This window comes from Dromaius novaehollandiae, chromosome 3 (genome assembly GCF_036370855.1).
Source record: "Dromaius novaehollandiae isolate bDroNov1 chromosome 3, bDroNov1.hap1, whole genome shotgun sequence".
NCBI classification, from domain to species: Eukaryota; Metazoa; Chordata; class Aves; order Casuariiformes; family Dromaiidae; genus Dromaius; species Dromaius novaehollandiae.
The window spans coordinates 91,240,903-91,312,991 of NC_088100.1; the positions used below are offsets into that span (position 1 = coordinate 91,240,903).

At 40.1% G+C, this 72,089-nt stretch overlaps 1 protein-coding gene and 1 long non-coding RNA gene across 9 annotated transcripts; both read left to right on the forward strand.

Moving 5' to 3' along the window:
* The first annotated feature begins 1,616 nt into the window (after window positions 1–1,616).
* On the forward strand, window positions 1,617–10,627 carry LOC135327711 (uncharacterized). 2 transcript variants are annotated; one of them, XR_010388100.1, is made up of 4 exons: window positions 1,617–1,774; window positions 2,052–2,211; window positions 9,244–9,787; window positions 10,394–10,627. It is a non-coding gene; the product is annotated as an uncharacterized LOC135327711 (long non-coding RNA). The 2 variants fall into 2 exon arrangements; XR_010388099.1 differs by having other exon boundaries at window positions 9,244–10,627.
* A 323-nt stretch (window positions 10,628–10,950) lies between these two features.
* LOC112984587 (opsin-5-like) lies at window positions 10,951–55,720 on the forward strand. Of its 7 annotated transcripts, XM_064509439.1 has the most exons (9): window positions 10,951–11,047; window positions 16,589–17,300; window positions 18,562–19,701; window positions 21,444–21,552; window positions 31,877–32,082; window positions 47,765–47,864; window positions 50,034–50,138; window positions 52,906–53,129; window positions 53,780–55,720. In XM_064509439.1, the coding sequence occupies exons 3-9, from the start codon at window positions 19,675–19,677 to the stop codon at window positions 54,215–54,217; spliced, it is 1,209 nt and encodes a 402-aa protein (XP_064365509.1). In that variant the 5' UTR covers window positions 10,951–11,047; window positions 16,589–17,300; window positions 18,562–19,674; the 3' UTR covers window positions 54,218–55,720. The 7 variants fall into 7 exon arrangements, with proteins under 7 accessions (XP_064365509.1, XP_064365507.1, XP_064365511.1 ...); XM_064509437.1 differs by having other exon boundaries at window positions 16,589–19,701; XM_064509438.1 differs by having other exon boundaries at window positions 10,960–11,047; window positions 17,013–19,701.
* Window positions 55,721–72,089: the final 16,369 nt, after the last annotated feature.

The following is a 72,089-nucleotide window of genomic DNA, read 5'->3' on the forward strand; positions in this document are numbered from 1 at the left end:
TTGAAATTTCTTTCAAAACAATTTTATTTTACCTTGGTCACAGCAGTTTCTCCACTGTTTTCAGTGGGAAATGTATTTACATCACTGATATCTATTTTTACCAGGGCCAGCAGAGAGAAAGACACAATATGTTATTACTGGACCATGGCCAATAAATAACATGCTGTGATTTTCCACAATTAATGAGAAACATTTTAGTTTAAGCAGGATTTCAAGAGAGTTGCACTAAATTTTGGGTCTAGTTTTGGATGTGTAATTGCCCTGGAAAAGACAGAGATGGTTTTGTCTGCCATGTGTATGGCAAAGCACAGTTTTAAGTTGGAGTTTTAGAGGTCTGAAAATACATGCATAAAAACTGGGGATTCCTGAGCTCGCTGAAGGAAGGATGAGCTGAATACTGTCCTAAGAACCAAACACAATTCTGCCCCTTTTTGAGGTTTGAAAATAGGAGGGGAAATTTTTGAAGATATCTTTTGGCTCCTCCCCCTCATCTTTGCTTCTCTATGCAGTGTAGTTCTTGGAGAGGCTAAGCATAAATAACAAAACACACTGAGAGAATCTGTTCTTAAAAAATTTCCAACCCAATCTTAGATCTTTCTTCCCTGGTCACTCCCTTCTCAGGCAAAGTCCTGCCTCCCAGAACTTATAAGGCACTGGAGCCTGAAATTAATTATGTGATCTTATTACTGCAGCCCTTGTGCTTTTTTCAGCACAACCACATATTGGTAGCTACTCTTGTTCTTTATAATTTAATTTTGGACATAATATGAGCTTGTTGAAATGCTTGTATCTCTCTCTTCCTCCTTCCCCCTCCCCCCATAAAGCATGAACTATAGTGTCTAGAAGCTGGCAAAAAAGTTGGTGTAGTGTAAGGACCAGATAGATACAAATATGTTGTACAAACCCTTAATGCTTTTTAATATCTGCTAAAAATGGCCAAAAATGTTGACAGAAAAATGAAAGTTTGACAAAACTGGAATCTCATTAGAAACCATTTTCCATAGATTTTTTTTTCTGTGTGGAACTCCTGACCACAATGAACATTTATATCTTGTTTCTTCTGTTATCTGTGTGTTTTAGAAATTATTCTTTTACTAGAAAAGAATTTTTGAGTTAAGGAAAATAAACCAAAATCTATTTTATTTTATTTTATTTTATTCTTGCAAAAGGTTTTAATGAAAATTTTTCATGCAAGAAAGTGCCTCCTCTTCTCCCCATTTCCAACTATTTTTGACTAACTTACATTTGGATTGAAAATATCCTGGTAAAATAAATTAAGATTACATAGACAGTATGATAGAGAATTTGAAAAGGAAAACAAAAAAGAACTGATTAATGTTACGCAAGTAAGATATTGGTAAATGTTGAATATCTCTCAGATGTGCTATAATTCTGTTTATGTATTAGATCTAAGATAACATAATTAATCCTGGGGATAGCTGCCAGTTATGTAGTCCACAATTTTCCACGAAGTGTCTGTTGGGAAAGGCCACTGGTGGTGCTAACTCACAAGCTAAGGTCAAGTGGAGCTTTGGGTGGAATCCTTTTATGGACTGTGCTAAACTGAAGTCCTGTGCTTCTGTTTTCTTCTTTTTCAGCAATGTAGTTACGATCCACCTGGCAAAAGATTGGCTGATAAAGCTGACCTCTATAATCCCATCACTGAGGGGTGTCTTATCTTGAAGCCTGCTGGAAAGAAGGAAGGAAGGAAAGGAAACTGTCTCCCCCTCTAAACTAGGCTAGTGGGTTTGTGCATACAAGCAGCAATGCTAAGGTATTTGGGGCTCTGAGGTGGTGAGGGAGTGGATGTCACAGGATTTCCAAATATTAAAGCAAGTGCATTTTTGTAGGATTTTAAAAAATAACCAATCTGTGGTGTATTTTCATATCAAAATAACTATGATTTGCCTGTGTACCAGGGAAACTCATAGATGATCATAGTCTTTTCCTATCTCCCCTAAGCTGGCCCCACAAAGATTGACTACAAAAATCTTAAAGGAAGTTCTGTAATTGTATTTCTTTCCATTTGCCATTCTCTTCTCCTATTACAGAATTCATACTTTAAGAGAGGAGAGATTTAAAGGAAACTTCGTGACAACAGAGCTGAGCTGAAAGTGGATGTGTTTACATGGAGGGTAGAGGAAAATGACAGATATTCAACTTCAGCCTGGGAAGAGAATGTGAATGATTTTGTTCTCCTGAAGGATCATGGTATGCTAGTGAAATTGAAACAGATGGAGACAATGTGTTTTTTGTTTGTGAGTGCAATTTTGTTAGTTGGTCTTTTGGGGGCATTGGCAGTGGGTTTGAAGGATGATGTGTGTTGCCAATACGGTAGTCATCTTTTCTACTTACAAGTTTTAGGGATGTAAGAAGAGAGTAGACTAGGTGGCTGTGCTGGTCTGTGGCTCCAGCCAAACTTGTCCTCTGCTTTCTGTCTGGTGCAAAGATGAGTACCTCTCTGCCTTGCTGATCAGTTAATGCCTCAGCAACATCCTATCCTATTATTCTACTATTCATTCTGCCCAGAAAGTCATGAGCCAATTTCAGGAAGGTGCCAATTTCAGGAAGGCACCAATTTTGATCTGATGACAGCAGTGTTCCCCAATGCAATGCAAGACTCTAGGCAAGTGGTATGCATGATCTTGCCTTGAGTACTGTAATGTAGCCTAGTAGTAGAATCTAGTAGGGATGTCTTATTATAAATCCTTATCATGTTTATTTCACTTTTCATTCATGTTCCTTCCAATCTTTTGATTTTTAGTTTCGGGGCAGAGTCAGCTACATATCCAAAGATGCAACTTTACATTAAATTAATGTGCATCTCTTTGCCAGTTAAGAAGTTAACAAAAGTGAGTAGGTGTCACTATTTTGCTTATGATGAGAATCTGACGACACTCTGAACGAAGCACAGCACGCTTCTAGAATCTTAACTAGCTTGATTGCACCACCAACACTGTAATTTCAACAACTCTCCAGCATCTGGCATAGTTGGAAGCAGCAGCCAGCAGGTGTCAGATGTCAGTGTGAATTGTTTCCTGCTGCGTGAGCACTGACTATGAAATTGATTTTTCTGCCTTTTTTGTGTAGTTTCACAAGGAAAGTAACAAAGTCCCAAACAGACAAATTGTATATTTGTATACATACAGTTTATATACATATATATATATATAAGGATAATCCAGACTCCTAAAACTAAAAAAAAAACTGGCCTGGGTGAAGTCAATGTCGAATTTTCATTTGCTTACTATAGCCAGGAAGCTGCCTTAGGACACATCTGAAAAAAAATGCCTTCGAGATGCTGTCATATAGAGTACTTTCATATATACCAATAAAGATAACGTCTGTGGAATTGGGATCTAGACGACTGATTTGAGGCACTATAAGGAAGGATTAGACCAGGCATGAACATGATGTCATCATCTCAAGTCTTGAGAAAAGCCTTTGAGAATTCTTTAAGAATTGTTGGCTTCTAGGTAATGACAGTAAAAACCATGGAGGCCAGGCTTCATTGGCACAAAACTGACATCTAGTCTCAAGGAAGGTTAGAACTGGGTATGAAAAAAACAATATTTATGGTCGTCTTCCTCCAGCTTGAGGCAATACTTGTCTTTGATACAAGAAATCTTAACCAGTTCATTCTGAAATTGAATTATTTAAGGTTTTTCTAAGAACTAATTGCAATAAGTGGCCTTCCTGAGAAATCAGGGTCAAAAAACACTTTAGAAAAGTCAGATTGAGTGTTACTTACTGAACTTAGTCTCCTTTTAGACAAGTACAATGGAGAAAAACAATCATAATATCTGCTTCAGTGGGGCCCAAATCAACTGTTTGTGTTTTCACTCTGACACCCATTTGCACAGCATTAAGAGGGAAGGTACAGTACAATAATCTATATATAGAAAAGGTGGGGCCAATCATACTGAACCTTTGACTGCAGGCCAGCCAGTCTGATATTCTAATCTTGGTGCTGACACAAATCCAGTCTATAACCTTTGGCAAGTCACTTTAAAGTTTTTACCTTAATTTCAGAACCACTGTTGATTAAGGACTGATCTGTGACTATCCTGGGTTTCACGGTTGTCATAATGTCGTCCAATAGTCCATCTCATACAAAGCCAGATCATGGGTGCCCACCAAAACTGGGGATCTGCCCCCTCAAGATAAGCACAAGATAATTTAGGGGGCGCTGGCCACTCTGCTCAGAGGGCAGTTTCCCCACAGCAGTAGCAACATACCACAGTTTTCTTTCCTGTAGGAGCAGCCAACATGATTTGTGACTGACCTTGGGGGAAGGTGGAGGTCAGGTCATTCAAGCAGCCTGACCATGTCCTTCTGCCCACACAAGGGAGCACCAACCAATGGTGCTTTGGCTCCTTGTGGTGGCTGGACTTCTTCCCTTCCAAAGTTACCTGCTCTCCTAGGTAACAGCTTATTTTCCCTGTTTCTGGGGTTAGATCTGATTTCTCAACCTGAGTTCTACAGCAAGAATACAACCAGATGCTTACCCAGTCTGACATACTTAGGACCTTTTCCATGGAAGCAGTTTCCATTGGCCTTTAGCCGTATGCTTTGACCCCAAGGGTGAGCTGTAATTCCACCTGGAGAAGAGTGCAGTTATACTGATGCGCTCTGCAGCTCTCACTCCCCAGAGACACGTGGTAGAAGGAAATACTCCTTTCTCCAAATCAAATCACTGTGTGAGCAGAGGCTTGCTCTAATGCAGGACACGGTGGATTCAGCCAGTGCCGTTTGCCATCATGATCTTCCCCTCATTTTCTTGTGAGTTCCCTACTTCCTATCAATTCAGCTAAATTTGAAGTTAGATGTCCCTTCAGGTTTCAAGAAAAATAGGCAGCTGATGGGAGAACAGACCCAACTGATGGGTGACCACTGAGGAAAAGGCTAGTGAATGTATTCAACCCTCATGGGACATTAGGGTATCCACATCCCCAGAGAAGACTCTTAGAAAACACTGTTTCTGCTGGTTTCAGCAGAGGTCCCTTCAGACTTCTCAGGGGGCATGCTTAGGCAAACTAGTTTGCCTACAGATGGCAGCAGAAGTAGTCTTCAAGCTGGTTGGCTGCTTACTTCCACTGCTCTGTAAACCACTGGAAAGTGAATGCATAATGACCATGTTGCTCGTTAGTGAAACACCAGCCTACAACTCTCAGCACCAAAATTGCAGTCCATGCCAGAAGTAGGGTAAAAAGTCTCTAAAGAGAAATGTGATCATCTGTACTGGAGGATCTCATGTTTCTTGCAATCTGTGGCAATGCGTTTCCTGAGAGTTGGGAGGCAGGTACTTTGTATTTTGTTTGCATGGCACCTATGCCTGCTGAAGTGTTTTACTGATTGCTCTCTCTGAACCATGACAGTTGCTTCATGCAGCACACTATCTAGCTGCCAAAAGTGGAAAGAGATGCAGGTTATCTACGGTGGGCTACAGAAGTTAAAGTTTGCCTTATGTGCTGGATGCCCTCTATACTTATTCTTTAGGCTTACCAGTTGAATCCACTCTCTGTATCCATAGATGTGGCTAGTATCTTCTGTTTTGTTTTCTTCCAAAGTAAGAGTTTGTGGTATTGCATCCCCATGCAACACAATTCTGCTGGGCAAAAAAGTAGTTCCTGCAAAATCATACAGAAGCATAGATGCTGAAATCATGTTTATAATCAACAGCGGTCAGTTTGGGTCACACAGTGATGTTTATTGTTCTGGCTAGAGAGAGAGAGATGTGTTGAGCTTGATTTTGCCAAATATGCATTTAATCAACATGTTCCACGTGAACTGGTAGCAAGGGCAGCTTTTGAACTTAATGTTTTAAAGAGTAGCAGAGAAGCAACAGGTCTTGGAATGGGAGGAGCCATACTTGGCTAGAATGGGGAATGTCAATGTGCAACTATGGTTTCTCACAAACACATCACAGTCCCAGGAGATGTGAGCTTTACTTCAGAGCCAAGCTACGAAAGATCATATGGCTAGCCTCAGGACTTGCTTACTCCTGTGGGGTGATCCCTTTTTCCTTCTTTCCCCACATAGATACAAAATGGCCAGAGATACTGCCGCATGTAGGGGAAACTGCTTTTGCACACTTTGTCCTACCACAATTTCTACTCTGGGCAGCTGTTTTCTATAGTAATAAAAACAACTTCCAGATGAAAACACAGAATGGGTTTCCCTCACCTGCTTCTACAGTCATTACCTCCACTTTATTCTTCCCCCCACCCCCCACAGCATCTATTCATAGCTCTCTTCTGCATTCCCTAAATAGTATCTGGGTAACAGCACATGGTTTGCCCATGTTTTGGGTCTGCACATGTTCCAGCTGGCAGGGTTGGTACTTGTGCATTAGTTGGCCAGCTGGTAGGCAAACTAACCAGTGACATGAGCTCATATTGCAGACTGGGTGTCTCTTGTTTCGCTGGCCACCTCGCTTCATGAGGCTTTTGGCAATCCATATATCTGAAAAATTATTTCTCTGTTATAGGTGATTGAAACTGGAAAATAGCTTCAAATTTGTCAGGGAAGGACAAAGTGATAGAGTGATGAGACATATTCAATTTCTACAGGAAACCAAGCTGAAAAGCAGGCAGCTTCAATAAAACCCCAATAAAATGAGAATATTGACTTCCTGTTTTTGTAAAAATCCCTCTTTTTTGCATGGGAAAGGAAATAACTGAGCACTTCAGCTCCACAGATTCCTTACAGAAAGGACTGTAAAGAGAATCAACCTTTCCCTTTAGACAAAAGTAAAGAGAGAGTGGGGTGGCTGGGGAGATGTGGGCTAATGTCCTACAACAGACAGACTTCCACCTTCGTGCCCCCATCATCCCTTCCGGACTTCTTGGACAAACTTTTTCAGCCATGTGCGCAGTTTAATCCATCATTTACCAAATAAACATGAGCGAGTTCCTGTGTATGCATCTGGAGCCCTTATGTCACAGATGTGAGTAGCACAAGCCGAACAGCTTGTTCCAGCTGCCTAGGCTGAAGTGTGGTGGTTGTGTGGCTCAGACGATAGAAAGTCAATGGAGTAGCAATGCTGCCTTTCCTCACCTGACACTGAGGTGCTGTCACTTGAAATCATCCATTTGGTTATGTTCCGTTTATAGGGTTTTTCAAAAGGATATATTGCTACCTTTAGTTTGTATCTATAAATCTGTATTTTCTGGCAGTCAGAAGAGTATTTGAGTACTTGCTTACTGAGATACTAAGAAGTGATGGAGTGAAGAGAGCAAGAAAAGAGACTACAGTAAAGAGAGGTGGAACTGAGCAGAGAAGGAAAGGGGAAAAGGATCCACACAGGGCCCACAGAACTCAGCAAGTTCCCCAAGGAAATACATGATCAGAACAGAGGGATTCCTAGGATGAAAAGTAGTTTGCAACAAGGGTGACATTACAACAGAGGCCTGCTTTCTCAAAGCATGCATGTTGCACAGAAGCAAAATATAACTAGAATATTAGATGGTTTTCATGAACTATTAGGATTTCTAATTTGGGAAGCCTAGAAATTGGGAATTTCAAAATTTACTTTGAGTGAAAAGACAAATGCATTTGCACCCTTCCTGTGAGAAACTCCGGACCTTAAAGTAGTGTCATACTCTGATCTGGAAAGCAGAAGAATGGTATCTTCGGATTTAATTTGGGAGTCACTTACACAAAGCAATAGAAAATTCCCACGTTCAGAAGGAAATTATTGATCTTTTCCACAAATTAGTGTGGTGAAGGGGGATATCAGGAAGTAAAAATGCATGACTTGCCTGAGAGTAGGACCACCAGAGAGCTGCATGCCTTTTGACCCCATTTTCTTTCTCCAGATCTGTCATCTCAAGGTTTTCAGTAATATTCTGAGGGCATAAAGCAATCTCTAAAATCAATGAATGCTTCCAAGGTATTTATTAGGCAGAAATATGGAAGCCTAAACCCTAAAATTTGACAGAATTTCCTATCATTACAAAATATACAGGGATAGTGATATTTTCATTTTCTTTCATCTGTCCTGTTAAAAATGAGCATGGGTCTTGTTTTCAATAAATAAAAAATTAATGAGGTTAAAGTTTCCTCTGCAAAATCCAACTGTTTACATGTCTGTGTGACTCTTTCCTTTCTAACAGAGAGGGTATACTTTTATTTTGGTTATAAAATACTGTATATACTGTATATTGGCAGAAAGCTGGGTTGCTATAAAATGTCAAACTAAATTCTGAGTCAAAATGGAGTCACTACACAAAACACTTGTATTCTGTGACATAACGATGCTTCTGTTAAAACTGTTCATTTGAGGAAATAATGTTTGTGATAAAACTCATATTCTTTACCACATGGCCCAAATACCTGGGATTTATAAGGAATTCCTTTGGCAGACACACAAAAGAACCAGTAGCTACCTAATGTTAGTCCTAACCTCAGTTTGCTTTTCCAGAAATTGCACTCCTGATTCCTTCCCCAAGTTTGAAAGAAAAAGTAAAGTGGCTTGTCCAAAAATAGCATTCCCACTAACTTTTCAGAACATGAACGTTAATATTATATTCATATATCCTGTTCAACAAGGGAAGTTTACCATTATGTAAAATATGACTACAGTGTTTGCGGTTTTTTAAATATTTTTTTTGATGTATGGAAAAGTACTATCCTGAAGTAAACGAATTTGTGTAATGGGAAACAGTTTTCTATTTTCCTCTTCCTTGGGAGCTTAGACATAAAGATTTGTCAGTGCTGATACTTTAGTGTATGAGTCTAGGCCTGCCATGAGAGAAAGACAAAAGGGTGGTATTTGATGCTAATGAGAGATGTATGGGAAGAAGAGGTAAGTGGCTGGTTCTCTGTAAAAAGCTTATACTTCTGATTTGATTATATCTTGTTATATAGCTTGTGGGTGGATCTCTGGCCACATGTGTGTTTTATGGTGGTCTAGTAATATGCTAGACACTTTCCAGGCTTTAATCTCATTGTGGGAAGGAGGAGAAGGGTGGTTGTTGCCAACACATTGTTGGTACGCTAGAAATGTCTGTTAGTCCAGTTAGTCCGTGGGAGGCTCAGGAACAGGAACTACAGACCAGAAGAAAAAGCATTTTTCCTTTTCAGCGTTATGGTATTAGTGGGTCATACCTTGGCCTAGCTGTGAATTTTTTGTCCTTGTCAGGCAACCAGTGAAGTGTTGGGTTTAACTCTACCTTCATACTCTCTTTCACGCTATATAACGTGACATTTTTACTACTTTGATTTTCCTTCATCAAACAGAAAAAGATTAATCCACGGGGCTTCTCTATGACTATCCCAGCACCCCAAGTGAAGTGGCTGCTTACAGCCTCTGTGACTGAAAAAGTGCAACAGCTCGGCTTGCTCTGTGGTCCATAGAGAAGGTGCAGCCTTTAAGAGAAGGTAAGTGTCATGGACTCGGATCATTTGTGGACACAGGCAAGGCTGAGACCACTAAGCATAATGTATTACATATTTTTTTAGCATCAGATTGCCCTGAGAGGATTTGTTCTTTCTGATTTCCAAGCACAAAAAAAGATATCTGTATTACACAAAGTTCAGAAAAGATAAGAGGAAAAAAAAAAAACAAAAAAACAAAAAAAAAACAAACACCAGAGTGTCTCCGGGCTTCTCTACTGTGCCATTCTCCTGTTACTGGTCATTTTCATGACTGGCTTCTACTATTATCTGCTCGAAAACTAATATTAAAGACTATATAGCAGTCTACAGTATATAGTTTATAACAGTGACAGCCAGCACCTGGAAAAAATTAACTGCTATCACCTGAAGGAAGCATAATACCAAGGTAAGATTGTTTATATTTTCAGCGCTCTCCTCCTCCTGCTTTGTATTCTCTTAATCCGGGATTAAATACTAATTGTGGCTAAGTACTTGAAAAGCTCATCAATTAATGGGATTTTTAGGAAGCCAACATGTCGGAGGTTTGAACAGGAAGTTGTGGGGCGTGATTCTTAATATCTTGTATTTTGTAGACATTTGTGCAGAGCAAGCACAAATCAAATAAAAGCAAGGTCTCTTCTGAATGAAGTGGTATAACTGTAATTTTTGCATAGATAATAGTAGCAAGTAGTTATTCTGTACAGAATGAGGTATTTATGACCGTGGCATAATGTTGCAGTGTAGATGAATACAGGCCTGGCGTGACAGTAGAGACCTTGCAAGTGAAGACAGAGGATGCAGTGTAGAGGAGTACAGGCATGGGGTGACAAGAGAAGGGGAGTGGAGGATGTTAGTGGAGACTTCAGGGCTATACATAGCTCAGCAGCAAACAGTTAAAGAAACGCAGACCTGAGAGCTGAGCAAAACTGGCTTAGGAGTAGTAAAGAGAATAAATAACAAGTATCCAAGATACTTCATGTACAATAAATTCAGACGTAATGTGGAGTTACAGACCAATGAAGAAGGGTAAGGTGTAAAGCAACAGACAGAAAATGTATAAGAATAGCCCCAAGTGACCCTTAAAAAGAGAAGCAACAAAAGCATCAGATTCAGCATCATGGCCCTCCCTGCCAAGAGGAAGGAAAGACCTCTACCATGAACATCATACTCCTCTCAGTGAAAAACCTGGAAAATTGAGGACTCACCGTAACAACTTCCTCCTCCTAGTAAAGCCAACAGCCTCAAGAGAGAGAGTGGAAGGGTGAGCACAACACTGGGGAGAAGGGTGGATGCTAGGAACTGTGTATTTTAAATGCATTATTATTGAGAGTTTTTCCTGTATTAGTATTTGGGGATTTTTCTTTCTTTCTTTCACAAATGAAGTATATTTTGTGATGCTTTATGATTCTCCTTAAATTTAGTTTAGCTTAAAAAAACTTTCAAGTTAAGAAACTTCAGTTTCCTTGTAATTCCTTAATTTGCCAAATTTGCAATAGCTTACTCTAGGCACTGGAATGGAATTTTAGCATCCTGCTGATAAACGAAATGCTGTTTTTTCTTGTTGACATTAGATTTTTGCCCTTCCGCAGAAGAGCGATTTCTTCACATGAGTTGAAGTGATGGTTCATATGGTGCAGTTGCCTCTCACAGCAAACTTCAGAGTTTGGTAAGCAGGAAAGAAACAGAACATTTTACCTTCTTGAACCAACATGTAAGGAATTAATTTCACCTCAAAGAAAATAAGTTTGTTTAACAATAATTTGGAGGTAAAATGTCATTTACTAGTAGCAGCCAGCAAGCATGCTCTGTGTTGAATGAATCTGGTTGTGAAAAAACTTTGGTTTTGATCCTGTTTGTAAGTGGTAGTATCTTCAATTTTCAGGGTTCACAATATTTGCAATGTCCATAAGCTCTGCATAAAATTGCAGATATATAGTATGGTGCAAGCTCGTATTTGGAGGAAAATAATATCCTATTTGGGCTCCCCTCTCAACTGCATGCACAGCTGTGATGTAGACAGTAAAAGTGTCCCAATGACAGAACACCAAGCCAGTCACAGCTTTGAAGTAGATCTGTCTAAACCTGCTACTATAGTGAGCTCACCAAGGATGACTGAAAGGCTTTTAAAGCCAAAAAGTCAAGTTTCTCTGGAGCAAGAACTACAATAACTTTTTCAAATAGAGAAATCAGAGCAAGTCATGAAGACAGATGAGAAATAAAGAAGCTCATATCTAGAATGCCCCTGACCACTGTATCCTCCAGAGAGGTTCTTGTCTTCCAGCCAAATTTCCACTCTTTCTCAGTGGCAGCCAACAGTCCCTGGTCCCCTCTCTTCCCTGGGAAGGTCTCATCATCTTATAAGTCTGTCTTTCTGTTGTCTGCTCTTCACTGCAATCTCTCATGGATTGATTCAGCTGCCCGCAGGATTTTAGTTTTCTTTAGCATCCCCCATCCTACTCAATGTAAGTTCAGCTCAGAGCAGGGAGTTTAAATAATACAAAGGCCTCAGACACATTATCTGCTCAAGGCAGTTTTTCCTTCTGCTGAGTCTTCTTTCAGTATAAAAGTAGCATATACTTGAAGTTGCAAGGTAGTTGTTTCACATCATCATCAATCTCAACACAGAGTTCCCTAAGAAATTGTTAATTTCAGACTGTATATTGTGGTGATAAGCACTAACCGTTTTTCTGACAAGTGATTTTCCAGATTTGTCTCAATCTACAGAACACAATTCCTTGAAGAAACATTAGCTTTCACGATTGAGTAGAATAAGAGCAAAGTGCGAAGCAGGGTAGGCTAAACTCCAATAAAATCATGGAAGAAGCATGGATTTTATGATATAATAATTATGATGTTATAATTTCTGTAACTGAATTTGCCAAGAAACCTGACAGAGGAGCTGAAATGTGATTTGAATATGTGACTAAATGCACTGAGTGCATTGCTTTTATGACAAAATGTCACAGCAAGGGAATAGGCTAGGATTAAATAGCCAAGTTATGAATCACAAGTGTTGTCCAGCATGTTTCATTTTATGATCACTCTTCAATTAAAAAAATTCAGGAATGGTTTTTTTGCTCTCCAACTGGGAGAGCAAAATGCAGCTTAAGGCAACTAAGTAGCTATCAATAGAATCCCAGCAATGAAAAAGCATATTCAGATCTACTTTCTTATAATTACTTATAATAAGAAAATATTTCACTTATAATTGTCATGATCACTCCTTAATCCAAAACAAAGATGATGGAATTGGAGAAAAACACTTGTACTTAGCGTTTTAGTGCTGACAGCCCAGATCTTCCCAGTCTAATACAGCCACTGGTGAATTACACCTGTAGGACACACCTAACTGAACATCAGATATCATGCAATGGAATTAGATATTCCAAGGGGCATGTAGCTAACGCAGTCATTCACATTCATCCTTTGGCATGTTTTAGGCATTATGGAGCTGATCTAATGTTTGCAGGAGTTTTTTCTTTGAATTCCGTAGACTTTAGAAAAGACTCTACACAAGTCATGTTAACTAGTGTTTTTTCTTGGTAGCAGTGAACTACATGAACTGATACCAGAAAATTATCTCTTACTGGTATGGAATGCATTTTTTGGCTACCTCAGTGAAATCAATAGCCATAACTGATCTTTGCAAAATTATTTTTTGCAAGATTAAGTGCCATATTGTTAGATATTGACAGTAATTTTCATTTTATAGTGACTATTGCAATGAAAAATGAGAAATGAAAATATAACTTATATTAAATAGTATGCACCAGTCTTCCTAATTAAATACCACTGGATTTTCTTTGAAATTCCCCCCCGCCCCCAGATTCATATTTCTGTAAAAATCGACAAGATCTTTTATGATTTCCAGATGCCCTTCCAGAGACAAAACACGTTTTTATTCCGCAGCACAGATTTCTAGCTGCTTATAGTTTGTTTTAACCCCTCTCTTTTACGTAGTTTTCTTTTCTCCTTCCTCTTATTTTCCCCCTACTCCAAATTCTTGAATTCATGTGTAAAAGGTATCATGCACAAATAGTTTTGTGAGGCCTTATGCTAGTTTCTTGGCAAAAATCATTCCTTTGGCAACTTCCTAACTTCTCCGTGCACTTCAGGGAAAACAGGTGCTTGTTAGAATCATAAAACATCATAAATTTCTTGCCACAGATAAATTACAGTTCTTGTCACTCCTTGTTATGAGGTACTAGAAACACCCAGTAAACTACTCTAATGTTCTTAGCATGTGTGTCTCAGGCCAGTTAACACTGCTGTGGTATTTGGCTTATTATGCTGCCATATACGTCACTTTAAAAAGAGTTTAGAGAGGTGGATAGAGATTAAAAGACTGTCGTACATTTTTAGCAGCCCAAATAGGAGCTACCTCCTGGTTTACATCCACTCTAAATCGGCTTTGCATGCCACCTCAGAGATCATTAATCAGAGCGTCCGTTAAAAATGTTTTATTAACCTATCATGTCATAACCTAGTCATTTTATTACCCATTGTAATCAGGTATCCTAATGTACTGGTGATTTCAGAAGGATTCTTTCTTCCTTAATATTCCAGGAGCAGCTACATTAAACCCTCAAGAGCAGCCATGAGCATTAATTTTTTGTGTTCTTTTATACGTAACATAGAAGTAGTCAGCTTCTGATAGAGTCTTGAAAATGTGTCTTACTGAGCAGCTTAAAATCCAGCCTCTGCTTTTTCTTGCATCAGTAAGGTCATTCAATTTTAGCTGGTATAGTGGAGTGCAGGGTTCATCTCAGTCTGCATTCATAGCTAGACTTTTTGCATAGAGGGATCAATTCTGCCACTTACTGATTGTGTAGTACCTTCCTCAACATGTAAGTCTGTGGAGATGAGTTCAGGACAAGACTGAAATACCACAATGAAATAAGGTTTCTTCATGTCAGTATAACTCAATAGCTCTGTTGACAAAGGTCTTGCTCACTGTGATTTTATGATCAGTTTACGTAGCCTCTCTGGCTTTTTGAAACTGGCATTTATGGCACTACTCCTGCCATGCTACCCTGTTTTGGGAAAAAGATTTTTCTGGTACTAGGCCTGTACCGATTTTACTTCAATATTCCCTGTTATGTAGTGAGATTTATAAAAGATGATATGGGAAAGAAAACTGAAGATGAGGGGGGAATATGAACCCTGCTTCCCACCTTTCAACACTTTTGGAGATTAATGTGAAGACTGCAAATGGTAGGACAGTTAGAGTGTCTTTCCTGGAAATTAGGTGTTAAACACCTTGAAGGAGATTAATCATTCTGCTTTCTTATTGCTCTACACTGTGAAATCTTTGGCCAGGTTAGGGATATGAAGCATTGCTGAAAATTTGAGAAAGCTATACCATTAAAATGAACAAAAAATCAAAAGCAGTGTTCAGCAGCCTGCTAATGCTCCAGCAATATCTAGAGCCACTCTAGCATGCCAATATTCAATCGCTATTAGCAGGTCACTCTGTCAGGCCATACTGGAGACATTAGTTTATGCCATGGACTTGCCTCTTAATTAGTTCCAAAGCATAATAATAATAATTTGACTGAAAAATCTCAGCAGAAACCAGGGAGAATGCAGCAAAGACTGAAGTATGGAAATAAAAAGAAAAATCCACAACTTCTCAGTATCAGGAGAGAAAAGCTCTGCACATTTAAAGGAGACTTTTCAAGTATGCACTAAGCTTATCAATAAAAATAGAACTAATATTATAGAAATAAGATCTTTTGGAAGAACTGCCAACTACATCATATATTACTGCTTCTGGCAAGAAAGGGGATCTGTTAGGCTGTAGGATTTTCAGTGAAACAGATTTATTTGATCTGAAGAAGTCATCTCACAATTGATATTCTTTTAGTCATGCATGAAAACAAAGTAAAAAATCCTCTCCTTTTGCCCTTTGCATCTTGTAAGTGCATTAACTGGAGACTTACAATTCTTTATTTGCCTGAGCTGGAGAAGAGGTGTTAGCTCAGACCTTCTACAACATAGCCCTGAGGTCTGCAATGTTTGAGAGGGAGGTCTTGCAATGTCCTGCTTTGCTGTCCAATTTATATTGAATAATCAAAATCATAGGACTAAAGCCAATTTTGCTTTATACATGCACTAACTGCCTAGCTATAAAGTGGTTCCCACTCCTCTCTCTCACTTCTGGTGAATATTCATCCAAAATGGAATATAGGGAAAGATCCACTTGAAATGCACTGCTGTTTTGGGCTAGGGATGCACTGGGCTTGTATCTCTGCCTACAGCATAGATGGAAAAGATATTTCAGATTTAGTGTCCCACTTCCCAAATGTGCTGTCACCCCTCAGTTGCTGTTCAATAGGGGATGGTCCCCTTCGTATCATACTGGGCATTTTCCATTTCTTTTTCCAAAAAAGTACTGCACTGGCTGAGTTGACGGCTTTCAGCAGGGAGTGCACAGCTCGGAGTACTGAGATGCAGGAGGTTGTGTATTAGACGCTTACCTCCTGTAGAGAATGAAATTCAGGCACGGACTCTTTTTTCTACTTTTTCTCCTGGTTAATGGAGCTGTCTTTCCACTGAATACCCTGCTACTCTACGGCACTACACTCTCATCTTGCACTGTGCCAGGACCCTGGAGTGGTAGCCCCAGGTCAAGACTCACAGTGGCAAAGAGTGAGAAAGTGAGGCTCAGATCAGCAATACTGAGATCAGACAACTCATTTCTGTTATTTCCAAGTCTACACATTGGCTGTAGATGACTGCGTGTGTGATGAGTGCATGCTTACTCCTGAGGTGACTTGGAGGAGGGGTGAGCTAAGTTATCTGCTGAGAGAAAACATACACGCAGGTCTCTGGATACTGCCACAGCCTCTCTTCCCTTAGCTGATGTTAGATGGGTTGTAGCTGCACTGCTGTGTCTGGTAGGCAGGATCACAGAGGAGAGAAATCCTGCACAGTTCAGCTGCATGCATGAGAGGTTTGAATGCAATAGCAGGGACCACATAGCAGGAGCTGCTGCACAAGTCTCACAGTGCCTGCTTGCTTCACTAATGTCCTTTCTGTGGCGCTAGTCTGTAGCTCCTGCATATTCAGGAAAGGGCCAGTTTAGGGTCTATTTATGTGCAAATCAATTTTATTTCATGTGCCTTCCCACACAGTCATAACTGTGTTGAATGTACTGATTTCTCTGTACTACCATTGCATTTTAGTTTTCTCCTCCTTGTTACAGAACTGCCCGCAGGATATACTGCTCTAATCTCCTCAAAGCACTTTGTAAAGATAGTGGAGGCACTTAGGGATAATCTCCATGAGGCCAGTAAATTGGTCACCACTGAAGCACGAAGAGACATGAGAACAAGCTGGCTGTAATCTGCAGAGGGAGCCTTTGTCTCATCTGGAAGCACAGAGAACTGTGGACGCGTGAGACAAACCACAGGAGTTTGTCAAAGACTCCGTCATTTATTGAAGGATGCCTCTGGAGGGAGTGAGGAGAAACCTGAGAACAGATGAAAGTATTAGTCATTCAGCGTAGTATGCAAAGATCGAAGAAAAAAATCATCAAAAAGGATGCTTGACTGTCGAGAACAGTTCACCCATTTTTTTTATCTCCTTGTTATTAAAAGATTTATTTTTTTATCTCATTGTTATTACAGAGTACAAGGCTTGGCAAAAGACTCTCATTGAAATAGAAAGTTTTCCGAAAGTTTCTATTATCCTAAACTGCACTTCAGACCTCAGCAGAGTTTTGCAGAAAGTTGAATTGAAGTGTCCATGGAGCCAGTGATATTTATATGAAACCGAAAGAAACTTGGAGCTGGGAAAATTCAAGATTGGGATACCAAGGCAAATGATATCATCTGTCCTTTATTGTAACAAAATGGAAATGGCCATTAATGTTACTTTATATACTACTTTAGTGCCTATGTCTGAAAAGGTCTCAGGTAAGTAAATCATACAGTTTTCTGGAACAGCTTATATGAAAATTATTCACCCCCTGTTGTCATTGTCCCTATTTAGTCAAAGACACAGGGGCTGACATTTGTGTGACAACAGATGCCAAACACAGACTTGCAAAGCTAGAGTTGTGCCAAATGACATGAAAAAAATTGATTGTGCATAAAGGGAACTGGTTAGTAAGCATGTTCCATCACCTCAGCATTGTCTGTGGTGTAACTTGAAGGAGATGGGCAGTCCCTATATTTGCCATAAGTGTAACTTTCTGCTAGCTGGAGACCGATATCTAGTTCCAAAACACCAGCTTCTAGCTGTGTAGCAAGAAGACAGAACTTTAGTTGGCTAGATGTGCCTCACTGTGACCAGGATCAGGCAAAAGTTTTATTAATAAGTATCTATTGGGAATTATAGTCTAAAAAATAAAAAAAACCTCCAAAAGAACTGATACACTGGTTTTCTGGCAGCATTGCAGCCCTACAGAAGTTGAATTTATAAGCAGGTTCTCAGGAGGAACGATTCAGATACAAATAAGAAATCTCGATGCATTTAGCTTGTAACCTGAGATCTCCTCCAAACTGAATTTTCCTATGATCCTGAGCAGGTATTCATGGGAGGTTTTTAGAAACGCACAGCCAAAAAGGGCATGTCTCATGTGGAGGTTGCTCCTAGCCTGAGATAAAACCACAGGCTCACAGATATCTGAGAATGGTGGTTAAGACATGGGGCAAGATTGAGCTTGAATGTGAGTTCTTGACTGGAGGGGCATATGGGGCTTACATGTATGCATCTGTGGAGCAGGTGTAATTTGTAATTTGGAGCACATGTAACTTGTGTAATTTATGTGACCTCTGGGTACATTGCCATGTTAGAGAACAACCCACTCCAGTGTGTTCTGTACTTTATAGAAAGTTTGACTCTAAACCCAATCTCAATCCATGCAGTCGTATAATCAGTACCCAAGAGGAATAGTTTATAGCCCATTTTTATGATCTCTTATTAAAGAATTATCTGTTCACAGCCTCATATCTAAATATTATTGGTCTAGAAAGAAACACAACATAGCACTGTTCTTTTTGCTCTAGCAATGCTGAGGGATCTGGCTCAGAGAGGACTTGGATTTGTTCCACAAATAGGCTGTCAGGAATGGCTGATCCTTTTTCAACCAGTTAGTTGAGGGAGCATGGCCCAGGCAGACAGGTTTTGCCCAGTGCAGATGTGTTTTCCTTTTCATCATATTTTTCTTGGTAGGTGATGAAATACACTCCTTATTTGAAGACATGAGGATCCATGGATGAAAGCTGTATGATGGCCTCGCTGCTGAAGTCCTCCTATTTAACCCAAGTCACTTGTCCTGATCAACAGCCAACATGGCTGGGCTTTGTTTTGTGCCTTCTTGAGCATGTTTAAAAGTCCCTGAGTGCTGCTTTCAGGCACAACTATACCCCTAACCCTCTAAACAATGATCATCTTACAGGCAGATGGATAACTAGCTAGATATGGCCATTTTAGCTCAACTTTGAAAAGCTGAGATTGTGAGTGTACTCCCTTCTAAAGCTCTGTCTCTCCGGGTCTTTGTCTGGGACCATACGACACTCCAAATGATAACCTCAGAGTGCACCATGTCGACAAAGAAAAGGCCACATGTGCTGGGTGTGCCATAAAGCTTGCAAGAGATGCACGTGCATGGTCTAGTCCTGCCCCAGGGCTGAGGGGAATGAGAATATTGGAGGTGACCTGGGACTATCCCAGGAGCTCCGCAATAAAGGAATTTGGCCATGAGAGCACTGCTAGGGCCATTTTTATGGGACACTGTAACCACTGAGCCTATGTGCTGTGAGTCCCAGGTCACTTTGCCACAGTTATGTAAAGCAACATATTTTAGGAGGTTTGCTGGGATTATACCCTAGCTCTTTCTAGATACACTTAGGAAGAGGACTCCACAAAAAGTCAGCAGGAGCTGGTCTGAGGTTACCGCTTGGAAGAATCAGGCTACTCAGCTGTTTAAAATGCAGGATCCATGTAGCAAGCTTTAGCTTGGAGAAAGAGAGTGGAACTTTGGTAACTGCTCCTGGTACAAGAGCAATGGACGGCTGGAGAAAAATCAAGCCTAGGACCGCTGCAAAGGAACTTAATGAAGCAAGTGTAGGGGTCAATGTCCTCATCATGAGCACATACATGAGAGATTTCCTGTCTTTGACCATAATGTGGCTATTTCTCCCTTCTTCTTGCTGTAGAAAGTTGCTCTCCCCTTTTATACTTGTCACATTTCCTTTATTTGCTCCTCTCAAGGTGATGCCTATCATAACAAAATAAGGAAAAGTAGCAGACAGAAGAACAGCTCACGAATTCAGAAGTTTCCCCATGAGATGCTTTGCTTCCTTCAACCAGGTGCCAGCACCAGGGCTCGTTTGCTGCCTGGGGCTGAGGTGGGAAGGGACAAGCCCGTGCCCCTGGAGGGCCCATGTGTGGGAGATATGCCAGTTGGGGCACCAAGAAGGGCATGGGGGGTTTCACTGTGGCTACTACGGGGAAAAAGAATGTGTTGCTCACCACAAAGATGCTTAACATCTGTCCAGAGTCTGACTTTGTGTCTTTCTGTGTTATTTAGGTTAACAAGCCTGAGAGAGCTTGTGGGCTTAGGTGGCAAAGGAGGAGAGGAGTCATGGCTGAACAGGACTCATAGCATCAGTCAGGGGTCACTATGGGAAAGACCTAGGAATGTTTCATGTCCTAGGAGAGAGGGGATCATATCTTCTTTGGAGAGGTGAGGGAGTGCTTGCTCCTCCCTTCTGTGTTTGTGGCGTGAGCCTTGCCTGCAGCTGGGGTCACAAACTGCAGTGACCTGCCTGTGCCAAATCTGGGCTCTCCTCTCCCCAGCACCCGGAGTCTCCCCCACCTCTCCCTCTCAGTGTTGGAGTTTAATCTTTTGAAGCCAAGGACTGTGAGTCCCAAAGCTTTGCTTCAATCCAGGAATGAGGGAAAGTTTAGGTGAGCCTATAAGGCGAGGAGGACCCTTAGACACAGCCACATTTCCTGCAAGTCCAGAATGACACACTGGTGAAAGCTGTATCCCTTACTCCTTGATTTACCCCAGTTTGAAATCAGCGATAACTCTACTAATGTTTACACCTCTACAGCAACTCTGCTAGAGTTTTGTCCTGCAGCTGTGAGAAATGCCTACTTGAGCAGGGAGGAGGAGAGAGGCAGGGAAAAAGTGTACATCATGCACTTAGGGGGAACTATAAATCACAGCAAGAATTTGAGCAGTCTCAGCAGTAGATATCAATCTCTTGCCATGGTGAAAAAATGGAAGGAATGTTTTGCTGCTTCAGAAGTGTTAATTCAGACTTGGATTTGAATTATGGTCATAACATGGTTAGTAAGAGAGGCTCTATCTGAAGTATAATCATTGATAGATTGTACTTCAGTGGAGACTAAAATTACTCCAGGCTGATTCACTTAAATCACATGTAACATCTCTCTTCAACAAGACAAAAATCTCATTTTTCAACAGTGTGGAAAAATCCAACTGTATTTGGAATGTATAAGATTGGCAGGTACTTAGCAATGTGAAAACCAGATCCACAGTACTTAAGATTATTTCCAGTATAGGTTGAAAATGCTTCCCCCCCTTCCCCCCTCCCACTAGTTAGGAACTGTCCTGACTGAAAACTCTAATGGTCTTTGGTGAAGGCAAAACTGGTATTCTAGCAGTATATCTATATACACTATGTTTGTTGGTGTATCAGTGAACCTGTATGTTATGTGGTATCAATTTATTTTAAAGAAAGGTCATCATGTTGTCAGATATACATTCTGCATCATGAAGGACTTCTACGTGTAGCAGTAATAAGGATGTGAGGAAATCTGCTGCCTTGGGCTGGTCACAGATTCACAGGCTGTATTAATAGATAGGATTAGTGAATAAGAACAGGTCAGAAGGCTGCAAAGCTCTTGTCCCTTGAGATTTCCTTCCTTAGATTATCAGGCTCATTGAACAGCTTCCTAGAATACAGGGAGTAGAAATTGAAGGAAAGGCTGGAAACCACCTTATTTTACTGGGCATTTGGGACATACTGGTGAAAAGGGCAAGTCCTGGATTATAAGCTTTGCTGAAAATGTCTCTCCAGTTTTCTCCGCAGGCACCGTGGAGGAACAACAACATCAGTTTTCTGAACAAAGAGACTCCTGTAACAGAACAAGGAGAGACTATTATAGGTTTCTACCTACTGGCTTTAGGTATGTACCATATCTCTGCCTGGCTTATGAAATGAATCTCGTAGTAGAGTTTGGTATAAAGTTCAGAGTGATTCCTTTGGTTTTGACCCATAAAGAAACAAGATGTTATAAAATGCAGCCTTCTACTTCAGCTATTACAGATCAAAGGCATACAGCTTTCTTTTGTTAAAAAAATTAATAACCAATGCAAAAATATTGAGAAGAAATGAATACGATAAGCCTGTAAAATTTTAACTAATGTTTGTAGAATTTAAAATGTGGGAAGAGAAAAAAATACCTTATCAGAAATACATGATACTGTTGTGCCTTCTCCTTATGTCTCATTAGCACCAAATTAATGTTCTGTGATTTCCAGAATTTTGACTGCTGCCAGTCAATTGACATCCTACAATTACCTCCTGCAGAGACAAGAAATGCAGTTCCACAGTTTTTAAAATGTTGAAACTATTTGTACTGCTCTTGCTTTAAATATGTTCTACGGACGTAGAAAGAAAACTTCTTCAAACAGGTTCTATTAAAGATTTAAGTATTAGGACATCATCCCCTTTTAGCAGTCATAATACCCAGTGTTTATTTCAGTTCCACTGCAAGACAGCTGTCATAAATAATGTAATAAGGGCTTGGAAATGGAACCCGATGTGAATTCTGATTCTAGAACAATTCCGTTTTGTTTGTTTAAATATTGTTTATTTAGAGCAGACTCATTGCAAGATGCAAGCAAACTGTAGGAATTTTCAAAGAATGTAGGTTTACTCAGTAATCAAAATTTCTAACCATACAACCTCACAGGAAAATAGCAGAAAAGATCACTTTTATTAAATCAGTCATTCTAAACTAATATATATATATATATAATTATATTTTTAAATAATTGAGCTAAGCAGATTTTCTTTTTTAAGTATATCACATATTGCAAATAGCCTGCTGGCCCTCCGCTAATGCTGGAGAAAGATCTGTGAAAGTTACAATGTAAAATGTTAAGGATTTTCATATATTTATACAAGACTTTCTTCTTTACCTGTAAGAACTAGGAAAAAAAGTAGTTGTGTTTGGAATAAAAAATAGAGATTCTAGTAGAAAAATGTATGCATCTGTCTTAGGAAACTGAGTTGAAAGAGTGTAAATCAGATAAAACAGAGATGTTCTGATTTATCCCAGATCTGTTCCTGTGTGTGCAGCCCTTGACAAATGTCTGGGAATTGGCCACATCATCAGCTAATGAATTAATTGTTTGCATTTAGGACTAGAAAGAACCCTTTGGGTCAACAGGCCAGTCCCCTGCTGTGATAATATATAATCCCCTTCACAAAGCTATCAGGCTCCCCCTTATAACTGGGTGTGTGGGGGGGGGTGGTTGTGGTGGTGGTTGTTGTTGCTACCACACTTCCAAATGACAGGCTGTTCTTTACTTCATTTCTTGGTGGTTTGAAGCCTTTTCCTAAATTCTAAGCTGAAGTGGTACATGCCCAGTTTATACCTTTTCTGACACACCTTTTAACTGAAATAATTTTGCTGCCTGCAATTAATCTTCCACAGCCGCCTTGTATTTGTAGAGGAACAGTCATACCCCATGGTCAACCTTTGTATTCCTCCGTTGAGCAAATGAGGTTTGTTTTGTTGGTTTTTTTTTTACCTTCTCTGATAATATTCTTTCCACTACCATTCTAGACTATCATACTAGAAGCCTTTTGCACTATCTGTTAATTCATTTTTCTTGAACAAGTAACCAGGATTGCATACAGCATCCAAGCAAGGTCTTGCCGTTGCCATTAATGATGATAATAACACTTCCTTTGCTCTCCTGATACCTCCTAGCATTGTCTTTGCATCACACTGGTAGTTCATACTTCTTCCTGACAGAGGTGTTATCCTCTGCTGCTTCCAAATGGTGACCCTATCTCTTGCAGCAAACACTTTTTTAGTATCTATGTGCTTGAGCTTTTATACTGTTCTATTAAATTTAAATCATTCCTTAGTACTCCAGTCTTTAAGGTCACCTAATTACTTTCATATGCCATTCAGTAATTCTATATTTTGATGGTTCTTGTCAGCTTTTACCAGGAATTTCACCTGGCTCCTTCTGTTTACGCCAAACATATCATGAATGTAATCTCAGTTTTAAGGCTGACATGGAGACAATTTGTTAGTAATCTGCGTGACATATATTGTTCCCCTTCAGTTCCACACCCATTTTGAATTTTTTTCAGTTCCTTATCTATCCAAGTAAAAAAATAATTTCCAATATGATGGCTTATGAAATACTTAGTTTAAAAAGTAGCTTAGAACTTCTACACCAATTTCTTTGAAAAATAATAGTATGGTATGAGCTACTTTTTGGAAGCCCTTATTACCTTACATCCTATTTTCCATTTTAAAGCCAAATCTTTATCTTTCCTTGAAACTTTGGCTAAAGGACCTGCGGCCACAATGTTGAACCGTTAGATAACTGAAAGTATCTCTAAGTAAGGTGTCAAAGTAGTGAGAAAAATTGTATTGACAGCAATATTTCAGATCCAAAATTCACCTGCAAACACTATGAGAAAATTATGCAGGGAATGTTCCTCCTGAGTGCTGCATCATGGTAGTTTTTGTTAAACAGTAGGTATTGCAGAAAGAAGAAAAATAGAAGCACAGTTTCCTTTGCCTTTTTAAATGCCGCTCCCCTACCTCCAAAATTTCTCGCTCTACTTAAAGCTTATTGATTCAAATGATCCATCTTACAATGTCATTGATTCCAGTGTTTTATATATGGAGACAATAGGGCTATCTCAGTGTCCTCTTCAGAAGCAGTGTGTTTTAATTCATACGTTGTCACAGGAAAAGCTTGAAACTTCCCAGTTGGGTTCATTTCTATTATAAGCCACCATAGTATCTCTGAAGTGAATATTTAGTATTGCTGTTGGGAGACTGTGAAAACGGTCAATAGTAGATAAATTTTAAGGGACAAAAAATTCCCTCATATCTTGATAAAAGAATGATTTTCAGGGTTTGTCAGCTGAAACACACATAACAAGAAAATAAGTTTTGGCAGGAATGTTTCAATCTTTTTATTTATTTATTCCAGTTTAAGATGTTGGAATTCAACATTCTAATTCTCCCAAGCATCTCTCAAGAAATAATCAGATATACTTTTTATTTCTTTTTTTATGGAAACAGAAAACAATTTCACTACCCTTACCCACTATATATTTTTACACTTCATTGTTATTTAATCTTTATATATCAAAGGACTTTTGTTAGCAGTCTGACTTCCACTTAAGTTTACTTCTTGAAGCCTAAGTTTGTCTGTTACCAAGTTCATCTGCCATGTCCTACTATGATAACTTAATACAGCCACTACGTAGTCATATGCTTGTTGCTTCTTGTTTGCTCTAGATCCTTTTGTAAAGCTTATAAATGAACTTTTCATAACTGCTAGTCTTGAAACTTAACTCAGATTAAAACTCAAGTTGCATTCCTTGCAGATTATATATAACCAGTAAAAACGCTACTCCAACTGAAATGTAGTACAGCTCTGGTGAAAAAATAATGGAAATAGGTATACCTTTTAGCAATGGGAATTTTCAGAAAAAAATCTGCTAATAATGTATAAATCAGAAGAGCTTCCACATCTTTTTTTTCTTAAAGCTCTGCAGCCTCACTCTGCAAGCGCTAACAAGAAAAATTTACAGCTATTCGTTTTATGCACACCAATAATTGGGTCTATCTGGGAAGCAGTGATGTGGCAGAGCAAAGTACTCCATTACACAGAGAGAGTCTTGCTCTTCAGGAAGCAGAGAACGAAGGTCAGTCAGTGTGTTACCTTCTGGTGTTTGCAGTTCTTTAAGGAGTCTGGAAAGACAGTCTGCATTAGCAGGAGTCTAGGGACATTTACTTAAGCAGAGTCCCAAAGATGTTCGTATTTAATACTTCTGTTGTTTTGATGCCTATGGAAAACAGCTTCAGTGCTTTGGCTGTTACACTTCCGTAACTGCTACAAGTCCTCTTCTCTTTTGAATCTAAACATGTCAGTGCAGCTTCTTGCAAATTCTGATGTACATTTTCTACACCAAAGGGATGTATATGAGGGATGTTAGCATTACCTAGAAGATGGGACTTCTTTGAATCTCTTCACCTCTGTAAGATAGAGTCCAAAAAAACTAAGTTTCTTTGGCCAGGTCTTCCTGAAGTCACGCATCTCAACAGAGGGTGTGAATATTCAGGAACCTTTTGCTGAGCTTGGGGCATCTTTATACGTTCTTCTGGACATTCTCACATATCACAGACACCATGGATGTTAAAAATGAAAGTACACTGATGGACGCATACATTAGCCAAGCTGTATCAGATCCAGACAGAGGCCTTCTCAGAATACCTTGTGGAAATCTGAGTTCACAGCCCACATTGGAATACGTATCACACACTAACATTGCAAGCAAACCAGCATCAAAGTGCAAGAGTCAGTCTGCTAATGAGAATGACTTTTGCAGTCCCTGCACTGCTTGGGACTTGACACCAAGTCACTGTGCCACCATTCTCCTCACTAACACTTTGGCTAGAGAACCAACAGAGGGGGGAAAAAACCACGATGACTGTTGCATAGCACAGTGCCCTTACAGTGCAATCACAGAGGTTAGCTGAAGGCAATCGCGACAAACGCATTTCCTTTTGTTGGGTCAGCTGCGTCAGCATCCCCCTTCAGAGCAATCTGTTTTCCCTGCTCTCTCACATGTGCTCAGAACTCTTTGACAGACAGATGGGAACTAGTACTATTGCTAGCATTACATCTGACCCCTTTTATCCTTTGCCTAAGTGGCATAATTTACAGAAAAAGGAGTCTGCATTTATGTCCTTCAGAGAAAAAAACCAATTATACGATACTGTGAAAATTCCTTTTATAGGTTAAATCACCAGGTACAATTTAAAAGTGCTGTCCACAGCTACTAGCTAAGTCAAACCTAAACCTGGAAAAATACCAAAACGTAATTTAATAAATTTGTTCTCTCTGCAAATATTCTCTTCTATTCATTTAATTATGAATTAAAATTTAATATTTTTATATTCATTTAAATGAATATGGGAGAATATTTGTTAGAACAAATTCTGAATTCTCATGTTTATACCAGAAAGGCATGCTGAAAGCATTGCCCATCTGATCAGAACATTGGAACAGACCATGTGACCCACGCATGCCTTTAAATGGCATGCGTTTCAGAATGGTGACAGTAAACTGTTATGTGACAAGTGACAGAAAAAGTGTTATTTTTGGACTTTACTTGACAGATAAATCTGGGAAGATGGGAAAGGAAACAAGCTATTCACAGAACATTCATCCTCCAAATGATCGCATTTATTGAACAAATAATCTCTTCACGCTTTGTCAAGTCTAAAACATGATGACTCTTCTTCCTGCCAAAACTGGCAACATGCCCTGGATAGGATATGGTGTACGTATAATTAGTAGTGAAGATTAAAAGCAGGGCACGGTCACTTCACAGTTGGAATAGTTAATGACAGCTTTGCAAGTTCCCTGGATTTTCTCCCAATTTTAAATGAAGTTTTCTAATCTGAAAATCTCTTACAGCAAACCTCTTCAGATAGATATTTATGCCCGCATATAGGTAACTGAATCAGTAATTGACTTTGTTCATGACTGCTCTACATCTAGATGCTCAGTCCAATTTCTGTCCTAGAAATCAGGTCATTCACCACTTGAAAAATTAGTGTCATCTTTCTCACGTGACACTGAGCCTTCACCTTTTGCTGTCATTTCTTCGATTCTTCCATTTAAAGCTCTCTATATATTTTAAGCTGCAAATTGGTGAGTTGTGACTTCCATTTTTTAAATTCATTTTCATAAGATTTTACAAGTATGGGCCCTGCAACAATCTCTGTCTGGTAAGGACAAGCCTAAGTACAAAACATAATAAACTGGCTTAGCTGGACTTGAACACTGTCGTCTATTAAAAATGTGGTTGATCAGCTCAGAGCCATCAGTTAACTTATACCAAACTTAACTCTGTAAAATCATAGATCTAACACAAACAGAGAAACTGCACAGTCTCTCAAGTGCATGAGAGAAAAAAAGCATGTCTGCATGCTCAGGCTTGAGTGATTTGCGAGAAATGTTTGTGACCTTGTCACATTCCTGCTTAGCTCTTCTCTGAACTAAACAACCTCACTGTTTTCAGTCTCTTTCAGCCAAGAGATTTTCTATGTCCTCTATCATTCTTCTTGTCTACTTTTTGGATGCTTTCTTTGCGTGGATTGACCAACAGTATGCAGCTGATAGGGTTTCAGTTCCTGAATACCACCAGCTTGCTTGGCAACCTTCCTCTTCGTCCGCTGCAAATTGTGGATAGTAACACCTACCTTCTCTGTTGATTGTTTTTGAAGTCTATGGATTAAAAAGCTCCATTAGGAGGTATTATTCCAGGATAAGGATTATTACTGAATTATATAAGGGCAATACAACTTTTTTTTCCATCCTATTCTTCCTGCCTCCCCATGCTTGCAAATGTGGTACCAAATATTTTTCTCTGGGTTGAGAAAAGGTCTTCACAGAACTGTCCACAGATTAAGCAGGTTCCTGAGGAGTGAAGGCGACTCCTTAATTGTTCAAAATTTAGTATTTATCAACACTCATTTAACCTATTCTACTATGATCCTGCAAGTCTTACAACAGTTGCTTTCAATCCTGTCCTGTGTTAACAAACTTCAGTAATTAGGTTCTCTGCAGATTTTGCTGTTTCAGAAGCACCTGCAATTTCTCATTGATGAGCAGCCCATATTAGACAGCATTACGCTTAGTGGGGGAACTGTGGCAGCTCCTCTCCAAACCTTATGTTGTGTAAAACATTCAATTTCATCCTATCCATTATTTTTTCTCTCTCTTGGGCACTTTTTGATCTCGATTGGAACCTGTCCTTTCTGTCCACGACTACCTTAAGATTTGGAGATTTGGAGGTTGGTTTTTTTTTTCTTTTTCTTTTTTTTTAGATTGTTTTGTGAGCATTGCTGGCAGCCTGCAAAAAGTGAAACTTGTTCCTTCAATTGGTTCTCTTCTGTCCTCTGTTTTATTGAGATGCCACCTGGTGACACCCATGCCTTATAGCACTTCAAGGTTCAGAGGTTTCTTTCCAGGATCTTTATTTGTTTGTGATCTACCCAGATGCACATACTTCCTGCTGCGCAATTGAGGAAGTTCCTGCCCTCACTGAGAGTGCCACAGCTATTGCTCTATTTGCTCTGCCTTTTTTAAGGTATATTTTAAACCTTTTTTCCTCCTATGCTCTCGGGGAGGGGGTTGTTTTGTTTTGTTTAAGTAAATAAGTCAGTATAGTCAGCAACCTCAAATGAGCACATCTATCTGATGGGGGCAGAGATCATGTCCCATAGTTACTTCTCTGGTTGGTAGTACTTTTGTGCGGCCACTCTGTTTGTCTTTAGTTACTCTATGGTTTACTGAGCATTGAGTTTCTTTGTTTTTCTGATCAGAATTTTAAGCTGGTCTACTTCCAAGACACGTTATGCATTTGAAGGACTGGAAATGGCAGTGCAGACTACCAACCTGCTTCTGTTGAAAGGAATTGTTCCTTCCTGCGGAAGTGCTATGCACACAAATGCTCCGTAATTTTATTTCCTTCAACAGGAGCTACCTCAGCCCCACCCTCGGTGTCTGAATGTATTCTAAAGTGATCACAAACACTCTGTGCCTCTGTCATCTAAAATATCTGTATTGTTGTTCTAGACGACTTTTTGCTCAATTTCTTCCACTCTTGCTTTCCTGACGACACTTTAACTGAAAACTTCCCAAACTCTCTAGACTAGGGGGCATTTGCTCAGTATATTCTCAGGAAGTACAGTGCATGTGTATGAAATGTAGGCATTTTAAGGCTAGCCCTCCTATCCATTAGACTACTTTGACAAATTTTTAATGTTTACAAAGGAAGTTTTGTTTTACTTTCTGTCTGCATTTAGCAGACAATTGTATCTTAATATTGACAGGGAAAACATTCTCCTATCTACTGCCTTGAAACTACCATATATTTTAGGAGGTAGAGTTAACATACACAAACAACTATCATGTTTGAATTGCAAACTATCCAAATATATTTCCAAAGTAACCAGTTTTCTAGTCCCCTGCTGTGCCTATTTATAATACCAGATCCAGAGAAGCGACGGAAACAATTCCTGGCTTAAAGTGCATGCAGCCATTGGAAAGGAGACTCCTTTAAGAAACATTGTCACCTAGTGGCCAAACTAAAGGTGTATTTATTATTATTGTTATCATTATCCTTATAATAATATATGTATAGGTACATCTATATGAATTAGTGTATCAGTGTGTGTATATACACACGCACACATATATATGTAAGTATCTAGGTACCATTGTATCAGTGACTATGTCTGGTTAATACCATACGTCAGCCCTTCCATGCTCTAAAGGTCTGTTGTAAACCATTAGCATTTTCTAAGCAAGCATCAGCTTCATGGCAGTTTTGTAGAGAGATGCTACTGGAATGGAAACTGTTCATAGAAGAAAGAGCTTGTACTGCAGTACGGAGACTGATCAACCACCTCCCCTCCACTCCTGACTGCGAAGAGCACCCTGACCAGGACATAAGTATGTAACCTCTCTGTTTGGGGGACTAGGGCTTTGCTCTTTGGCATTTCAGCTAGTGATATGCCCAGAGGGTCTGGAGATAAAGAGGCAATATCCTCCTAGGCCCCTGCTTTTGAGTCAGAACCTTCCTAGCCAAGGCAGCCCAGCCGTGAAGCACTAGGTTCCCATGCTGTGGAGATTAATAACCCTTCCTCAAGGCAGGCAGCTGCCCTCTTGCTAAGACAGTAAACCTATCAGCAGTCTTTCATTTTGTGAACTCTCTGAATATTCAGAGGTGCTGTGAAATGCTGTTATGTTTCCTTCCCTTTTCAGTGTGCATATTCACCTCTTACTATTTGAATATAGGGCATCCACATGCTGAGTTTTCTATTGCTTGTCCCTGGATAGAGGGTTGCTGGGTAATGCTTTTCTCCCTGACTTGGTATGTAATGTTTTACCCGGGCACCAGCTATGGGAAAAAAACACCAGCTCATGTGTTCCTAAGTTGCGGACACCCAAAAGAGGTGTTATTTTGCTCCCCATTACAAAGGTGAAGTGACCTCAAGGCCATCTGCGCTGCAGGCACAGAGCTGATTCGGAAGGGCAGACGTGAGCCGACAGCGAGCCTGGTGCTGCTGCGCTTGGCTGGCTGCTCGTCCCTCTCCAGCAGCCACCCTGGAGTTATCCTTGCAACCAGCTAAACCCCACTTGCAACAGTGAGTTAGATGCTTATGAGCAAATATTTTTTTAAAGTCATTAAATTTCACATGTCTACATCATTTCAGAAAGTGAGACGCAAGCCACCCAGGTCTTGCACTGATCAGTAGAGCAATGGCAACATATATTTTGAAAAACTAGCTTCTCCAACTGAATAGGCGACTGATTTGTACCAGATTCAGAGTCATCTCCCTTCCCTGTGTTTTCCTCTTGAAACTAGACTTGTGCAAGTCAGACATCTCTTTGTACCTGGGCTGTCAGAGAGGGCACAACATTCTTTAAGAATTGGGGGGAAAAAAAAAAAAAAAAAAAAAAAAAAAAAAAAAAAAGGAAAGAAAAAAGACTTCAGAGCTTCTGAAAGAGCTTCTCTAAATGTTCTTTTCATATAGACTAACGTATGCATTATGTCACAAAATATTCCCAGCACGGACAGTATATGCCACAAAGAAATCCTAGACTGTTCTGAAAGTAGTAACTTAATCTTATTAGCTGAAAAGGGCAGTACTTCTCTAGAGAAGACTAGTAAAGCTACTTTCTGGCTATGCGCATGAACTCTTAATATCCATTCTTGTGTATAGTGTACCTAAGCAGCTGCAGTTTTGGCAGAATTTTTGTAGTCTCTGCTCCACTCTACCAATCTTTCCTCCTTCCTTTTTCAGCCAGAGGAATGTTTCATGGGTCTTATCTGTCTACTCAGGGGAAAACAAACAAAAAACCAAAAAAAATCCCTTTTCCAGGTCTTTAAATGGTGGTTTTCCAACAGACAAATGTATCATTCCACACCAGCTCTTTGTGGTTATTCGGTTTTATTGACAATTATTCACTTGTTCCTGCTTCTGAAATGTACCTGGCTCCTTAAAAAGGCTTCATGCATAAGTTTTACAGTGGATAAAATAAAGTAATTTAATATGTTTCTAATGGAATACAGGGCTAATTTTCGAAGAGACATCACACATTTACATACTGAACTGCTTCTTGCTTTATTTTCTTTTTGATTTCATGGATTTTAATTTTTTTCAGGTTGGCTGTCCTGGTTTGGAAACAGCATTGTGATTTTTGTCCTGTATAAACAAAGAGCTCTTCTGCAGCCCACAGACTACCTCACATTTAACTTGGCGGTATCAGATGCTAGTATCTCTGTGTTTGGTTATTCACGGGGGATCATTGAAATCTTCAATGTCTTTAGAGATGATGGATTCATTATCACATCAATATGGACTTGCCAGGTAAGACCAGATTACACGTAGGAACACTTAATTAGACAGAATAAGTACAGCTATTTCTGTATATGTGCTGTACATAAATAACCAAGCAGTAATAAAAGAGTGAAGATGAATACCGAGTAACCTTCCAAAGAACAGTGTTGAGTTTTTTACATCTGTGAATCTGTGTGTTTGATCAGTTCTTGACCAATTTTCAGTGATTTTTGCTACTGCAAAAATCCACCCTGCCAACTTGCTGGCTATTAAGTGTTCTGCTCCTTACAAAGGGATTCTATAAATCACTGATTCATTATTTATTTTGTAGGAGAGGGTCTATAAACATAAGAGAAGGTTTGTATAATGCAAATTCCACAATTATTGCACAAAAAATGTCCTTCACTATAGCATGATTACAATTTGACTCTTGTCTCCTTTGCACTCTTGAGGTTACTCAAGAATACCAACACTAATCAGTTCAATCCACAAATACCATAAGAGAGGATTTATTAGTAAGACAACCTAAAATTTCACTTTCTAGGGGGATTTAATGTTGGTTTTACACTTCAGCAGTAACACTTTTTCTTTTATTTAAACTTGTTTTCTTCTCCATAGTGAAAATTACATCCTTTTTTCCTTATCTTGCTTGGATCAAAAGTGCATTTGTAGAGTATTTTATTATTGCACTTGAACTTGTTATGTTTTGCACGGTACTTTGGACATTTAAACTAAAAGGAAAAAAAATGAGTTGGCTGGAATTTGTGTTTCTGCAGGCAGACTCACATATTCCTTCCTTTCTTCCTTACTTTCCTTCTCAGGTATTCACCAGATAGATAATATTCTGTTCCCTATAGTTAAAATCTTTCTTTTTCTCCACATGAATGATAAGAAAGTCTAACTTCATCTATTTGCAATAGTTGGTTCTTTATTTGACTTCATTTCATTGCTACCAGTCATGTTGGAAGCAAAGACATAAGCTCTACTTTTCTTCAGCTCCTTGCAATGTAGCCTGACTGTTGGCACTTTGACATTTGACTCAAAGCAATGTAGGCTAGAGCAAAGCCTTCTCATTTTGTGTGATCGTTTTATTATTGGTCAGTCTCATTAAACACAGCACTTGTATATATCGGTATATTTTAGCATGCAACTACTTGTATTGAGTTTGTTGTAACTGTTCGTATGGTTAATGTTATGCTTAAAGTCTTTGTTGGTTCAGGGCCTAAGGTAGGATGAGTGACTTTCTTTCTTTACCACATAATCATCCCTGAACTTGGAGGCAACTTTTTGCTGGAGAAATTGGAAAATGTTACTATTGCTAATTCTGAAAAATGCACACCTGCATATGGGGAATATAAATATGTCCCACAGATGTATAGGCACAAGCTTGGCTCACTGGTTCTTTCAGTAACACCTGTAAGAAAGGTTATACTCAGTGTGAGTGTCTGCTTCATGAGGCAATCAGAAAACTGAAAATGACAGGATAGCCGATGGCAAGGTTCAAGCAAAATCATGATGAAGGAAAAGGCAGAGAGAAATAATCCTCTTGCATTTTTTATTTATTTTTACTTAGAGAGGAGGTCGAACTATTGTGCAACATAATTGAGAGAACTTTTACAGCTTGTCATGTCTCCTTTCCTTCAATATGAAGGCTTAGTTTGCTCAGAGAGGAACATTTCCCACAGAAGACTGATTAACCTAAAAGCTGTAGCTTGAACCCACAAAATGTTTTTCTTTCTCAAAATATGTATGCCTATACCCATTTGGCAAAAATGGATTTATCAAAAGGAAGGTAATTACTTCCTCAGCAACATACCATCATTTCTCTAATAGGAACATCTACAATTGCATTTTAAGGTCTATTGAGGAGAAACTTCAGGACACCTCTTTGAATTTCTTTATTAATGGAAGCCTTTGAAGTCATCAGGAAAACAGAGATACCTGCAAACAGTAAAATTCACACACAACCTCAGAATTAAACAGATTCCTGTTCTGCCCTGTTTTGAGGAAGAACAGTCCTATAACTAAGAAATGAAAAGTGAAGTCTAGATCTCTGGGTTCAGTCCCAGCTTTGCCACAGACTTCCTCTGTGAGACAGGGTAAGCCACTCGATGAAATCCTGAACTCGGATCAGTGGCGTATCATAAAATTTGCAAGCCAGCTGGTGGGAAGAGGTAACTTTAAGTGACGATTCAGCTTTCCCAGCCAAAGCTGTTCCAGAGGCCAAGAAGCCCCTGACATTTTTTGTATAGTTTGTAGTCTTGTCTGCACTATGGCTGTTTTTTGGGGGCTGCCGCATAAAGCACAGCACACACAAGAATCAACACTTCATGATCCGCTGTGTCCGCACCTCTTCATTTGCAAGGGAGTTTTCTGACAGCAGCCTTATGGCTTTATCCCCTTGTGTTTGTGCCTGGGAGCTCTTCTTTGGCTGACTAGGACTATTTAGAGTCTCTTTATGGAGCTGTGGCATTTTTTGTAGATGTAGAAAGACTGAGATGGAGGTGAGAATCACACCCTTAATCTTGCTGTGCTTGAACTGCCTTTAAAAGAAGGGAAGTGGTCCTTAACATTTTTGGGGTACCCACATAGTCTGTTGATCAGTGTATGTTAAGTAATTTTAGTTGGATCTCCTGGTTTTAAACAGCATCCATTTCCAAAATCTAGATATCAAACAAAGTTTGAAGCTATTGAGTTCCAAAGATTTAGTTCAGGACATTAGTGACACTTGGCTTTTCTAAAGAAACCCTCTGATTTTTAAAATACTAAAGTTACTACTTTGGTAATCCTCAATAGGCTCTAAAATTTTAAATTCATCATTTCAGATAGGAACTGAAAGTGCATTCATGCTAATTAAAAGTTAATGGCACCTTTGTTTATTCATGTATTAAGAGAGTCCTATGCCGAGATAGGCAAAAACTACTGATTCCAATTACAAGGGGGTAAAAAAAGAAATATAGCAACAGGATCTGGTATTTTACAGGCACAAATGAAGGCATAATCTGTCTCATGATAACTAAAAATGTTCTTAATTGTCAGAAATTTCATCAGCATTGCATTTGTAGAAGTCAACATTTCTACTTCTGCAGAGGTACTCTAGGCTTACCTGTGCAAGGAATTCTGCTGTCTGTTCTGTTGTAAGTATTGTAACTATTTTAGACAAAAAAAAGTTTTTAAAAAAAAGTTTAAAAAGAAAAAGTAAAGTAGTTAAAAAATTTCTACCTACCTAGCACATTTTAGTCTAATATGTGTTAATTTGAAAATGATATTATATCTACATAGTATACCACATGCATGCATGTGGTTAAAATTTTTAAAAAGGATTTAAACATCTGAGTAGAATTTAAGCGGAAAAATACATCTAAAGCATTATTTCTAATTCCCTCCTGTAAAACAAGACTTCCAATACAGGAGAATTCAGCTCATAGTTCATGTAAGGAGGAGGAGATTTACAATTATTTGATCAGATTCTGATTTCCATCACAGAGATGTAAATCCAAGCAGTTCTATTTCCTGCAGTGGACCTGCACCATCCATTTACCAGCATCCAACAAGATGAGAATATAGCCCATTTTCTTGGCAGAATGCATAATGAAATGGCTCAGCGTCAAAGTTTTAAACAAGCATGCGCTGGGTGAGAGATCAGATAAATATTTCTTCAGAATTATTGCATGTAAATAACTGTGCTAAACAGAATGCATCACATAAGAAGTTCTTTCTACTGCTTATTGAACAACTTCACTAACTTTTAATTTAAAAAGGGAAAAGCTAAGAGGAATCTGAAGAAGTCAATTTCAGTCTGAATGAATACTTGAACTGGTTGTGAATTGCTGAGTAAAAAGCAGGATATATCCAACAAGAGATCCCTGTTTCTGTCAAGATTTTGTTCTGTGTTGGGAGTCTCAAAAACAAGTTTAAACTCTGGCATTCATCTTGTTTATTATTAAGTTAATCAAAACAGAAGGTAGTGATGAAAGGTAAAGTTTGTTAAGATATTTCATGATTTATGGGAGTAGCATGGCTATTTTTAGGTTTTTAGGAAGAATACTGTAGAGAAATAGTGGACAGCTTCTGTGCATAAAAAAGATGGGTATGTTTGGTACAGTAAGTGCACGTTATCAAAATATACTTCATATCTAAGACACTGCGGTTAAGGTCCAGGGGAAAAAAAATAATTTTTTTGTCTTTGGTGCTGCCCCACAGAGCTGGTAAGTTTGTCTCGCCCTGACCAGGCTAGATGCCAGGAAGCTAAAGACCATGCTTCTGTGACAGCTTTCCCAAGTCAATATCTGTTTGGCCTCCTAACTTCTCTTGAATTCCTCTGAAAGTAATAGGGATCACCATCTGGGCTCTTACATATACAAATACTGCTCTTTCATCAGCATGGCCAGTGTGTTTTCCCTAACTTGGTTCATTCTGCTGAATTCTGAGAACTGCCTCCCGCTGGCCTTCTGCCATTGTCCGTTTCACGAAGCATTCGTGATTCGTGGTAAGATTATCAGTAAGTCAACCGATTTGTATAATGAAGTTCAGGTCAGTGAAGTTCAGGTCAGTGAATATCAGCTAGCAACCCAAACCAATCTGTCACCCACTGACCATATTTCTAGTTAATATTTGCCTCACTTCAGCATATATTTTTATACATTTCATAAGCTTTTCATTCATATTCTGCTGAATTAGAAGTTGCAATGAAATCTGCAAATAAAGCTGCAAGCACATGTACTTTCTGACATAGAAAGTCCCTTAGTGGGGACCCCACCCACCTTTATATATATATATGTATACATATGTGTATATTTTTATGTATGTATATATATGTGTATATTTTTATGTATGTATGTGTGTGTGTATACATATATACATATATATACATATAAAAGATGTATGCCAAGTGTGAGCGAAGGATTGTAGAGTAAGTATCTCCAGGTCACTGTATTGTCACAGATGTACTTGCTACTGTTACTATCACAGACACACTTACCTTACTTTAAAGCTCTTTCAGTCTAGGTATTCCTCTGTCCATCTGGTGAGCCTGGTGTTGACAGAGCATCCCAACAGATCAGGTTCTGCACAGAAGCAGCCTCAGGAACAACAACAACAAAGTGTTCAACTTTTATCTATTAGCTTAGTGAGTGTCACAGTTCAGTTGCATAGGTTATCTGAGGGGGTTCAGCCCACACCGGCACTCTCCCAGCTGCCTGCCCTAACCACCCCACCAAGGGCCATTCTGGCAGGAGGTGCTTTCATCCCCTTTTGCGGAAGGTGTTTTGCTTTTGTGAAATAATTATTCTCTGAGCAACCGAGGGTTGCTGGAGACAGGTGACTGTCTCACCCATGGCTGGGTTCCTGTGTAGCAGTGAGGAGACCTGTTTTTGAGTCCTGCACTCTTAGCGCTTCAGTGCTTTATACACTGCTTCCATATTTGTCTGGTGTGTCCTGGACAAAGAAAGACACTTGGCAGTGTAGTGAGCAGACTTATTGTTTAACTGTGCGCACTTTGTTATCGTTAATTCACTTGTGCATGGTTTGTCTGACTCTTCCTCAAGTACCAGACCCATGGCATGTGTGCATCCTAAAAGGGTATTGGATAGCCAGAAAGTCCAAAATCTTCTCAAGGTACCACTTCTTCTGTGCATGCGTTGAGAAGTATGTGACCTGTGGAAATCTCTGGGATTTCTAGCTCCCTAACAGACATTTTTGAGTTGTGGTGCTGTAGCTAATGAAGTTGCCAGCTAAATCCCAGACAAATTTAGATCTCTAGGAAAAGCTGGATGTCCAACTGCCCTGCTTTAACAATACTGAAATAAACAAAAAGATTTGATACTTCAGTGTAGCATACTACTAGATTATGAGTATTTATAACTATAAATAATGTAATAATTAGAATTTCATCTCATTCTAAAAAATTAAAACTTGATGTGGCCTAATGTGAAACTCCTATTTTAACAATTAGTTATTTTCCCCTCCCATTATTTTCATTGTTATTATGGTATTTTACCTTTTCCCCCGGTGTTTAACCAGGTATTTCTGTCCTTTCCAAAAGTCTAATATGATTTTTTCAAAAAAACCCCACAGAGATCTGAATCTCAAATCCTGTTAATTTATCTGGGGAACAGAACCTTGGCAGGGCTTTGTATGTCTTAGCTGGATGTTTAATGATAATACTATAGAGTCTGATATGAAAAGTGAGCCTTCATTTCAGTGCTCATTACTGAGTAATGTATTTTGAATTTATAAGGAAATATAAAAAAATACATTGGATCTGACAGAACATTTGCTGGTAGTTGACAAGAGCTGTATGATTATATGGTTTTCATATGTCCTTTTTTTCCTAGCTACTTAAATCCTCTAGAAATGCATTAATGCCAACATTTTCAAAGGAAATGGGCTAGCAGCAGGTCCCTAAAGCTCTGTTCAGTCTAATAAAACAGTGGCCTGATTGTGTGTCGTGCCAAATGCTTAGTTTCCATTGTACTCAACAGGTTTCATTAGCAGTCAGTAGCCTACAAAGCAGTTCATTTATATTTAGAAGTCTCACTTCAGAATCAGTGGCTACCTGCTAAGCCACCTGTTCTGAAAATCTTGCATGAGGCCCATTTCTGATTTATATTTTTTCATATTATTAACCCTTTAGTTGCAATAAGAATCTTTCATGTCTAAAAAGGGGAGGATGAGTTCATGAAACATTTGACTTACTAAGTGGTTTGTACAGAAATTACCTGAGAACATCTTGATTCCTTGTATGGTATAGGACCCCCAGGGGCTTTGGGTGCCTACCACACCTTACAGCAGCATAGCAAAATAGCAGGGAAAACACATGCGGATATAAAAATGCATGGTTAGCCTGCTGTGTGAAAAACTACATGAAAACCTGGTCATTCACTGTGGATATTTTTAACTATCCTTCTAATCTTTTTGCTCTGCCTTTCTGATTCTTCCATCTTGCTCACTAGATCCCCATATTTGAAGAAAGGGAGAATTAGCTAGACTATCAACTCCGTTGACTCAGTCTGTGATGTTGTGTGTTTATAAAAGCCAAGACAGGGTTTATATATGTGGTATAATATTTCTTCATGCTCTGGGTGAGATGACTGAGCAGTGGTAGCTCAGCAGTCAATGTGACTGGGTGATTACGGCAATGGCAGATGGAAAGGACCAAAATGGAAGCTCTTGGGCTTCCTTTCTACTGTTGGTATTTGGGGGATCGCCGAAGAAAATGGGTATACAGCATCACTGCATCCCACTGTCTCTATTGCATTCTTCATCAAACAACCTCCAGGACAACCACTCATCCACCTTACTCCACTCATCCACTCATTTTTCCTTTCACCAAATCATCCCACTTTTAATTCATTCCATATGTAAGAAGCACCCTTTGCACATCTCTCCCCCACCATCTCTCCCTCTCATTCTCCACAGCAGCTGTCCATATGGCTACCCTGTTTACCACAGAGCTCTTGCTCATAAAACCCAGACAAATCCATGACACATTCATCTTCACCCCTAGCAACGCCTGTCGAGGTGGGTGAGGGTTTATTCCTTTCCTCCCTCTCTCCCAGCTGGCTACAAGGAGAGGTAGTGATGGCTTCCATTACTGTCCTTGCCAACAAGACAGCACTCTTCACTGTTCCTTCATGTTTTTCTTCTCTCTCTCTCTCGGGAACTATCTGCGTAGAGACAACTTGAGTTCACTAGCATTTGTGCACAATGGAGCAAGAACACAAGTACCTTACGCCTCAGGAATGCTTTCTGCAGCAGACTAACATTGGTGGAGGTTTCTGATCCAAAGACTGAGCTAGCTCAACCCTGCTTATTGTGTAAGAATCTCACAACATGACTGTATATCCCATCATCCAAGACCATAATTCTAGGGCTGAAGCTGGGACAGAGGAAAATAGATCTTTTTCCAAAACCTTAATAGCACAGGAATCTGTTCTAAAGTCTACTTAGCTGAAAAATGCTCAGCTATCTACCTATGAGCTGTAGAAATTAAAAAAAAAGAAATTAAAGAGCTAAACAAATTAAACCAAATGTAAAAAGGCACTGAGAAATAGTTATTGCATATCAGCACATTGTTGTGTTATGATATTTCTGGGATTTTACTTATATATAGCTTATCATTCCTGACATTTTGGTAAGATGAAAATAACCCAAAGTCAAATCATGGAACTGGCACTAAGAGCATTAACAGATAAAACAGGTGTTAAAGGTGCTGAAGAAAAGCTGTGTAACATTAGCTCTGTATTCAGCACATTTTAACACCCTGGCGGCTGTGAAAAGGCAGATACAGAGACTGATCTATAAAGTAAAGTCAAAAAAATGTGCCATTTACTTTGCCCACACTGTGCTACACAAATCTTCCTCTCTCAAATATTTTCTTCTGGATGATTTTTGTATCTGAAATACTATGAACACCAGAATCTGTCCTTATTCTTGTTTCCTTTGACAAATGAGATTTGAATACTGAAAAGAAAAATGCAAACTGAGTCGAGTCTTTCCTATTTATTTAATTGTGGTCCACCTCAATGTAATCTAAAGAGTGTGCACATTACAGTTGAAGAGGTAAAAGCAAATCACACAGACATCATCGAGCTAAATTTTAATGAGAAAAATACTTCATCTGCATGGAAGGGGGGAAAAGCTGTGCTTTTGCACAAACAGAATCATTAGCAACATAGAAGATCATTTTAGTGTAACTAATGTGACTGCAGGGAAGTTATGCCAGTTTTCATTAGCTATGAATTCTCTCTCATTTTTCTGTAAATGATTATTTCTGCAGCCTATTGTGACAAATTAAGGAAGTTATGTATTTGGGACTTGAAAAATTGTGAATACTCAAACTATCTGTTTAGCTGTTTATCAAGTTTGACGTAGCCCCTTCCATGTCACCCAAGTACTGGATAAATGCCCTAGAAAGGGCATTTATTGTCTGGTAGTGACTGCACAGAGCTGGGAATTTCCAAAGCCTACATTCTAATCCTTGCACTAGCTTTTCCTCTCTGAGATCTTTGAAACATCCTTTCTTTGTTTCCACTTCCTTACATGGAAAATGATAGTTTCCCTCATCCTTTTGATGCTGGTGAGGGTTTCAAAGAAATTAAATGTCTTCTCAAAAGCTGTTGTTAATCACTTCATCATTCTAGATCTCACCACAGGACTGAACTGACAATCATGTCCCTTCTGGATCCTGCCTGTGTGCCATGTTCTCACTCACTTTTACCAAAATTTCATAAGAAACATAAAAATCAGTATGATAATGTCTGTGAGTATCCTAAATATTTTTGCCTCATGTTTACTTATCTTCTATTTCATGAGCATATATTCTATTAAATCAGTATACTTCTAATGTATAGGAAGTGATGCCTGCTCAGGCTGAGCCAGACCTGGTGCTGACTGAGCCAATGATAAGATGCCCATTGTTTGCAATGGGCTTTGTATGACATGGCATCCAATATTTGGCACTTTTTAATTTCCACACAACTGTCCCTTGAGAAAGGATGAAATTGCACCAGGTGGCTTTCATGATAGCTCTTTAAGGCCAAGACTAATCTATATCTTTTGCACTTTCATTTCAGGCTTTCCCTGGGCTACTAAGACACCTTGGCAATGAGTGTGACTCTCCTGTTAGGAGTGATTGGATTCTATCACATACAGCATGTGTTATGAAGACCCTTATGCCTTTACCCATTTTAGGATTATAAGCATTTTCTTGGGCTCTTTCAGTTATCTTCTTTTTCTCCAGTTATTTGAGTAAGCAATCTAGAGGAGCCAAGAGTATCAACATATCAGGAGAGCTCCAAGTAGCAAAGGTGCTTTTCCAGACTTGCAGGGACATAGCATGTTGTAGTCCTGGCCATTGAGAGCTGAAATGGTGCCAGAGCTAACCTGCCCTGCTTTGTGCTCAAGAGCTTTGTGAGCAGAAGAATAACTTCACTGGTAGGCATTCAGCCAGCAATCAGGAATGACCTTGTATTAACCTGATGGTGACTATGTAAGCAGATTCCCTCTTGCTGGGAAACAGCACAGACAATTGTACTTTGGAGACCTTGGAGGGTCAGTTGTAATCTCCAGGCTATTTTGCAGAACCCAGGAACAGTCTGCATGACCCCTTCTTCCCTGGAGAGGTTTATAAGACTGCAGAACCATTTACTGCAACATTCTGAAAAGGAAAAGCTAGTACGTCTTTACTTTGAAAATAAAACTGGGACTTATTCTGACATTAAAGGATCCCAGTTATTGGAGTTAGATCACCATGTCCACAAAGTCAGCTTTGCTTTTCATGGAAACTTAAAGATGAGACAGGTGACTCAAGAGGCTGCTTCCTCCTTTTATTTATGTATCTATTTATCTATTTATTTATTTATTTTTAATAGTGGTGCTAACAGTAAACAAGCAGGCTTGGTCATAACATCACTGAAGTGGAGAGGAGCTAATAAAGCATTTAAGCTGAAGTTGTATCTGGATTTAGGTGGTATGAGCTACATGGTTGGTGGCTCCCTCTCCTCCCACCTCCATTCTTTATGGTTTGATGGGGGAGGTAGGAGACATGTCATGGTCCCTCAGCATAAGCCCAGAGCGTATGAGCTTGTGGAGATATGATACTTGCAGTGAGACTGTCACATGATGACATTCTGTGAGGAAAAATTCTGAAAGAAATTTCTGTCTGTTTGCTAAAGAGCATGCACTTAGGCTTGGTGTGATTGTTATGTTCTGGGACTGACTTAACCATACTCATCTATAGGGGTATATACTACTGTGAGTATAAATCATGACATGAGAGTGCTACAACTAATAGCTAAAAGCCAGCCCAAATTAAATGAACTTTGAATCTCATTTGATTAAGCCAGTATACAAACCTAAGATAACTTCATGCAAGCAAGTGGCCTTATTCTGGGTTCATTAACATTACTAAGGCCAAAATCTGATATACATTAGCTACTACTTATGTGAATAGCTGGCACTAACTGTACATTTGACTGTGCAGTATAACTATATATCTGAACACTTAACTGTATAGCCTAAATATTCCATTAATATTTTCCTATATTTAAAATATTTTTCTATATATGCAATCAATAGAAATGTCTAATCATTTGGTGAACGCAAAATACTGAGTGTCTGATGTTCTCACTTAATGGTTTAAACTCTCTAATCATATAGCATATCATTTCTCACTGTTTTTAGTAAATTAAGTGCTGTTTGTGTCAGGGACCCACAATGGATTGGATTAATACAATGACCTCTAAACAGGGCTACCCTTCAAGTCTGCTCAGACATTTTAAAAGGGCAGAATGCAACCACTCAGCACAGCAATCTGGCATGAATGGAAGGCATTGTGGGAACTGTAGCAGATTATAATTCTTTTCTAATTCCTACATTATAGTAAATTTTAAGAAACTATTTTTAGTGCTTTAGAACACTATACATTGCAAATTTTGAGTAGTCTACCATGAAGACTGATTTTGCTCATGTGCATTGGCAGTTCTTCCATGTGACAGAAGAGTTTAGCTATAGTAAAATTGTCTAGGTGATGCTTCACTGAGGTATTAGACAAACAAGAGAGTAATGCCGTCATTAGATTCAATTCAAATATTTTCTCACTTACTGCAAACTTTTAGAACTTCTTAAATTAAAAAAATTCTATTGTCCAAAGTTCCTACCTATTTTATTTTCCAAGTGGATTCTGTAAAGATCAGTTAGGTATTTTCTTGTATTTGGGGTTTAAGGAGGTTTATTACCATTATCTCTTTATATTATGATCATGAAAAATTTGATTTGTATTCATAAAATTATTTTGAGCAAGCTTATTGTGATGTTTCAATGCATGCAATAGAAAAATAATCCCTGTTAAAGCTTATCTTTTTCTTTACATACTCGTTATCTTATATTTAATAGAGGAGAAAGACAACACATTGTGGTTCAGAAGGGAAGTAAATGCACTTCAGGAAATTGCAACAGATTCACCAGTGTCTGTTTTGTATTGTATTGCCAGAGGAGGGAATGATACAGTCTTTCTGGCTGGTGAGATTACTGTTTCAGCCTAAATTGAAATGTAATAGCTACTTTGGTAATATGCTTTTGTGCCATTAAACCTTGATTACTCCAAGAATAGGAACAATAGGCTGTATTTTACTCCATCTGCTTTAGATGAAGACAACTCTTATGAAGTCAGAAGGGATACACGAGTATAAAAGTAATAAAACTAGGGCACATCCAAGCTCATAGCTAAAAGTTTGTTGGTGCCAAGGGGATTCCTGACTTTCAGTGTGTTTGAAGCAAACCTTAAAAAACTAATCTGCATGCAGTGGCAGCTTTACTTATTGTGGGTTGTAAATAAAATATCAAGAGCATTAATGAGATTTAAAACAAGGCACAAGAAGCACAAAGAATAAACAGTCTTGTCTTCAATTTGTGTCTTAGCTTCAAAGAGCAATAAAGATAATGAGCAAGTTCTGTGAATATCTGTACAGCCAAGGGAGCAATGTTGATACGGCACTGAGTGAAAAGCTTTCAAAACTGCTAAGCTACTACTATTTCTCAATGGATTAAAGAAAAAGGCTAGTGTATCAAAATTACCATAAGATCAGCTTCCTGTTTGTATCAGAATTCATTATTACCTATGAGCACTGCTGTTATTTGATCATATTTGATAATAGGAAGGACAACATTGCATTACAGAAAAATGGAGGGGCATCTAACAGGGGAGTGCTGCAGTGGGAGTAGGAGCCTCAAGTAGGATATGACTGTGGAAGGAAGGAGCTGGCTGGTGGTAGAATAAAAGAAAAGGAAAAATAGAACTGGGGAAGAGGAAAAGCATCAACGTGATGAAATGTTATCTAGTATTCTAGTATTTCCTTGGCTAACATTTCATATATTTTTAAATTTGCAGAAAAATGAGAATATCTTAATTTATTGTCACCCATATATATTAGTATCTCTGGCTACAGAAATTGGTACTATGCCAATTATGCTGTTGCTAACTACTTTGAATCCTAAGGAGCTGCTTTAGTTGCTAGCTATAATCAGCGTTGTCTTTTTAAGAACAGAGAGAATAGCAGAGATCTTTCTTCCATACCCATTTGTATATGCTTAGATTAGGCTAGCTACAGCTAGAGTAAGATCTTTCCTTTTCTTCTGAAGTAACACCAGTATAAAAGTGTTTGAGAAACTGAGTTTCTCGGAAATGGTGTATGTGTAAGAGTTAGCTCGAGTGCTAACTCTTCACCAGTAGATTTGCAGAAATTTGGCATGGAAAATACGTGCTTGAGGATCCAGCTCCCTGTGCAGCACTTCCCCCTCTTGGATGCCCTCTCTTGTTTTAACGTTCCAAATGGGACAACTTCCCGCAGGAGACTGCTTCACTCCTATATCTCCTTTCCTCAGTTCATCACTGCACTTTTATCATCCTGACTGCTCTCCTTCACTCCTTGACATTTGACTCTGTTACCTGTTCCTAAATCACACACTCTGTGGTTAGCACAGCTGCCACCTGGGAGACTCTTGCCACTTTAGCCACATATTAATTGTGTGGTCTTGGCCAGATCTCTGAAGGATAGCCCCCCCACAAGCAGCAGCAATAGTATTTTGACATGCTCAGGCTGAAATGCTCTGTTATGAAATATTACGAAAATGGCACGGGGAATTGACAATGGCTCAGTCTTATGAAATATGTTGATTTAGTTAAAACTGCATTTTTTAGCAGATCACCAATCCAAAAAAACATTTTGGTTTGGTCTTTGTTATGGTGACACAGTTTCCTCTTAAGTGATAAAGGGCAAGAGTGTATTTTCAGACCTGCTTTCCTTCCTTTGTACATGTGTTCAAGGGCTATTTGAATTGATAATTTAATATAATTGTCTCTCTTTGTTCTCACAGTAGGAAAGTGGGAATGGAAGAATAGTGCTCACAGCTGCAGGTGACAAAACATACCCAAACATAGTTCAGTTAAAAAAAAAAAACACAACAAGTTTCAGCATGGACAGGCTAATTGATGCACACTAAGAAGCTTGTCCTAGTACTTTAGTATTAAATCTCACAGCTCTTTAGGCTTAATTTCAGCATGTTTCTTTACATCATTGCTGAAACACTACTCCCTTTCTAACCTAGCAGCTCATGCAATTGTTTAATCTTATGCTGCGTGGTTACTCAGTAGTCCTTGATCATGCTGTTTTCTGAATTTGTGAAGTACAATTAGAGCACACAGAGAAGTGGCAGCTGTTTGCATGCATAAAGTAATGAAATGCAGAGCACATTTGTGTTTCTACGTATTTCACTAATCCCAAAAGCTGACAAGTGGCCAAACTGAGCCAAGTGCAGCTTGCAGTAAGCAGCTGAGACATCCGAGGTTGAAAGTTTCTGATGAAAATGTGGTAACAGTTATACAGCAAGTATGAGATGACTGTAAATGGAGCATAAATTCAGATTTAGACTGGATTTAGACTGTTGTAGTAGCACATCGTGCATGCATTTAAAATGCTGTGGGTCTGTAAAAGTCAGCCTTAAAAAGTATATAGAGGCAATGTAAGGGCATTGGTGGCAACAAAAACAGCAGTAGAAGAAATGATATAGTCTCCCTTTCCTAACCTTTCACCCAATTTAATTTATACAATCTGCCATGGACTCAGCTTTAAGCCTGGATTAAAGCCCCAGATTCACCTCCGGAATAAATTGAATTCCATGGGAGTTGTGCCCATTCACACAAAGACGGAGTTTGTTCCCTTAGAATAATGACGTGGCTTCCCTCTGATAATTTTACTACTTGAATGCCAAGTTACAGTCCAGTGACACTTGCTCAATGTTCCTACTTCACTCAGTGTAAAACTGGCACTTTCAAGCAATTCTCAGCTCTTGCTGGTTTGGTATATGATTCCAAGCTTTCAAAAATAAGACTGCCTTTAAAGTGTTACCTGGATCATTTCCCAGCCATATAGTGTTCCCTGGCAGATGGCTATGTCCATCCTCAATACATTCAGCAGCAAATTCATTCCTATACCCAGAAATGAAGCTACCAGAATTGTAACCGTTCTGCATGTAGACTGCTGAGACGCTGACGTCAAAAGGAGTCTACACAGCCATAAGGCTCTGCCTGTATGAGTCAGAGATGAGAATGAGGGCTTAACAAACAGCATGCAATCAATAACACCAGCATTACTTCAATCTATTTGGCTGTTTTAGCTCTGGATGGTTTAATCTAATTGTGTGCGTGCACGCATGTGTATGTCCCCCCCCTTCTCCTCCCATAGCCAAGCCCATTAACTACTGCATTCTCCCCACTTTGGCTTAAAATTTATGGGTTCAGTTTGCATGTCTGCCCTACCTAAAATGGCTGGCTGCATCCAGTCCCTTTTTGCCTAGTCAAGGTTTTACCTAGTCAAGGTTTTACCTAGTCAAGGTTTTACCTGTTTTCATTTCATCTTTTTTTCTCCTTAATTTGGCAAATCATTTTTGGAAAGCATATAGCTGAGGGTGTGTTTGCTTATTCTATGTACATGACAGAGCACTTCTCTAATTTTTGAACATTTCCTTGCTCACTGATCCTGCAGAAGATAACTGCTCCTGACATTTTATATTTCCCTGCTAGTCTGGAACAATTTTCAAGAGCATGAATATGAAAATGACAGAAGTAAATCCTGTAGTTCTTTTTTGCCTTTGGCACCCTGCAGTAAGAGAAACTCCTGCAATATTCTATTTATTTTTTATTTTTTATTTTTAGGTTGACGGATTCCTGACACTTCTCTTTGGCCTGGCTAGCATTAATACCCTTACAGTAATCAGCGTGACTCGCTACATAAAAGGCTGCCATCCTGAGAGAGGTAAGGAATAAAGGCAGGTCCAATTCTGCCTTCATTTACCATGGTGTAAATCTGTACTCCATTCAGTCAGTGGATTTATCAAATATAAGTTAGATGCATTGGAAACCATAACCTAACCCGTTCATGTTTGTTAGAAACATGTTTGAATAGACCTCTTGAGAGTTAACCCAAATAAGAGCCAAATTGTTAATAGTACGCTTTGGTTACCCTGGGTAAAATTCACTCTTGTGCCAAAGATATCACAGGTCCTGCTGGTCCTCTGTATTCCTCAAAATACAACTTAAATGACTCTTAAGTGATGCATACATCTTCGGTGGGACCACACTGTAAAGCAGCAAATTTAATCTATGAAATAATGTTGAGGAGAGTTTCCAGTCATTGATAATAACCCTGGTTTGGAAGGCTGCCCTCCATGCAAACATCTTTACTCTCAGTGCTGTTTTGGTGGGGTTTGCTCAGAGCAGGCCTTATGGACTTTAGTCGGCACTGGGAGCATTCAGCCTCCATATCTGCCCCCCAAGCTTTGCAGCATGGTGCAGTCTGATGTCCCAGCAAGCCTCTCCAGTCTCCCCTCTGCAGTCAGATTCATGGAGAGGGAGGTGAGAATTACCCCCACTGCTTCCAGGACCAAACATAGCCTTATCTTGTCCAGATGGCCCCTGGGTCCTGCCTGCCTCCCAGATCTCTGAGACGTTCTCATCACCGCCTCTCCTGCACACCTCTTCCTTCTCTAATGCCCTGTTGATCTACAGCCTGAATGTCTTGGGCAGTCACTGTTCCTTACTATCTCCCATGCTAAAAACCTTTTACTAAATGTTCCCTTTCTGGTTTTTTTGAATTTTAGGTTTTTACCTTTCCTATAAATGCCTCTCTAAAGGCATATCAGTGTCTCACTGTTCAAATCTAATCTGAAAATCTTTGCATGTTTCCTGTTCCTTATTCTGCTGGCTTGCTTATGCGGGCAACACAATATAAACATGCCTCCATCTACCTTCTTTCCTTTTGTGCATCATTACATCACCGCACTCATCCCAGACACTCCCTTTCATGAGATCCATAGTAACCTTTCCTTACTGTTCATCTTGGACCTCATGTTTTGCTGAAAACTTTTATCTCCATTAGGAGCCTTACTTTATATCTCTCCTTTCCACTTACATCTTCCATGAATTCTCCCTAGTCTTCCAGGCAGCAGTAATTCCTACACCCATCCATAGATCATGTATTATCAATTTTCCTGTCTTTGTTATGATTGGCTTGCACCAACTTTCAACCAGGAAACTATCAACATCTGAATATAAAATATGCATAAATACATCGGACGCATCATATGCATTTTTTTTTCTAATTAGCTGTGAAAAGAACTTCTGTAGGAACATCTTTTTCCACAGGAACTTCTGCAGTTTGTTACAATGATATATTTGTTGAAGTTCATTTTCAACAGAACCTGCTGTTTGAGCTGTTAGAATTTGGCTATAATGTATTTTATATCTCATATTCATTGCATCTTATAAAGCCACATGTAGAACATGGGTTTCTCTTTTGCAAGCTGTATCATATGTTCACCGAGGATATGCAAAATTTAAAATTTACCTCTTAAGCAAATCTAAGCAAGTGCTCAGTATAACTTTATAGAAGTGTTGAGGAACAGAGTATGGTAGCTGTATGAAGATTTCCAGTTTAGATGAAAAATAATCCCAATATATGGCAATGGGAAGAAGGATTAAATCAAATTGTACTGAAGAAATAATGTAGTTTGAGCATTTTTTTCTCCTTTTTAACAGTGAAAACTTTGGAGTGAATAAGAAAATCCTGTGAATTTATACTTCTGTTGTTTGTTTTAGTGTAAAACTTAAGTAATAATTGTTTCCTACTTTTTACAAAATTACAAAACATGAATCCAACATAGAATTTAATAATTCTGCAGTGCTGAACAAACCTATTTTGTCTTCTAATAGCTATTCAATTCCACTGTTTGGTAATGGTCTTGAACACTTATAAGCCTGACAGATGCTTTCAAATTTAAGCTCTATGTATTTTTCACCTTAGCATTTTTTCAAATCACTGTATTTTCCTTATTAGCAGTTGGTATAAGAATGAGTTTAGATTTCATCTGCAGGGATATGGATGAGTTATTAAGTATTCTTTTCTCAATAAACCGTACCATTCCAGGTCATTGCATCAGCAACAGCAGTATGACAGTGGCTCTGATTCTCATTTGGATAGCAGCTTTCTTCTGGTCAGCAGCTCCATTGCTTGGCTGGGGCAGTTATACAGGTAATAGATATCTTTCAGATGTACTTATTTGGCAACTCTCCACTTAACTGAACAAAGATATTTACCTTTCTTTCTTGCTGAAAGCCACACCAATTATCAGTGGAACTGAGAAAATCATTCATCATGCATGACTTATGTCCAGAGTATTGTCTGCTTTATTATCAACTATAAGAAGATTTTTTGAAGATATCATAGCAGAGACTTCAACCAAAAGTGTATTATCTATGAATAAAAGGGGCCAGAAATATTTGGTGTGGTTAAGCAGTGAGGTAATGGAAATCAAATCAAAAGACGTCCTTCAGAAACTGTCAAAATTAGGAAGCAAGAAAAGAACACAAGTTCTGGCAGGTTAAACTATAATAAGACATGCCAAAAAGATTTTTTGGGACAGTTTATTGAAAGTATGAACACTAGCATAGCAGAAGAAGAAAAAGATGCCAGAAAGTCTGTCAATACAAGAAATGATTAGGGTGTAAAATAAGGCCATAGCAAAAAAATTAGGGGGAAAAAAGGAAAAAGAGGTGGATTGTGAACACTGAGGTAATTCAATAGCTAAGATAGATTCCCACACTAGAAAATTTCTCCATAGGGAAAAAGTTGGAGAAATTGTTTAAAATTAAGTTTGTAGAGCAGCTCAATAAAGAAAACATTAACAAATCTCTAGGAACAAATGGTAATTGTACAGGAGTTCTAATAACTGAAATCATCCAACTGAAATTATCCAACAACTATCTGCCTGTATCCTGTAGGCATCAGTTACTTGACCTGTGATATTCAGCATATTCATAAAATAACAGATGAGAGGTGAGGGGCAAAAATGCAAGGACCTGCAGGGCAATAGCAAGTCAGGCAGAATCCAGAGCTGAGGCATGCAAAGTCATATAGGAAAAACAGCCCTTTCTTTGGTGCATCTAAAATAGCTATTAACACTTAGAAAAGAGAACGTGGAACCATGTCAGCCCACATGCACTGATACATGTCATGTATCAGGCTATGAAAACAGGAGCATAATGCTCAGAGTGGGACAAATAGGCAGAGAAAATGAGAAGTACTCTCAGAAAATAAATAGAAATCATAAAGCCTAGATTTCCAGGTAATGTGGGATGGAATAGAGGCTGCAAAACAGCAGAAAAAGAAAGAGGTTTCTACTCCTGAGAGCATATTACGGGGAAAAAGGATGGGGAGAGGGGGGCTAATAATCAGCAGACTCCAAGACCCAGGGTTAGGGTTAGGAAAAGAAGAAACCCTGGAACTGCAGCTGGCATGGGGCTGACAGGGCTGTAAAGCAATCATGTGGGCTGCAAAAAGATTTCTCCAAGGAGAGCTCGTTCGTAAAGAACAAGACTAGGGGTCTAGGGGCTAAGGCTCGGCCGAGGCCCAGAGTTAGCGTTGGAAAAGAAGATAGCCCAGAGCTGCAAATGGCATGCGGCTGAAAATGGTCTGCAAATAAAATAAAATAATGGCCTGCATCATAAATATTTCTCCCTGGAGACCGTGTTCATGGGGACTATGGGTGAGGATCTGGAAGCTAAGGCTCCGCAAAGGCCACGACCCGGCCCTTGGGTTAGGAAAAAAGCCCAGAGGTACAGCTGATGTGGGGCAGAAAAGGGTCTGCAATGTAACAGTGAGGACTGCAAAAAGAGATTTTCATCTTTTGCTCCTTTAATTTATTCCATCTAAACCTCAGATCACCTGTGGGGAATTAGGGGATTTTTTTTTTTTTTTCCCAGAATTTTCACTGGCTGTCAGGGAGAGTTCTGTCATTAAATCACACAGGCTTCACCTGTTTTGTATTTCCAGGACCTGTTAATACTTGATTATAAATACATGAAGCATGAACCAAAATTACCTAATACAGTTTGCTGCCACCACTGATCAGAAAAAAACAGCCTGTTCCACTTAAAACAACAATTTAAAATCCACAGAAAATTGTCAAGTTACCTAACTCAAGATTTTGATATCAGGACACATTAGCAAGCACATCAAACCATCTAAAGAGGTCAAATGTTCTTCATAAAAGTATTTAAGTAGAGACTGTACCTTACGCCCACTGTTTTTCCCTTGGATGCCTGATCAGCTAGGGTTCTTTTGTAAATCTCATTAGTTGCAGATCTTGCAATCCACCCAACTTTTTCTTTTTTTAAAGAGCTTGCAGCTCCTTTGTAATTGTAGAAGTGTACACTTTCTATTTAAGAGAATGCCTCATATCTAAGTATTTATGCTTCATCTTCCCGTAATCTTTATCGTTAGCTGAATCAACTTACTTTCATGTCCCTTTTACTACAGTAAAGTTTTCATTGCCTTTTGGCTTCTATTGTAAAAGAAACTTTAATATTTTTATTTCCTGCTTTGCAACATAAGTAGAGACTTTTTACATTCTTTGGCATATTTCAGGAAATTACTATGTAGAAAATGATGTCAAATAAGAGAAGATGATGCTCCAGAATATCTAACCTACCAAATAAATACTCATTTTTATTATAAAGTATCACAGTTTCCTGTTCTAAAACAACACTTTGTTCATTAGTGATTTGCACTAGAAGTCTAAACTGAGCAGAATGATAATCCTCATTAATACTTGTTGTTGTCTAGGTGTCTTGAAAATTTCTTTATGTAGAATATTATGTCACAGCTCATAAAATCAGCAAGATCACTCTATTCTTTACTTTCTAAAAGAAGAAAACCACACTATTTAAACTGATCAAATGAACACACAAAAGCAAGTAAATGTTCTAAAAATGCTAACCAAATTACTTTTGCTTTCCAGATCGCATGTATGGAACGTGTGAGATAGACTGGGCAAAAGCCAACTTCTCTACAATCTACAAATCCTACATTGTCTCCATTTTTATCTTCTGCTTTTTCCTACCTGTAATTGTCATGATTTTCTCATATGTTTCAATAATCAATACTGTCAAATTAAGCCATGTGCTAACAGGCCTGGGTGATCCAACAGATAGACAGAGGAGAATGGAGCGAGATGTCACAAGGGTGAGTTTGGGTTTCACATTGGTGGATTTTGTCTTAAAATTAGTCCCAGCTAGAACGGAAGACAACCAAACAAATCAGTCACGTTTCATATCTCTTCAATCTACAGTGACAAAGTTTGAGCTCAGAATAACATGAAGATTTTTTAAAACTCCTCCCCCCTGCAGTAGGCTAATATTTGGTGCTACATCACAGGTGAAAAATAAGCTTAATATTATTGGAGCGTACTGTACAGCACAAAAAAAAATCTTGGTTTGGCATATTGTTTTTTCTTTCAGAGCTGTATTACTTCTGAGCATACATAAAAGTTACAGTGGAGCTTTCAGTTACTTACCATTGGCTTAAGTCTGCCCTAAACCTTATGAATTCACATAAACATACAAAGGATTGCAGTGATCTTCCATTAGTTAAGGCATTGCTCACGCATAACTGTGCTAACCTAAGGTAGATAGCTTCTTGGTCTTCCTGGCTTGATCCAAGCAATCCTTTGCCTGTCTGTAACTATCCTGTGAGCCATAGCTTCAGGACAACATGAATGCTTCCCTTCCAGCCAAGTGTTCAAGCTACTATTCACTGTATATCACTTCTCTGATGAAGTCTTCTCCGTAAGGCTTCCAGAAGAGATTTAAAGCTATTTTTCTTCTGTCTTTTAGGTTTCTATTGTCATTTGCACAGCCTTCATTATTGCATGGTCACCGTATGCCGTCATCTCTATATGGTCAGCCTGTGGTCACTCTGTGCCCAATCTTACCAGCATCCTTGCCAGCTTATTTGCTAAATCTGCCAGCTTCTACAATCCCATTATCTACTTTGGAATGAGTTCCAAATTTCGGAGGGACATCTTCATCCTGTTCCATTGTGCCAAAGAAGTCAAGGACCCTGTGAAGCTCAAACGTTTCAAAAACCTCAAGCAAAAACAAGAGCCTTCTCAGAAAGAAGAGAAGTATGCAGAAGAAATGCATGCTGCGTCAAGCCCTGATTCTGGGGTTGGAAGTCCAACCAACACCCCACCTCCAGTAAACAGGGAAGTGTATTTTGGTATCCTTGATACACCATCCAATAACCCTGATATTGAATGCGATAGACTGTAAGTTCTGTGGCCACTTAACACATGCACCCACTCTGTGTGCGGCAAGACCCTTCAAATCACTGCTTGAATGATTTCCTAATCTCCAATCCACTAGTTTCTTGCTGTAGCAATGATGACCATGCAACTCAAGCAAATCAGATGATAAAGTGATACTTTCCTTCAATATAGGGTACAAAATGCTATGAAGCACATTACAATGATGGGCAGCACACCCAGAGCCAGAAACATTTCATTTTCACATGCAAGACTATAGGAAGAAAAGGAAAACTTATTTGCAAAGAAAAGACATTAACTAGCAAAAATACCTAATACATTCCTATCCAAATATTATTAATTAGGAAGTTACATTTCCAAATATGTTTCTAAGTCTTGAACCATCCCTGCTATAGACGATCTTTTTAGCTCCACAGTGCTGCACTGCCCCTGGCCGTAGGAGAACGTGCCCTGTTGAGCTTGCTGTGGAGCCGCTGCACTGCTGGTCGCTAGAGGGTAGGCAAAGCCATGTGGTCCCTGCAGGGCACTGAAGCCTGCCTGCCGTGGTGCTCCCAGACTCTGCGTGTGTGCACGCGTGTGTCTGATCGTCTGTGCCTGACCGTGTGTGTGCTTCTGTGCCTGACTCTGTGTGTCTCTATGCAAGTGCTAGGAGTTGCAGATACTGGTATTTTCTAGTCACTGTAATCTGAAAGGTAACTTCACACTTTTCTTTATTGGTTTGTGGAATTATTTCCCTCTTCCTTGATCTCTCTAGTGAGTTGGGCCCAGCTATAACATTCAGATTCAGGAAGCTGGCTTTAATTTCACTCATCTGTCTCCAAATTGATTGTTTTCTGACTCTTGAAGTGGAAAAAGAGATATTGTACAGGTAATGAAACAGATAACAACACTAAGTTTGCAAGAATATTGATGAAGTGTGACATCAGAGCTATTTACAAAATATAATCTAAGACATAACTGCTACTTCTAAAAAACATCTTCATACCTGCCTATGGGTAAAAAAATGACTTTCTGATAAATATAACTACTTAGCAGTTAAGAACAATGATTTAAAAACTAAGCTGTAGAGTTCATAACAATAGCAAGACTCTCAGGGGTTACTAGCAATACCCCACTACTCTGTCAAGTTTGCTTTACACAATGAAAGCACAGCAGTATAAGTTCCTAATTCCCCATCTTACTAATTACTGCATACTCAGAGACTTCCATAAAAATATCTCTGTATTATCCCTGGAAATGTTGTGGGTTCGTTTAATGCCACTTGTGTGTTAAACAAGGGGGGGGGGGGGGATTAGTTGCAGACCTCATTGCTGTTTGTGACGGGAATTTCTCACTGTCCAGGTGTACTAAAATGCAGCTGTTTTGCAAAAGCATGTTTTAAAATATGTGTTTCTTGGGAAAGTTACACAAAGAGCCCACCTTGATTTCCTCCATTGCTATATTTGTGTTAAGAAATTCAACTGTGTTTTGAATTTAAAAACAAATAAACATTATAAGCAATAGTGGAGAACTGTGTTTTCTTTCACAACCAGAGATCTGAACTGCAAGTGTATTCATTTTTGTGGAAAATTTTGAGATATGGGTGCTTCTCTCCCTACCCCCATTTCATTACCATAAATAATTAAAAGCAAATAAGTAAACTGTTTGCTTCCAGATAAAACTGTAGGCCATACCTGCAGAAACAGATGAAACCATTTACAGCAAAATCCTGTCATGGTTGGATGAAGCCAGGCTTGGATAGCCAAGGCTAAAGCACAGTCGTGAAAGCGCCTATGTCTAGCACAAAATCCACCCTGGCAACACAGCGTGTGCTGAGCCGTCGCACCGCTGAGCATACTCAGTTTTTCCTCCAAAGAAAAGTGTCACACATCCTCATCAGATACATTTTCAGAGGTATATGCAGTCACAGATGTGCTGGACACCTGTCATTAGAGCCTCCGTGGCCATTGATAACAGGCTGTTATCTAACCTGTATTTCCTCTAATTTATGGATTACGGAGGATAGTTCTTGTCCCATTGCACTGTAGTAATACTGTTGATCTGCAAGATTCGGCCTTTGACATACAGACAACTGAAAAGGTCCATGGGGCAGAGAGGACGACACTCCCCCAGCAGGCAAACTGAAATCTCAGCTAGATCGTATGACTTTGCACATGTACAAACAGTGAGATTAGATGAAAGGGGTTAGAAGTGGAAGGAGTAGTTAAAAGGAACCAGAATAGCAGAGAACAGAGGAAAAACATAAGAGAGGGAGAACCAGATAAGCAAGGGAGCGAGGGACCAGCAGCCAAAAAGCGCATAGCTGCTGAAAGAATTAGAAACAGCCAACACACAAAAAGCCTTGACTAGACCACAAAAGACCTCCCTCCTGCAAGGCCTGAGGCTACAGTCCTCTGTGGATGTACAGTAGTACCATAAGACTGCATAACAGTAGAGCAGAATATCTGGTTTTGCAGGTTACATAGCAGAAAAAAAGGATGGATGCCTTTGCAAGCACCAACCTGTCCTCCAGGTTCAGTAACAGCAAGAGCATGAAGTTACTCAGGTAAAAAGCTTCCAGCCCTAAAGCAACACATGTTCTCCAGCTGCATGCAAGACATCAGCAAGTTACTTAAGGTGGAAAAGTGTCCAGAATCTGAGACAACCTAAGTGTAGATAAGGGAACATGCTTCAGGATTTAAAGCGTGAGAATCAATACAAATCAATTTGAAAAACACTTTGTATCCTGCTTGCTTGTTCTGTTTTCCCTCCTGTGTCTGTAATTCCACACTTGCCTAGAAGAGACGGCCTGGCTCCTGTTTCTGGCTCCACAGGAGGCTTATCTTTCTGCCAAAGCTGGGCCACTGTTCAGAGAGGAATGAAAAGCTCAGGAGCTTGAGAGAGTTGGCGAGGGAAGATACAATCTAGCTGTGCAGAAGGGGAATGAGGAAGGCATAGGTTCAGTTTGCAGTGTTTTTTTGTGCTTTTTACTTACCAACACTTCAGTGCAAATGGCAAAAACAGTCCTAGAGACAGATTCCTACCCCTCCCCCCCCACCTTGCTGCTCCTTGGATTCTCTTTTACAGTGGATCAGTTTTAACAGGAGAGACTTTAAAAGGCTGTCGACCTGACTGATATGCTGGTGACCAGGACGCTCTCCTGAGAAGCTGCAGCCGTGAACTTTTTCAGCCTAAGGTGGTCTTAGAGTGCAGGTCTCCCACTCCTGGACAAAGTAAAGGACTATCTGTCCCTGATGCTGTCTGTTTAGAAATATTATATTTGTATCTAGTGATTCTAAGGCAAAAAGCAGATAGCATGTCAAAGGCAGGGACCAGATAGCTCATCTCCATGAGAGAGGACATCCCATGCTAGTGCTGCCACTTCACCTTACATGAAGGCATGTGGCATGCAGGCAGTGTGGGCTTGCATATAGGACCCAGGTCTCCCACTACCCTCTACCAGGTGCCTTTTTCAATGAATGTGTTCATTGCGAGTATTTTTTATGGCTGCACAAATTGCGCATTTACATATATGTCAAACTCTTATCAGCTCTTACTTGATTATTTACCATTATTATTTATAATTATTAACATATTAGTATTATACTGTAATTACTGCAGTTATTAATAGTGCATCTATTATTCATACTTATATGTACAACCTGACCTTGCAGGTGGATTATCAACACTCCTGTTACTGAACCAGCCCTACTACCTGGACTACACAATCCAAGCAACCAAGTTAACTGAGGACCACTTATGTTCTATTTCCCCATTTAAAAATAGCCTCTTCTGTTTTTTCTAAAAAACCTATTGCTATAAGTTGTTTATTTATGCCAAGGAAACTTTGGGGGCCCACATTTCCCCTGCTGGCATTTTTGCAGAGCTGAAAATCCCTTTGAGTACCAGTGCATTGAAATACAGAAAACATTTCTTAATAGATTTGACATTTCTTGGGGTAACATGAATAGCTTGTGTGTATAGTCAGAGGGAGTGGGGATGGCATAATGCAGTCCAGTCCCTGTTCTTAGTGCTATTTATGCATTTTTATCTAATGAGTCATGCAAAAAACATTTCATGTAGCAGAGACCAGAAAACAGGAAATCCTACCCTCCTTAGGACAGTGACTTTATTACAGTACGAACAACTCCAGCTTACAGATTCTTGCATACTTTCTCTCTATCCCTTCATTATTTGCAGCACAGACTGACAAGATAAGAGGGATATGCAGTGTGCCCATACAGGCATGTTGTATTATTTAGCGCTTTTCTTGGAAGTGAGAGATGGAGATAAAAATCTCTTCCCTAGGGTAGGATTGGACTCAAATTCTGGTCTCCTGCTGCCCTGCTGACTGCTCTCACCCCTGGGCAATAATGAAAAGGTGGCTAATCCTGGAGAGCTCACCATTATATATAAGCCAGCCTGGCAGATCAAGTCCTCTTGCATATGGAAAGTAATAACCTGATTGTCAATATAATAATCAGGGCCACACCCTGGATGATAGAGATTAAAAAAAAGTACTGTCTACCAACAGTCTGTGCCAATAAGCATCATCTCTAATGCTCACTGAATGAGACCTTTGGGGATAACAAACAAACATCATATAATTATGTAACTGAAGGATATATCCTAATAAAATAGGAGTGGTAGGACTTACAGAAATCACTGCAATAGCTGCAATTCCATTTTTGATATCTGCCAGCCTAGACTAGCCTTTGACACTGTACACCTGTCAGCCCGATTGCTGCAAAGAACCACTGCTTGAGCAAATTTAGGATGACCGAAACGGAAGTGTATTTAGCCACCAGGGTGGTGGCATGCTTGCCAGGTCCAACACAAGGCCAGCTACCCAAGCAGTAGGCTGCCTGCATGCATTTGCCACATTATTTGCAAAAGAAAGTATGAAGTCATGAGTAATGTCTGGCAGCACAAATGAGAGCAAGTGCATCCTGGTGTTGTGACCTGGCAGAGCCTTGCCAAATGCCAAAGATAAATTTCAAAGGAATTCATAAGGAAATCCCAAATCCAATCTGTAACTGTTCCTGTCACTTTGGGAAACAGCCATAATCCTGCACATAGGCACAGGACAGAATTGTTCGTATAGCAAAGTAGGAGAAGTGACCAGTAATTTCAGAGTTTAAGTTGTAGGTCCAGAGATAAGAGCCATATCACCCTACAATTTGGGACAGCTATTACCAGACTATTTTTCATCCTTCGGAGTCATGGCAAAGGAAAGCATTTATTCTTGGAAACCTGATATATCTTGTTCTTTAAGATACAGTATATACTCTTGAAAATACCTGTTCTTGAAAAGATAATATACTTAACGTGGTGGAGTGAAAGGTGATCCAAAGGAGGGAGGGTAGGACACCAAAAAAGCCACTGATCATTGTCTGAATATTAAAGCACAGCAAGAACAGCTCTGCAAGTCAGAGAAGAATTGGATCAGATGTGCAACATACGTAAGGACAAAGAAAAGCTACCATGAATGTAAAGCTGCTGTGATTATCTCATGATTCGTTTTGTTTCCTGGGATGATGTAATCCAACTGAGGTGTGCAAACACCTGCAAGGAGTAGAAGCACAATGCATTTGCCCTGCAAATTGCTTTCATGTTTTTAGGGCGCTGAGAGTGGAGATTAGAGACCCATGCTGTGCCTGCTATGGGGAGATGAACTGTTGCCCATTTGTTGTTACTGTACTCTATACCTGTGAGGGTCAGCTTACAATGAATGTTACTGTGCATGTCTCTGAGTTTGGCTCCCATGGAAGGATGAGATGTGAAGAGGGAGGCAAAGAGGAGACCTGAGGAGGAAAGACCCTCGCTTGGCCAAGTGCATGCTTGCCTAGCGCTCTGGGTTTCGTGAGGTGGAGGGGCTGGGCATCTGCTGCAGCATCACTGGAGGAGATGACAACACAGGGACGTGGGACCAGCATTTACAATATGAACAAATAATCTGCTACAGAAGAAGCACAGGGAGAGAGATCAGGAGCAGGTTGCAATGGTGACAAGGAGAAACTGTGCTCTTGCTTGAATTGAGTATCTTTATCTGTTCTTTAAGAGTGAGATGTCACAGCTAGGGCTTGGCTAAATTCGCAGGAAGATCTTAAACCTTTCAGCTGCTGAAAGAAGTCAGAGCATTTACAAGAGATCAAAATGTGAGGCTGGAGTACTTGGGCTCAGAAAGTGTGGAAGAAAGTAGCTATGGCTTAGGGGGTTGTGAGAAAAACCGTGCTAGCACTAGAACTGACCCGCTATGTTTGCGGATAAATGGGCAGACAGCCATAAAGTCACAACTCAAAACTATGAGGAAGAGCAAGGCTCTACCAACTTTTGGGCTGCAGCATGTTGTTTTGTTTTGTTTTGTTTTTGTTTTTGTTTTTTTAAGCAGACTTGAGTCTTCCTCGAGTTATTTTAGACATTGTTTGTCTATGCTCTACTCTCTGGTTCTGTGTTACATTTGCTGGTACCCACCTGGGTCTCTGTTGGTTTGCTGTGATCCTGAGGAAAAACAGCATCTTAGTTTCACATCTCTAATCTAATAGAAATCCCATGCTCCAAACTGCATGTTTGCGGCTTGTTTTATTGCCACATTTTGCCAATATATGGTGTTTGAAGGTGCCTTGAAAACAAACAAGGAAGAGAACAACCACCAACCAGAATGCTAGCACAGGCAAATACAACAGTAAAACACTTTCTAACAAGAATTCTTACTGCAAAGGAGGCACAAATTTTCCCAATTGTTTTTCCTCATCCAACCTACATATGAAAGTGGTGCATCACCAAGGAATAGAATAACATGTGATGCTAGGTAATAAATTATGGGAAATAGTTTGAATTCCCACAGTGTTAACTGTTCTGATAGTCCATAAAAAATCCCTTCAGGCATTAGAGAAAAGAATAGGCTTGGCATATGCATCAGAAACCACTACCAAGTGTATTTCTCCCTGAAGTCTTCCTGAAAGTCAACACAGATTTGGGAGCCATGCCACATGCAACAGAAGTTAATAGAGTTATATAATTGCTGCTGTCCATTCCTGGGGTGATACTGCTGGGCCTCATGGATTTACATCTTTCTTACAAATAAGATTCATTCAGGGAATCTACTCAATAACCTAGGGGCTTTTTTCCTAATGCCTCTGTCTACAAATTCTGGAATTGCCCTTTACCCAGCAAGTGCTACTGCAGTTCAGTTGGCACAGTCAGGTCTAGGGTTACCCGACTATGGTCTCTCATCTCTGGGATCCCAAAGGGTTTTAATGGATGTGAAGTGCCTCAGCCACTTCTAATCCTGAAGAAAATGTGATTATTTTCTGAATGGCGGAGCACAGCAAAAGTTCTTCTGTCATATGTCAGGTTTATCGTATCCTTTAATATGGGTTCTTACAGAGTAAGTAAAGTGAAAACCAGGTTTAGTCTGGGCAGTCGCTGTCATTGAACAGTGTTGAAATTTTCTCCTCTACTTAATCAAAACAGCAGATATACCTCATCTGTTAACCTTGGGGATTTACAGCATATCACTATAGAGAACTGACCGACCTAGTCCTCCAAATCCCCAGAGCGGAATTGTCCTGTCACCCTACCCTACAACTGACTATTCAGTGGAAAATGCTCTCCCGCCCATGCAAAGAAAGTCCCAGTTTTGAACTGTCTGTCTCAGTTCCTTAGGAGGAAGACAACACAGCAGAGCAAGCTCTTCTGGACTCCCCACAAGAAATCTAGCTCGTCTCAGTTGGTCTGTAAATCCCTGTATCAGCCCAGTTTACAAACATCAGACTCTCAAGCAAACAGGGGCACACTCTGAGTTGCTGGTTGCCACTGAGACCTTTCCTTGACATGTGGATAAACCCAGCGTGGATTAAGTACTTGCAGCAGGGCCAGGAAACCAGCCTCATCTGTGAGCCTGGTCTCCCCTTTAAACACTACTTTGACCTAGTCGCAATTATTTTGGGCTTTGTTAACCAGGCGTGGGACAATTTGACTTGCTCAGCAACAAGCTGAAAAACAAATAATCCAATTAATGAAAGAAGCAGAGTGTAAAAGTGCTTGGAAATGGCTGGGAAAAGCATGGAGCAGCAGCCAGCGCGTCCTTTGTGGACCATCCCCCTCGAACAACGGCTCAAAGAGGCCCCTCGTTAACCCAGCAGGGACAGTAGCGTAGCTGCTCTTTGAACCCCGCGGTACTCAGGACTGTGACATTTCACTGGGACTCAGAAAAACAAGACGGGGGGGGGGGGGGGGGCGGATAGAGCCCAGCACACCATGCAGACATTCAGGGTTGCAATTAAAGAAACTCCAGAGACAAATGGCAACATTTGCAACTGCTGTCCACTGCTGACTCTACAATGAGTTACATAACTTTTCTCTAGCCCGTCAAACCAGCCTTCATTAGACAACAACAACAAAGGAACATCAGAAAGGGTTTAAGAGTATATCTTTAGCCTTGAAGTGAATATTTGTGCTTAGGCTGGGGGAGGCAAGAGGAAACTGAGGAATCCAGTTATTCACATTGCAGCAGTGGCATATGTATGTAGGGCTATTCATCTGAAGTGTGGTGCTTAATAATAGCACTCAGCTGCAGAAATCCTTAAATACCATGTAGATGAGAGACAATTCCTCTGCCCCCTGCAGCAATGAAAATTCAGAGTTTTGGCTCAAATTCCTTATACTATTACTCTAGTCTTCATCCTCACTGTGTAAAACCTTGCGATTAAGAAGCCATGTGAGCACAACAGACCCCACAATCTGTGCTTTCAGTTGGAGTCATCACAGATGCTGTCCCTTGTAAATCCGGGGCCAAGTTGTCCCAGCCCTGCATAGTGGCTTGACTTCTATGTTTATGGTCATGGCAGTTTACAAACACAACCAAGTCAGCTGTTGAGGCACTGAGGAAAACCCACAATCTTCCCTAATGGCTTCACTTGCTCATGGGTCTGGACCCAAGCAGCAAGGATCACACCTGCATCCTCCCTACAGCTTCCCACAACTGCTCAGGGAAGTAGAGAGAGAGGGTAGCAAAGTGGAAACATGCTATTTTCCTCCTCCCTTTTCAGTTATGCCCTTGCTATTGTTTTGTGTCTGTCATTTACAGCAGAGGCAGAAAAAAGCATCCTCTTTTTATCCTGGAGTTATGAGACAGAAATCCTGATTCCCTTGGAAGCAACAGCAAAACTCTGATTAATTGTAGCTAGCAAAGATTGCATCCACAGTGTCTCAAGATGAGGCCAAGTCACAGAACAAAAACTGAAGTGAAACATGAGAGCACCAAGGCCAAGCGTCTAGACACAGTTAATCCCTCTTACCAAAATCATTGTGTATAACACTGTGATTGTTCTCAGATTTTTTTTAAGTTTTGTAAAATAGAAACAATATTGACACTGACTGCAGTAAATTATGTTCTCTCCAACAAAATATTGCACCATAGAAGTTTATGAAACACAGACACACCACCTCTACCACCCTGCCAATATAGTAGTCTCTGAGGGTGTCTTCATGCAACCTGGTGATTTGGACTTTATACAGAAGTTGATGGGTAGAGGTGATCATGTGGCACATCTCTTCTTCTGAAATACTATCCCAAGCACTAACATCTAGTTCCTAGTCATCATCTTTTTCATAGCAACTGATTCCATGGAGATTCACGTGAAACAAAGTCTTGCATTGTCACAGTTTCCCACAAAAGAAACACCAAAGGCACAACAGAATTTCGTCAGGAACTCCCCTTCAAGAGCCAAGGAATGCTTACAACAAGCACACTCAAAAAAAAAGAGAGAGAGAGAGAGAGAGAGAGAGAGAGAGAGAGAGAGAGAGAGAGAGAGAGAGAGAGGGAGAAAATAGCATTTGTACCATTTCCTCTGTTATAGGTGCTGCTATATTCATGGAGTTGATTTTCTGTTTTCCAAAGACAAACCTTGTGAAAGAGAAAACATGATGGTGGAAGCAGCTGGTATGCAAAAGGCAGTATTCAGCTTTCCTTTGAAGACCGTTTGTCTATTGTCTTTCATTTCTTACATGTCTCAGCAGACAACAGCCTGATTTTGTGACCTGGACCTTGGGACCTTCAGAAAGTCCAGCCTTGGAAATATGAAACAAACTAGATTGGAAGTTTACTCAAGACTTCTCATAACTAAACAGAATTGCTTGACAGACTGCATCCTTTGCAATAACACCAATTCCTGTTTCCCCCATGTGTGAAAAGTAAAAAACAGAACAACAGATTAAAAGCAAACAATTACTTATTGTTAATTAATCCAATTTATTACCTGAAATCAGTACTTATTTTCATTTTCATTCTTGTAAATTGGCTTCTTAGATCATGAAATATATTCACTTATTGAAAGAAAGAACACAGAAAGCTGATATTGTATGGGAAGTCTATTATGTTCTTAACAGCATTATGACTGCATCTGTCTTGGAGAAGTTCCCTGCAAAGAGGTTAAGAAAAAAAAAAAAAAAAGAGAGAGAGCCTTGAAGAGGGAGATTGAAAGTCTCTTCCTTTTAACATAAATGGATCTACCTATCCCCTAATGCTGCTTCTTATGAAAACAGTGAATAAAAGATATCATCAGATAACATAGCATTATCATTTGAAAACAGCATATGTCAAATACACTAGTGCAAATTATCTTCGATGCCTGGCACATACTGGTGAAGTAGCAAGAGAGAGGTCTCATGCTAGGACACTACTGACAAGGCCAAAAAGTTACAGTTAAATCTCCTGAACCTCACTAGAGGCTAGGCGTTTTAATCTGGGTCTAGTCTGGGCTGTGAAGCATCAACGTTCCAGGGAAAGTCCAAGGAAATTCACTCTGGGGCAGCAGAGGCTTTAAAATGAAATTCTTCCAAAAAATCACTGTGTGCTTAGCTGGACAAAAACGTAGCTGGACAAAAGCAATTGCAGTTAGCGCATGTAGGTTTATTTATGGGCTTTCCTGTGGAATTACACAAAGGAGACAAACTGAGATTCTGATGTTCTCCCATCAGTACTCCTTTAAGTATTAATGCAAACTGTGTGTAGTCAAAAGCATATCACATGAGTGGCTCCTGTCTTTCCAGAGGTGCTTCTGAGAGTTTTTGGTTTGCCTGACAGCCAGCTGAGGTCTTTTGCTTTTCTGAATGAATCCCAGGATTGGGCTGTTTAAGGTCCTTTGGAAGCAAGGAAGAACCTGGATGTTTTTGCCTCCAAATCCACAAAAAACACACTCTGACTAATGCACTTTGGCCTCATGTTGAATGATCATACTGCAGGGCTCACATACCAGAAAGACTAGGACCTTCCTGTTACAAGCCAAGATCAAACAAGCTGCTGTAATGAAGTCTTACGCTATTCAGTATGTAAGCTAGGGGGGCGGCTAGAGAGCACGCACGCAATGCCAAAGGACTACTGGCCCAGCATACAGCATAGTGGCTGACTGGACATATATTTCCCACTTCTCAAGCTGCAAGACATCACCAGGTGACCTTAATTCTGCATTAATGGACACTTTTGTCATTGACTAAAAGCCATAGATGTGTCCCCAAAGGAGCCCTTCGCTGACATGTGAAACTCTGCTTGAAAAAAAGTCCATGGCAAAGACTGCTTGATGTTAGCAAGCCTATGTAACTAGGACATGATGAAAGGGAAGTACAGCTAACACAACCGGTGTTGAATACAGAACCTTTGCACGATGCATCAGAGGCCTTGGTAGAGAATATTTACAACTCATTTGGGTTGTTAATGCTTTGTCAGCAGCACCTCCACCACTCCACCAAACCCAAGCAAACAGCCAAAGAAATCAGTGAGCTGTAACAGAGGATATAGGATCATATTTAACAAAGCTGTGTCAACTGTGGTGTTACATACATTACTAGTTTACTTAGGAAGGTGATGAGTCATCTAACAAAGCTCTGTAGGGCTGATTCCACCTTCTTTTAAACTGGCATGAACGAGGACTGTCTCTTCTGGTCTTACTGCAATTACACAACACAAACAAGCACGGTGTGCAGTATGCATTCCTCTCCGATCGTGAGCATCTTCTCACTTTATGGTAAGGGACCCAAGAAGCCATCACCAGAACTCACCAGTTATGATAAAATCTCCAGAGCAAGTTTAAGCCAGCTGTATACTGCACTGTTTCCACTGGCTGTCCCAGAAACACCCAGACGCTGAACTAGGATGCAGACTCACCACTGCACTGCTGTAGCTGTAAGTCAGCAAAATTAACTCACCAGACACCTAGCCCAACCTTCCTCCGAGGTTAGTTATTCCCTGGCCTTCTCCCTGGGACTCCACTCCTCCTAACAGCGTTCAGCACCCCCACTCCCCCCAGACTTTTGCAAATGAAAGTGCCGGCACTGACCTCAGCACCCAGGGCTGTGAGCACAGCAGCACTAGACATTTCTCTTTGCCTGGTCCTGAGCAGCTTCTTTGCCGACATGCTTGCCTTTGCAGCTCCCATTTGCAAACTGGAGCCATCTCTCCAGGAGCCATACAGAGTGCAGACACTGCTCACAGGGCTGCAAAACCCAGAACCTGTCCAAAGCATCCTCTTTTGGTAGCTTGATTAAAAGAGGTGATTGCCTTGTACATCACTATCTCTTCTGCCAGATGTTACCACTTTTTCAGAGTCATGTCTTCAGCCACTTGTGTAGCACTCCCCTACTAGCTTCAGTCAAAACAACCCTAAACCAGCTATCTTTGTGTCAGGTTAAGGAACAGAAAGGGTGGACCAGGCCAAATTGGGAGGAAGGAGGTGGTAATTAGTAGTTGGGCATGGTTACAAGCAGCTGTGTGGCGTGTAACCTCTTAGATGTCTTTTTGTGGAGGTAGTGCTAAGAAGTAGGTTCCTAGTCTCCATCTAGATGTGTGTGCTCAGCTGCATCTTCAGTAGCCCAAATGTCTTTTCCAGCTCTGTTTTGAAAGCAATGTGTTTCTTAACTTTCTTATCTGCAAAAACTGCTTGCTTTTTTTTTTTTTTTTTTTTTTTTTTTTTTGATACTTTATAAGAACATGCAGGTAATTTAATTTTCTCTCTTCCAAAAGCATTTTTCAGATTCTCTCAGTGTTTGCCCTTCTTTGCAAAGAGCTTTGAGAATGTAAGGTGGAAAATGTCAATTTTTAAAGCAGTTTTAATACTTGACATTAAAGCAGTTGCTTTAGTGTATTTTCCACAGTATAAAACATTCCAAGGAGTTAGCAAGCATAATATATAGAGGCTTTTCCCTGGCAATTACAAGAATGCAAGTGGTATTTCCAGCTTAACTGTGCATGTGACTAAGCAATTTATTAGAAGTAATTTACTTAATTTGGGGATCAAAATGCAGAGCTCACCTTATAATGTATGATTGTGACACTGGAGGCAAGGAACAGAGGGCTGAGCTTATTCAGAAAGATTTATGTTTCTAATATGATTTAAAAAAATTTTTTTTTAATCTAACAGAAGAGCAGCATTTGTTTTCAAGGTTTGATTTCAAAGAAGGATTTAAAATTGCACTGGATCTTTCTATGGTACTTAACAGCATCATAGAAGAAATAGGAATGGTTCTTCTTTGCTATTATATTTCTACATTACTGAGTTCATCGTTAATTGAACTGCTGCAACATGGAGTGAGGTTTATACATGTTCTCTGTTTTTGGGGGTTTTTTAAGCTGAAATGAATTGTGGGAAATTGCCAAGTTACAGAACATATGGGTACAGACTAGTGCAGTGCAGAAAATTGTGTCTAAAATCTTCTGTACCTTATGGTAGACCGTGTGGCTCAAAGCACCGAAAATGACTTGATCCATGGATAAAATGGTGGAAACGGGGAGGGTGTTCACAAACACTGTGCCTGTGTACTGAGCAGCAGAAAGAGACCATGTGCAGAAGTGGACTGGGGATGGGAAGACGACCATACCAGGTTGTTCTGCATCCTCACTGTGCACTCGCAGTGGGCAGCAAACCCGCGTCGCCTTCCCTTCGCCCTGATCTCAGGGAAGGGAGGGAAGAGGACTTGTGTGCGTGCACCCCGCAGTGTCCCCTCCGCCACCCGCCGTGTCCTCCTCCCGTTGCCCAGCGGCCTCCCTCTTCTCTGCCTCCCTGCAGCGTCCTCCCTGCTGAAGCAGGGGAGAGGTTTATCGGGGGGTAGCACCCTATAGGAGGCGAGGGGACCCTGTGGGTCCCCGCTTCTTCCCACACGAGGCGAGCTGTGTGCAGCCCAATCCCTCCTCCACCAGCCAGGTCCCTCCTGGAAGTTTTGCCTCCTCAAAGGCAAACGGGCCTCCGCAAGCGCAGCAGCTTCGGAGGCAGAGAGACCCCGGCGAGAAGCCAAGCTGCTGCCACTCAGCCGTGAGAGCGCGATTTAAGCCCTTGCACGGGGAGCTGTTGCAGCGGGGCTGCACGCAGAGGGGCTTTTTATGAGCTCTGGCACATGCCTTTTTTTAAAAGAAAATACATTAATCCACCCATTAAACATACTGGCAGTTCTGGCCCTAGCGCATGTTTGGATGCTTCGACTTGCCAGAGCAGCACTATGATTTCTGCATGTCGCCTCCAGAAAAAACCTGTATTTTGAACAGCCTTTAGTGCCGAGAGCCAGCCCTGGAGAAGACAAGGATAAGGGCACCACAGAGGGGATGCAGTCAGTTGCTGGGAGGCAGCCATGAGCTCTCTACTGTGAAGTGGCTTTTACTGGCATCACCTGCTTGCTCTGACACCTGATGCCCTACAGACCATAAACAGAAAACACATAGGCAAAATGGTGAGGAAGAACAGACAGAAGACTGTTACTGGGTTTGCACTTTCCAGGCCTGATTTGTAGTGAATAGTTAAGCTTTACTGCCGAGGTAAGGTGCTCCAGGGTCCAGAGCGAGACCTGGTATGCTTGGGAAACTGAATTAACGGTGGCAATGACAGCACATGGCTCATGCTGCAAGTACTTGCTTATGGCAAAGCAAACTGAAAAAGCTGTTTGTATTTTCTTAGAGCTGTCATGCTCATGAACAAATTTCTTCATTAAATTCAGTACAGCTGAAACTTTTGATTAGCAAAGAGCACTCTCCTAAGCAGATGACTTGACTCCTCGTATAAGGATGTTTGTGCTGATGAATCATTTTCATATAAGGTATGAAATATATCCCACTTATCCTGGGAAGACTCAATCCCCACCTACACTAGATTTGAGATGAACAAAGTCCGTATGCTGTACTTTCTACGGACTTAGTTCTGTTCAGTCACTATATGTTTTAGTCCGCAATAACCGGAGGTTCTGCCAGAAAAAACAGTTCTTAAAATGGGATTCCACTGTGGTGACTGCTTCGTTTCTGATAGCAGAGTGCTGAGATGCGAACACCACAGTCTACCTCCATAATGTAACAGTTTTTAAAGCTGGTTACAATCCTTTCAGTTTCAAAGGCCTGTGGACATAATGAGCACAAACCTCCTCCCATACCGCAACGCCTGGAATTTCCTGATCCCAAATGTAACGGATACTGTTCAGCCCTGGCGTTCACTGTTCACTTTATTTATGTCCCAACACCGTATTTGTGGCAGCCTCTGTTCTAAACCTGGCATGGGGAACGCCGGGGATACGTGGTATGGGTAGATTCAGCTGCCTGGTGAAAAAAATGAAGTCTTCCTGATGCCCATGACAGCTCTTTTTTGTATTTCAAGTGCAAGTGCATCCTCTGCCTGTTTTCTCTTCTTGTCTACAGAGATATATCTTGAACTAATCAAAGGAAAGCAACATCTGAGCATTGCTGCTTTCTGCTACAGTCCATGATCTACAAGCAAACCCAGCTGACTTCTTGGTCCTAACTATATTGTCCTCATGCACTACACATTATATCACTCTCAAAGTATACAAACACTCTTTAGAGATTACAGGAACTTCTGGCTTTGCTAAAATTCCTTACTATAGTCTCTGTCCATACACAAGTTCATTTCTCATTGTGTCTTTTGATTATTACAAAGGCTGATGAGGTCAAAAGTTTCTATAGTGATTACCCAGAACTCAGAACAACAGTTCAAATCTGTGATACTCAGAAAATGAAACTGAACGATGTTCAAACTCTCCATGTGTCAGTCACAGAAAAGGGTTTGTTTCCCATCTGCCATTATGAATCTCCATTTTTTGAGCCTGCCTGGTGGGATGGGGTGCTCCCAGACAGACTCCACACTCCTGCACTCCATGGCCCTGCACTGCTGCCTGGTCCAGCACTCATGGCAGGAGCTCCAGGGCAAGGTGCTTTTCAGTTCTCTGTTGAATACTGCCTCTTGGCAAATCTGAAAAGGCTAATTTTGTCATCTCCCCCCCCAGCCCCCTCCTTGTGGGGTGTGCAAGTGGACCTGAGGCTTGGGGTTTACTGAGAGAACCCAGTTTCTCTGCAGTCTCAGAAAATACAACCATTGCCATCCTAGCTGAGAAACACCCAGTGGGTCACATTTACACTGTGTAAGTTTGGTATCCATCCATTTAAGCCAAGCATGCCAACATTATGCATTCATTTGGCCCTTGAGGTCTCCTCATTCATAAAAAAAAAAAATCCCAGATGCCTGGCTACTCAGTTGCTCTAATTATTTAAAGCAGTTTCTGATGCTGGCAGCAGCTACAGCATACATAATTCAGCCTTCGTACCTTTCTCAAACATAAGACAAATGCATCAGTGTATTTTATATAAGCCTTCCAGGACATTGGTTACTTTATTTACTTGAGGTCAATTTAGATGTAAGTGCTTTAAGCAGCTGAAGCCAAACAATGTTAACCCCTAGTTGCCTTATGGTCACAACTATAGTTCTTACTTGTTCTGTGTTCTCCCCATGCCTTGTTTTCTTCATATACAAATGTTTTATAAGCACAGATTTCCTTGAGTATAGTAATGCATAAATTAATATTTTCTTTCACAGACTTTCAGGAATCCAGAAACATTGCACGATGTCACTAGTTAGTAGTTTAGGACTACCACATGCTACTGTATCTTCTTTGAACAGAGCCAGCACTGCTGGGCTGTGCAATGACATTTTGGGGTGTAATAACTTGGAGAGTATTCTGCTTTATGATTTCCATGGTAGTATTTGGTGGAAAGACTTGAGGGTAATTGAGAGCAGAAAACTTATTCCTTACTGTTGAAGCACTTGAATGGGATTAGATGTGACATAGCTACGTGTGATCTTGCAGAAATCATTTAATTTGTCTATGCTTTTTATCTTCGTATGCAGAGCCAGGACTTTGCAGTACTTCCTTAGCCCACAGTGGTTTACTGAGAAGATGTGTTCGATAGTTTCTGCGCAGCGATCACAAGCCAGCTAGTTTGGCCTTATCTTGCTTTGATTCCTCACACATTTTCCACTTACAACCTAGAGAGCAAATGGCCTCCAGGTTTTAAAAGGGACGTCCACAGTCCCACACCAGAAAAACAGCATGCGACTTGGGCTCCACAGGTAGGACAAAGATCTGGTGCTCAGGAGAAAGTGGATCTTCTCCCTAACAATTTCCCAGCTGAACTTCAGTCCCCTTTAAAAATTTTGCATGAATAGCTTGTTCTGTAACATATATGAAGATGTTGTTCTTTGCCTCCACCCACACTGGTGGACCCAGAAGTCCTATCTAAGTGGTGAGGAGATGAGCACTATGGGTTGCAGTGCAGCACGCACTCTCTCTACAGGACTGAAACCCCCTTCATCACTTTGCACAGGCCTCTCAGAAGTAGTTCATGGCCCTTGAAGCTACCATCTTCTGCCCTCACATAGGTGTTCACTTACTATGTGATCTATTCAGTAGTAACACAAGAACTCTTTTCTGTCCTCTTCTTTCCACAAAAGTTTGACCTATTCATGTAAAACACTACAGAAATGCCTGCTATGATCAAAAGATTACAGGCCAGATCAGTAATGAACTCAGAGTGAATTTAGATATCTGAGTCCAAAGTTATACCTTCTGCCTGT

What these genes read in the sequence shown, in the direction of transcription:
- LOC112984587 (XM_064509437.1), top strand. Translation starts at nt 19,675, where the DNA reads ATGAGATGCTTTGCTTCCTTCAACCAG. An exon ending in GCTTTGCTTCCTTCAACCAG is followed by an intron (nt 19,702 to 21,443) that starts GTGCCAGCACCA and finishes ATGTCTCTCCAG; the next exon opens with TTTTCTCCGCAGGCACCGTG. An exon ending in TGGAGCGAGATGTCACAAGG is followed by an intron (nt 53,130 to 53,779) that starts GTGAGTTTGGGT and finishes TCTGTCTTTTAG; the next exon opens with GTTTCTATTGTCATTTGCAC.